The following is a 66,270-nucleotide window of genomic DNA, read 5'->3' on the forward strand; positions in this document are numbered from 1 at the left end:
TTTGCTCCTCCGTCGATGGACGATGCGCGCTTAACCAGCGCCATCTGATAACGGAAAGGTCAAAATTGGAAGGAGGCAAGCAACGAAATGCTTGACGGCCGCAGAAAAAAGGCTAAGTTCCTCCATGACCTTTGATGGAAGTTTGAAGAGAAGTCGAATGACCTTTGGGATCATTATCGCCCAAGAGAGTCACCGTATTAGAATTCAAGTCGCATGACCTTTTGGGACCATTAACCCATATGAGTCGCACATCTCAACGGATCATCTGAACAAAGGATGACCTTTACTAGGGAGGAAGCGAACTATGCTTGTCTACATGACGTCCCTCCATGACCTTTATTGGATCTCATTTTAAGTCGTACAATTGATACGCACCATATCCCAAAGATTGAAGCAGTATTACCTAAGTCGTACTTGATACGCACCCGATTCTCAAGCGGATTGTGATGAAAGTCGCACTATGGATGCGCAGAATTGCTCAAGCGAGCGGAATGGGCCAAGGTGTGGAAAACGGTGGACAGGACCTGTGACCTTTACGAGTCAGAAATGGAGGATCCTAGTCTACATTGATTAATTGCTTCTGTTGATCTGTTTAACTGTTGATCTGTTTTTGTATTAGAATTGATATGGAATAGTATTTTGATACAGATCTCTTTATTTCACATTGTGCATTTGGAATTGATGTGATAAAATGGAATAAGAGAATTTGATGTTTTTGAGCACGCACAGACACCGGCGACCGCCGGCGACAACAATAAAAATTCGTGGGGGCGGCCATAACTGATGCGGCCATGGATATTATCGTCGGAACAAACGCAGTGACGTTGAATGACCTTTTGAACTGCATGGCTGTCTGACTTTGAAATGTTCAAACTGAATATCGGAAAGGATGGGAAGTAAATCAGAAACTCTGTTGAATGTTTGATTAACGACGGAGCACTTGAACTGGCGTAAACGACAAAACGTGAAAGGTCACCGCGTTAGAATGAAGCAATTGACCTTAATGATTTAACGAAAAAGGTCACGAAAGGTCATCAGAAGCGAATATCATGGTTAAGTGTAAAGGTCACGTAACATGTTAACTTAAACTGCATTCGTGTAATTGTTGTTTTCAGCGTTTATAGCACAGAATCGCAAAGGATAAAGAAATCATGTGGAGCAGCGATTGGGGTTGAAATCAATTCGGTCTATTATGCCGGCCCCAAAGGAGTTGCTACGGCAGTCAGCCGGCTCTCCTCCTTAAGCGACTCAGTGTTACAAATTGGCAGGAGAAACTACGGTAATCAAGCCGGATCTCTTGAACACGAAAGGGGGCCACAAGCGGCGAAAAAGAGAAAGACAACAGGTGGAAATATTAATGGGGTTGAATTTGATTCGGTCCATTAGCCGGCCCCATCAGAGACGCTACGGTGTACTATGCCGGCCACTCTCTCCAAGCGATTCAGTGTCAAAACTTAACGAGAGAAATAACAGTAATCAAGCCGGATCTCTCGTACCGAAGATGGGCCACAAGCGGCGAACAAGAGTAAAAGATTTAATGTGGAAGCGTCATGGGGTAAATTTAATGCGGTAGTTAGCCGGCCCCATCAGAGATGCTACGGTAAACTCTGCCGGCACTCTGGCCGCTCGAGGCATGTTGAAGTTGGATGTGCGACGGAAAGGTCAAATCGAAATCTTTATCAGGAGGCAAGCAAAGAAGTGCTTGAAGGCCGCAGAAAATTGGCTAAGTTCCTCCATGACCTTTAATCGAAGTTTGAAGCGAAGTTGGATGACCTTTGGGATCATTACCGCCCAAGAGAGTCACCGTATTGGAATTTAAGTCGCATGACCTTTTGGGACCATTAACCCAAAACGAGTCGCACATCTCAACGGATCATCCCAACAAAGGATAACCTTTACCAGGGAGGAAGCGAACTACGCTTGTCTATATGACGTCCCTCCATGACCTTTATGGATCTCATTTTAAGTCGTACAATTGATACGCACTAATTCCAAAGATTGAAGCAGTATTCCTAAGTCGTACTTGATACGCACCTGATTCTCAAGCGGATTGTGATGAAAAGTCGCGATAAGGATGCGCGAAGTTGCTCAACAGAGCGGAATAGGGAAAAGTGCGGAAAACGGTGGACAGGACCTGTGACCTTTATGAGTCAGAAATGGAGGATCCTAGTCTACATTTGATTAAAAACTTCTGTTGATCTGTTTAATTGTTGATCTGTTTTTGTATTAGAATTTATATGGAATAGTATTTTGATACAGATCTCTTTATTTCACATTGTGCATTTGGAATTGATGTGATAAAATGGAATAAGAGAATTTGATGTTTTGAGCACGCACAGACACTGGCGACCGTCGTCTTTTCGTGGATTTGGGAGTGTGTCCAGCCTCAACGGAGCTCGGCATCCCCCCAGAGGCATGTGAGACGAGGCCTCAATAGCGTTCACGCCCGTGGCGCTAGGCGCTACGCCTTTGGATTACGTGTCTGTGTTGTGTCTCGCTTCTGATTGGCTTGAGTTGTGTTAGTGGGCGCGGCATAGCACGTGCCGCACACAGTCGAATTGGCTCTACGATTTACGATCGAGCTGCGCCGATCAGTATTGATTTTCTGTTGTCGGAACTTTCAATATTATTAAAAGTTAGCAATTAGCGGTGCGACGTCTTGTGTTTCCGCATAGCTCGCAATACATATCGCATTGCTCGCTCCACGGGATCTATTCCGTTTAGGTCGCCGTATCTGGATCACAGTTGGATCTAGCATTAGAACAGTATGTCGCAATACTGCATGCAGACCGGCCGGCATAATTATTATAAACACGGCAAACCACGCCTCTATCTGCGCAGTGCGCATTCATCGAATGGCATTCCGTACATTTTATTAGACCGGCCGTTTTAAATCACAGCGCTATTGCAGCCACCCAGGCCGGCGTTTGCACAGTTTATTTTTTGTGTTTAAATTAGAAGTTGCTACCGCTCTTGCCGTGATTGATCGCCAAATGGCCCAAATCACTGAAATCAGCAGTTTAACGAGTGTTTGAACAGTTAACGAATGCTGAATATATATTGCCAGAGCACCCACAACGATGTCTTCGTCCGAGAATTTCCAACCTCTTCGCCGTCCCCCTTCCACCCTTACTTCCGCATCCTATCCTCCCGTATTCTCCCATCCTCCACCGCCACCCGCCCGCGAGTATTCTTTACCCTCCGCTGCTGCCCCTGGCACTCGCCCCTCGATGATCAGCGCCGCCAGCACCCCGCTGCGACCGGGCGAGAATCGGCGCGGAGTGCGTTCCCCAACAGTCAACCGCAATTACAACCAGCCCCGCGGCCGTCTGACGTTCAACGCGGAGAGTGTGGAGAATGGGACGGACGAGCAGCGGAAAACGGCACAGGAGACCCCCGCCAGTGAGGCAGGGGCGGGGAGACTGCGCGAGACGCTGCGCAGAAATCAGAAATGGAAAGCCCGAGCGAGTGTTGGCCACGTTTCGCAGGCTGGATGGGGCGCCCGTTGGCGAGGCGAAGAGCGGCGACGAGAATCTGCGAGGGGGAAATGGTGAGGAGCTCTCAGACACTGTTTGCAGCGTTCTTTGCCTGTTTTGATTTTTGATTGCGTTTTGTCATTTTATTCTCTACGCAATGCAATTTCCGTCCCTTTTGAAGCTCTTAATTTTATTTTATAGTGCTAACTAGTATAAGGTCGTAACCGCCCTTAGGGCCAGCGGGCGGCGGTGTTACTGTAGCCGCTAGATGAAGTGAGACCAGTGTTAGATCCGGGCGCTGCCTTCCACTCGTCGGGCAATGAGCACGAGCCTTCCTCCCACCGGGCGGCGCACACTTTGCATTTGCATTTAGTACTGTACTGCCCCTGTCAGGGGCACCCCAAAAACCACAACAAATCAGTTTTATAACTAGAAAACTATCAGAGCTCTGACATTGTACTCTTAAAAAAATATCTTTCGTTGGAAAGCTTAAAAAATTCGCAAAGAACAGTAAAACATGTAAAATATTGGTAGTAGCAGAGTGAAATCAAAAACATTATTGCATGGAGCAAAGTATGTATATTGGGCTTGCATTTTTCCGTACACCAGACTCTGTGGTCTCGCTTCATCTAGCGGCTACAGTAAGTTTTGGATGTGTGAAATAGAGAAATTGAAATCATTGGTCTATTCTGTTGATGCTGTTTTTTAATTTAGACCGCTTAAGGGAAGTGACCTGACGGGGCGGCTGAACAAAATATCACCCGCTTTTTCGGTTGATTTTTCATGAATCACTTATCGCATTGCGAATAATCCAGACTCCTTCGATAGGCAATTTTAGTGACGATTTAAAGCAATAAGACGTGGTTCAGGAAAACAAACTGTAATTGATAAAAATCATGCCAAATGAAACTGTATAAATAATTATTATGTTCCAGCTCGCTGAAGTCTCTTGGCAGTTCTTTCCCGTACGTCAATATTCGAATATTTTTAACTGGTTCAGCAAGAAAATGGTCTCTTTTTCCAACAGAAAATGTTAGTCGGCACGGTGCTTGCGCCGGTAGAGCTATATAGTCAGCAAATTTGGAGACTTGATTAAAAGAAAACTTCCACCAAAAGGTCGTACCAAAAGTAGGTTTACCTATTTTGACTGTCTGCCATCTGAAGTAATACACAACTGATATATTTTTCGTTACATAAGCAATTATGTATATTACCCAGGAAAATTAGAATCAAATGTGTTGATTAGAAACTGGAGAAAGGAGAAACAGTATAGTTTGTACCACTTTTTCAGCTTTTACACTGACTTTTCAAAATTCCATGATTCTTGTCTAACTCGCCCCCCCCCTCGTGCAGTTTTCGGTCATAAAATCAAAGTGTTAACTGCAAATAGTGTGCGTAATATTTCTGTGGTGGCAGATCTTTTTGGGAAATTCAGCTGTTTCAGTAAAAATTTCATTCCTCAGTTTTTTTTTTGTTAAGCCTGCTAGCATCTATGAATTCAAGATTCTTTGCTCCGTGAAAAAACATTTTATGCGAAGCTATGCGCGCCTAAGGCACAAGTGGACTTTCCGTTATATCGACAGCAATATTTTTTCTTCATGAAATTTCGATTTTTTCACCGTCTGAAAGTTAGGCTGTTCTTTGGTTTTTGCACGCAGTCATTGATAGTTTCTATTTTCCCAGAAAACAGTACTTAACGCGAAGTGGCTAGCGAATTTTCAAAATAATTCCCAAAAATTATCATAGCTCATCTTGGAGAGCGTGTTTTTTACTACATAATGCAGTCATTGTAATGATCATATCCTTTTTCGTTAGCAAGTAAAAAAACGAAGTTGTACACCTGTTAAAGGGGGGGGGGGCACGTAAGGTGAGCAGAAAAATAATTGCTCGCGCCGCACTTATTGTGAGTGATGGCATATTTCTTCAATCACTACCGACATCAATGGTTTGCCTTGAAGTAATCGCAGTCAGATGCGATCAGAATCTACCAGTGCCTCATTCAGTTTTGTTGAGCTTGTTGACAAGGAACAGAAACAAAAGACGCCATAAGCGCAGATCTGATGTCTGATTGCAGTCTTTTGTTTTAGCGTCTGTGGCTGCAAGTGCAATTCTATGGCTGGCTGACTGTACTGCGTTGCTCCACATGTGCAAGTGCTTTTGTGTGCGGCAGCCAACACCTCTCGGTACCGGCACCGAAGCCAAGAAAGACGTGTACTTTTGCAAGCTAACAGTGAACAAAACGTAAAAAAACTTTGAATAGGCGCTGTAAATACATTCAGTTACCAAAAATTACAAATAAAATTGCAATAAATAGAGTACCGCAGTCTAAGCTTGTTATACGGACAGAATTTCTAATTAGGCCTTCGTTCGACAGATACTGCCAGAAATATCCAGGGGCAGAGTGCCCCAAGCACTTCCTTGGCACCCCTGATTTTTTATCTTTTTCTCTTGTTTATCAATCAAAATTCTGTCCGTATAATAAGCTTCTAATACTTTAATCTATAAAATGGCCGTTTCAGAATATTTTTTTTCGAATCGGTACTCTGTCAAAATCGACTACAAATTTTTCACTCTAAAAGCTATTTTTTCAGCAACAACACATGCGTTACTACGATTCATCTCATTTTAAAGTACAAAAATCACTTCTTTATGTGGCATATGCTACGATATTGTCTAAAAGGGTAACGCGCCGGCGGTATGCCCGTTTTCGCCAAAGGACCGAGTTGCTAGCCACTTCGCGTTAATGTACAGTACAACCTCTGAAGTGCAGTTTTTGAGGTATGAGTAATTTATTTTGTCTATTAATTGAGATCAGAGTAGAGAAGTGTACTTTATTTGGAAACGCTTTTATTGTCACAAAAAGTTTACAGGATGTTGGAAAACTGTCCTTGCATAATCCGTGGCAAAGTGCAAAAAACTGGTCGATGAATATTTTGGCAGTTCCTCCCCGTTTGATTGTTCTTAGACAAAGTTATATTTTATTTCTTTTCCTTAGTAAACGGTATTTATATCTGGATGGGCAATCAAAACTAAGGCATTGCGCTGGGAGAGGCAAAATAGGCAAACTTACTTTTGGTACGTCCTTTGCAGCTCGTTTTTCGCTATTTATATGAATATTTTTTGCTGCGCGACAGGCGTAAAACACAAAATGCCGGCTTAACTGAAAAATGTTGCCAATATACTGTCCTTACAGAAACCAGTTTGATTCAAATCAATTCCTAATGCACTGAAGGTAATTTATTTCTAAACGATCTGTTTGTGGATTTCATGAGAATTTGATGGGAGCGTTTCAATCTTCTCCTGTCCTGGATAAACATGGCCACTGGAAGCTGCCTTTTTGAACATGAAAAAACAGGGAACAACCCATTTGTCTAAAATAGGACTCAGACTTAGGGAAAGTCAGAATTAGGACTTTAGCGAGTTCGTCTAACCAGGGCACATGGGGGTCTTCCCCCTTCCAAAAAATCTCTTTTTTTGCAGAAAGGTAGCAGCCCTATGTAGGGAATTTAAAAAACATTTTCAGCGGTAGTGACCAAAGTAGGCGTGGTCAAGCGTAATTTAAAACCTTTAAATTAGCCAGTACTGCACTTATGCTAGTACATAGGTTTCTTCGCCATAGCCAAGTCACCAGCTCCCGCCTTCATTTCTGCAAGAAGACATAGGATCCTTCGGTATAAAAATATTCCATCAGCCAAGCATGAGTGATGATATCTCAGCTTTAACGAGCGTGACAGCGAGGCTTCGTGAGAGCGAAGCCTCACTCTCAGGACAAAATACGATGATTTAAGGTGCGCTTTACGCCGCGGGGCGATATTTAGGATGAGGGTTTTGCGTTTTTATTTCGTACGCACGGGAGGAGGATCCGTAGAGGTCACTACAGTGATTATTTAGGTTGAATCCCGTCTTGGAGGGATTCAAAAACCTTAATGTCATTTGGGGTCGCAGCAGCGGCATATAGATTCGCAGCGTAAATTACTCACGTCTTTAGGGTGTCAAGAACACAAAAGGTTACTAATGGCTAGATATGGCTCATTTCATACCACTGCAGAAAACCTAAAATCTTTTTTTGTTACTGTACTTCACGTAACAATAAGTATTTTGGTCGTATTCTTACTGTATTTTTACAGTGTTTTTTTACCATTCCTATCGTATTTAAAATTTTTTCATTATTTTAACTTTCATGTACTGCTGCGGTTTTGTTTAGTCTATTTAGGTATTTTTACTTATTCTGCAGCCTGCAGGCATTTTGACTTAGTTCAAGGCGTTTTTCTAATGTTATAATTATGAAAACCAAGAACACATTGGGAATGCAGGCGGAACACGGTGAACACGGGGACGCATCAAAGGAAACAACAGTCGTGTCTTAAACCTAGATAGTTGAAAACACCTCGCGAATACAGTAGGAATAAAGGCAGAATGCGGATGAAATACGTGGGAATGCAGCTGAAGGCCAAAGGTACTTATCATCGAGGCGTGATTAATATGCCTGCGTAGTGTACCTGTACTTTCCCGCTTACTACCTGTAATCTGCCTTTATTCCCAAAATATTCCCTAACTCGCTTTTCTAGCCTCCATGACTACTGTCGTGTAACAGCATCTTAGAGCATTCTCGCGTATCGGTCTGTGTTTAACACGTATTCCCTGCTGCTCCAGCTAAAACTCTAAAAATACGTTGTTAACACGGACAGTATGTAGGTAGAATACGTGGGAATACGGCAATCCAGCAAAGGAAAAAGTAGTCAGATGCAACTGCAAAAAAAGTGCAACGCGAATACAGACAGAATGCTTATGGGATGCATAGGAGTGCGTGCGGAGTACTTATGGGATACAGTGAACGAAAAAGCGGGCCGATGTTATAGAGCGGTACGAAATGGGCCTTAAGTGCTAAAGATCACCACTGTGACCTTTCTGGTTCGCCGCGTGAGGAACTCACGTCTTTGAGGGTGTCAAGAACCTTGAAGGTCACTAAAGGTCACCATTGTGACCTTTTGGGTTCGCCGCGTAAGGAACTCACGTCTTTGGGGGTGTCAAGAACCCAAAAGGTCACTAAAGGTCAACACTGTGACCTTTTGGGTTCGCCGCGTGAGGAACTCACGTCTTTGGGGGTGTCAAGAACCCAAAAGGTCACTAAAGGTCACCACTGTGACCTTTTAGGTTCGCCGCGTGAGGAACTCACGTCTTTTGAGGTGTCGAGTACCATAAAGGTCACATTAACGTTGGCTCTCCCCGTGAGGAACTTTGCACTTTGCATCACCTTAAAAGAAACGCGGGCTCGCTTCGCTTGCCCGCTTGATTATTTTTTGCGACTATTTTAATTTAAAGTGGATATTTAATGATTAAGTTTTTTATTTTTACGAAATTTTGCAAGGCAGTCGCTGTTTGTAGTCGATTCCACTACGGAGAAACGAAGACTGGATTCCAGCGGCGAAATGAGCCTTAATTTCTCCTTATCGCCTGGAAAAACCACCGGTTTAATTAAGTTGGAGAAGGAGATCACTCGTGTGACTTTCGAGCGCGCTTTATTGAAGGAAGAAGTCAGCTTGGAACGATCGCGGACGGAGGAGAAACTGCGCATGCACAAGCAAGACGAAGACGTGAGTTACATTATCTCCTTTTGCATGATTTATGTTATTACGATTTTGTTATTTACCAATAATTATTTTTTGTTGTGTTTATAGGCTTATTTTAAATTATTTTCCTTGAAAAAATTTAATTCTGATAAGTGTTTTGATTTGATGTTTTGTTTTTGTTTTGATTTTTTTGTTTTTGTAAATGTTTTGATTTTTTCGATCATTTTGTAAGACGCTTTTTTCCGGATTAAATAGGTATGTGGAACTGTGACAACGTTGTGAATTTTGGCGATAAATTAGTTCTTTTTTTCTGCACAGAAAATCAGTGTTGTGGTTCATGCAGCAAAATTGAAATGTGCGGTAATTGTCGGAAAATTGAAAATATGTATTTAGGAAAATAGTTCAGGAATTTAATTATATCTAAACGTAGGTATATTGTAAAGCGATTAGCGAGTAAACTGAACTTTGAATACTGCGATTTTTTTGCATATTTAAGCGATCTATTACGAGTATTGACTCCTTTTTCTTGGCAGGCTGCCATGGCCAAAGCCGGGGAAATGTGGTCGCAGGCGGAGAAGATTCTGCAGGAGAACGACCGGCTGCGCGAGAAGATGGACAAGGCGGAAACGGAGGGAATCGCCATGCGGAAGCAGTACGAAGAGCAGATTGCCCACATCAAAATGGAGCATATGACGCGCACGCAGCAGCTGGACCGAGATCTGCGCGAAGCGCGCAGTGAGAATCTGCTGCTCAACGAGCGCTTCAAGACGTAAGTGGACTTTTGTATCCGTCTTGATTTCATGAATGCTCCGCTGACTTGCTCAGTTTCCGCTCACTCGGCTCTTGGATACTTTCGTTTTTAATTACTGATTATCAGAAGTATTTGCCATGTTAGAATTTTTGCATAATTTGTTTTATTTAAAACGTAGTGCAATGGCAGTTTTAGTGAATTAGACGGAAATGGTGTATTTGTTTGGTTTTTGAACAGTCTTTTGTGCTTCACTGAACTACCAATAAATTAAAGGTTAAATCATTTTCTGAATTTACAGTTTACAACGCAGCAATTAGAACAGATACGAGTAATTTAATAGGTGGCTATACCACTTCTTTTTGCATTCAGTGTCACGCAACCATCGATAATAAGCAAATATGAAAAATAACTGACACGCAATATATTGTTTTAAGGTACGCGATACTTTTAAACGGATCAAAAAAACCATCGACCAGTCGTCGAGCCGCCGCGGTGATCCGTCCTTCATGGCGAAACTACGCGATCTGGAAGAGCGGGCCACACGCAGCCAGACCCTGGCCGATAACTTCGAGCAGATGTACAACCGGACATCCTCTTCGGAATCCCAATTAAAGACCACCTTGGAGGACCTCCAGCGCCGCTATGAAGCGGAGACGGTGCGGGCGCATGAACAGCTGCAGAAGCTGACGGAGGAGAATGAGGAACTGCGGACGGTCAAGGAGGAGCTGGAGGAGCGGCTGGGCCAGTGGACGCTGCGGATGCTGCGCGGGGAATACGATCCCACGCGGACGGAGGTCGTGGTGGTCGGGGAGAGTCCGTTGGAGGCGGCGCAGAAGGAGTTCTTGGCGGAGGCGGGGAAGGTGTTGGAGGAGAACAAACTGCTGCAGGAGAAACTCAACCAGGTGAAGATGGGCGGCGGATACAGCGGGGATGTGACGGTGAATGCCGAAGAGTTCCTGCGCGGTCCCGGGGAACAGCTGGAAGGTAAGTGTAACAAACGCCAAAAGGTCGTTTTTATGTTTTTTCTTTTAGCTCTTTTTGGGAGTCATTAAACAGGTTTTCTCTTCAAAAATCCGCTATTTTCTGATTATTATTCTTCGTTACAAAATGAAAGCAACGATAAATTTTTTCGCCGTGTTAGCGTAGTTGCGTTGCTTTTTTTCCCAACGATACGGCGAAGAATACGGAGTAGGGTTACCATGAGCAATGAAGTATCGTAGTGCAAGGGTTCCAAATGGCCGTAGGAGGCAGCAGGAGTTGGTGATCCAGATAAAGATTTACAAGTTACGAGATATAATTATAAATTTTACTAACAATTTGTAATATGTTTTAAACTATTCTTATGTTTTAGAATAGTGTTTGGTTTTTTATTACTTAATGTAGTCGATACGGACGGTGCAGTTATTAAGGTTGTCGTCGCCCCGTTTTTTATAATTGCTTGATGCGCTCAGTCCTTTTAGTACCGGGTCAAGTGTGCGTACTCAAATCCAGAATTTTTCAGAATTGAAGAAGCAGTTGGAGAAAGCGGAAAAGCAACGTAACCAGGACACGACTTTCTTCAAGAAGTCCATCCAGAGTTTCCGGCACGTGTGCCGCGACCTGCTGGGTTGGAACATCCGCTACGACGGCAACAAGATCGTCTTCCGCGTGGCCGACGCCCCGGCCAACGAGACCGTCGCCATCGAGCGGGAGGACGAGAACAAGCCGTGGGAACTGCGCAGCAACGACTACACCACGGCCAACCAGGTCTTCGTCAACGAGTTCCTCACCAGCCACCAGAGTCCCCCGGAATTCTTCGCCCGCATCATCCTCAAGATCCTCTCGGAGCGCACTCTTATTGTATGGATTCCCCCACTCAGTAAAGGCGTGGCTGTGATTTTCTTCTTATTTGATAGAGCCATTTCTGTAACATTTTGTTGTTTGTTTTTCATGAATTCTTTATCATGAATTTTGTTGTTTGTATGTCGTACTTTGCCGGGAATGGTGAGTTAAACATTCGTGTGAGCGTTTAGAACTAATGCCTGTGTTCTGAAATAAATGCTTCAGTAATGATAGAGGCCAGTTGCAATTATGTAACCGCTGCTCGCCGGATAACGGAGAAACACCGGAAAAGGCTATCAAAAAAATAAGATTCAGCAAAACAAATTACATCAGCTGATCTTCAGGTGAACCGGCTAGGGGCAGTCAGGGAACAGTGAAGCGAAATAAACAGCGAAGTGGAACTGAAAAAGTCCTTTTAACATGGTTTTCGGATAATTGATAGCCACAATGATTTGTGCTTCAATATAGTGGAATTATAAATTTCAAAAAATCAATGGAGAGCTAGCTAGCGCTGAAAAAATTGCAAAAGGCGCTCGCTGACGCCGTCCTTTCTTTAAACGCGAAATATCTCCTCGATTCCTAACACAGCCATTCTGCTCAGCTTGAAGACATCCACAAGCCTCAGATCAGTTTCAACCCACGATCTGGCTGTTCCATCGACGTGGAATCCGCTAAACCTAAGAACAAACAATACTTACTGTTTCATGTGCTACGAGTTAATTAACCTATTTCTTCTCCGTCAGTAATCTATTTTATGAGGCGGTGAGTTCTGCATCTTAATCTTTTTTAATTTATATTTATTCGAGGCGCAAGCATGGGGCTTAATTAGTGCGAAGTGTTTTTTTATGAAGCGCTTGTACGACATTTTCTGCTGTTGATTGACTGACTGCTATGACATAGTTTGTTATGAAAACGTTGGCGCAGGCAACATCCGGTTGCGATGATTCGAAAAGTCAAGTAATACGTATGAACTATAAGTAAAACTGTAAAAGACCAACATAATAGCATTTTTCAAGTATTCGCATTTTGCCCCAAACTCACGCGATGCTCCGATCTTTCCGAAGCTCTGCTGTTACAGACAAGAATCCCCATAGCGTGTTGCATACTTACCAAAAAATTCTGAACCAAAATCGCAATGAAACAGCGGCCAAATTAAAACCTCAAAGGCGAACCTTAAACCGTAATGTTACTGATCATGAAGTCGTAAAGGGAACCAAAAATTTCGGCTGCAAATAAGGCCTACACACTACGCGGCTGCCTACGCTACTTCCGTACCCGGGCTTTTTAGCTCAAACAGAGCAGAAGATATATCTGCCAGGACCTCTCGCAATTTAAGTAATACAGGAAAGGTTTGCTTAGCCGTTCATTTTGAGTACACCAAATCTAATAAATTTCAAACAACTTACAGTGAGAGAAATGCCCGAATGCTCTCCCATTCATGCGGATAGACGAGTGACCGCACCCAACGAGCATGAATATTCGTAACCTTAACATAAACTTTGTCCGCGACAGGTGGAAAATTACTGTCCAAAGCCCACATGAATTTGCTGGTCATGCTCTCCCAATCTTGGCAGCCATCCAAAACCAGTTTTGGGATAGTGACGTGCAGTTTATCAATCTCGCCCCGGTACTCGGGGGTTAGAGGTTTCATCCACGTAACCTCATGGGCTGGCAGCCGTATAAGTCTGACTATACTTATAGGTGAATCAAAAAATATTTGATATAAAGCTAGACTAAAAATATTGCTCAGTTTCCAGTTGTGCAGCACGATACGCTGGCTGCTGTTGTGATAACAATATAAAAATACTGTCGCACCATAATTCCCGTAAAAGTTTACTTCCTCAGGGTCTGAAGACCTACAATACCCACATATGCCACCGGCATCAGCTAAGGTGAAATCTTTGAAAATTAATGCAGGCAGCTTGATTTGCATGGCTGACAACAAATCCAATAAGTAGTACTTGTTCGCGAAAGGTTGCAGAATAGCCAAGCTCTTGGTGGTTGAGCTGATGGTACGGCTCAGCAGAACTGCTCCTCTAAAGCAGTTGAAGTTGACGGATTGTGTGTTGTTAGTACATGTTCCCAAACTGATGCTGATGTGTTCGGCTGCGCGACGACTGCTCAGGAGCTCCTGCCATAAAGCGCACACTCTGAAAACAGCGAAGCCAGATATCAACAAAACGGGAGCTGAATGATTTACGAGTAAACTTCCGAGCTCTTCGTATTTTTTGGGCATTTTTTATGAATCACAATAATAATAAGCTCTGTGTTGGAACTACTGCCAGGCTGCAGTGGAACGCACGTTAAAAATATTTACGAGTAAGTACTAATGATGTACTTGTACTATTTTCCCGTGCTAACTGCTCAAGATCATGAAATGGCTGAAAATCGCCCTTTTACCAATAAAAATACAGATTTCAGTATTGTACTTAGAGGCGGCCACCAGACTTGCAAAGAACAAAAGCTGTATGAAGTCATTGTTTGATTTGTTTCAAAACTTGTACCTTGAAAAGTGGACAAGTTTCATGAACTACGTAGGTAGTAGTAGTATGTCTTCAAAACTAGCTGGTACAGGAATCGACACCTCCCGCAGTTTGCGCTGGGCCTTATTTGCCCTCTTAAAATTGTTACCAGCAGAACCACCGTGGTAAAAATGATATGTGCTGTGCAGTGATGCATAATAAGGTTATTGATAAATCATTATCATTCTTGTCTTGGGACTTATGGGACACTTGGGGCTAAACCCACTTGGGGTTACTGACCTACAGTAATCTGCCCAGAGCGTACTGCGTATGTCACTGTGCGTACGTACGCACCTTGGCTCTAAAGCAGTAAGAGTAAGTACAATAATTTTCTTTACCTTTTCATTTTTGCGCATGAATGCAGTTCCAGAAAAGAAAAGATTTCGCTCATGAGGATAGGGGAAGATTACCAATAGAGACACATTTCTTCAGCTGGTCAGTCCGTGCATCTACAAGCAGAGAAAGATATTAAGACTTTCATACTGCATCAGTTTAATCTGTTAATGAACACTGAAGCTCAATAGAAAGCCGCTCGCTCGATTACTTATTGACTCGCGATGTTTTATTATTTTACTGCAAGCGGTATATTAACAACGAATTCTCTACTGTGGTATATTCCCCAGCAAAATCGGGAGTCCCGACATTCCAAACCTGATTCGCAGGGAAGCTCTGGACTTTCGCTAAGGTCAGTCTGAAAGAACGGTGGCAAACCATCCCGGGTGGCCAGATGGGTCAGCAGCATTTCCGACATTGCTTTGGATATCCACTGCGCTGTTTGTGCGTCCGCTGACAGACTGACGGCAATAAACATACATCCGTCTTGCTGGATTCTAAGATGGAATCGGCAGCAATCCGATAAGGTGACCAACCGTACATCGCGCTTCATCGTGTCGCGAAAATGTTTGATGATCCGCGATCTGTCGGAAGCGTCGTTAAAAATGTGTTGCGTTTTGTCAAACGGAACGAAAAACTTTCTGAACATTAGTCCATCGACTCGGCACAGCAGCGGCGGATCGGTGACCGGCAGCTGGACGGCAACTTGGCATTTATCCACTAATTCCGTGCGGGCCTTGTGAGACGCGCTTTTCTTCGTCTTGACGCAAAATATTCGGCAAGATCTGCACGCAGTGACTATTCCTACGATAACAGCTGGCCGAAAACGAAATGGCCCGTCGTCTTCGTCGCGGAGAGCCGCAAATACCCGCTTGCCGATAAGATACACATGCCGGTGGATGTCCTCAATGAACGGTAAGGGCCACACGCGGGCCGCGTGGATCCAGCCAGGTTTGACTTTTGTGGACCTGAAGTGAATGTACGCGTAGTCTACGGAGATATTCTGTATGTTTCCCAGCGAATAAACGTTGTCATCATTGCGAACGACGACAGTGTTCTCGTAGCTCATTTGCTGCTCATCAAATAAGAGCCGCTCATATGGAGGCAGTGACGCTGAAATCATTTTGGCACGAGTCCTGGACCTTTGAGAAAACAAGAGATACGATGTATTCATTTACAACACATATGAATTACGCTTTCTTGTTGTGGGCTTTTCACGGCCTAATTGGGCAGAATAGAGAGAGAGCTATACGTATAGGTTTTTGTTGTGTTTGAAGTATACTATACTATACGCTCTTATTTCCTGCTGAACTGCATTTTAATAATGTGCAAATCCCGTGGAGATACAAGTGCACGCAGCCAATACCCGTGTTTTCCCGTGCACACAGCATCGACCTCAATTTTAACAGTGCGCCATAGTAAAATTTCAGCGAAAGGACATAATTTGGCGACACAGGGCCAATAAGACGACGTTTTATAAACTACATAGTACCCTATAAAATGCTTCAGATACTCATAATTATTTTGGTTGTACACACGTTCCCAAAGAAACTTCAGCTTAAACGTTTGGGTTTGGACTAAACACAGTGCGGCCCGCCACACCACCACGTAAGTGATAGTGCTTGGTCACAGTCTACTCTGTAGGTGTAAGTACTGTAGTTATTTGGCCTCTGCGCTACGACAATATTATTACTTATCCTGTGCAACCTTTTTCAGTCTATTTATATGAGAATCCACTCTTCTCTCCGGACGGGATTGCATTTCTTGGCACTATTTTGAATACTTCTTCCAAAATTGTATTCAGGTTAGCTTGATCAAGTTGCAGAAAATTTGTTTCACGCCTTCTCAAGTGATTATACAAACTGCCAATTTGTGATGATACTAACAATGCACAGCCAAATTAAGGCACCTTTAATCTGTGTAGTTGACCGGCAACTTCTTAGCAGTACTCAGTCGCAACTGACTCAGCCGCAGTAATCAATACTGTTGCATTTCTTTATTTCGTTATATATTTTATATAATGCCATCTTCTAAAAAATAAAATCCTGTAATATTAACCGAAGACTGTGTTTACTATGATTTTTGCAAAAACACGTTCCAGAAAATGTGGAAGCTGCAGCGCTTAATTCGATTTGAATGCGGCTGCGTTTTACAGAGACCAACATGGGAGCCTAAAATTAGTACATTACGCTGTACGGTCCTTTCAGTACCTTGGTCAGAACCATTGCGAAAAACCCCAAGCGACCAAAATGCAAAGTAGGCCACCGCAGTTATGCGTTGACAAATCTCCGTAAATTAGTCAGTTTGTTTTGCTTTTTCAACATTTCTTAATAGTAAGTGACAATATTATTTAATTTACCAAAAACGCTGGCGGACTCTGACTTACATAGTGATTTCAACGACGATTGGCCTGCCAACTTACGAAACAGTAATCATCCACCTTCCGATTGGTTTCTTAATTTCCTAACATGAATTCAATCATCAACAAGTTTATATCCTTGCACATAATCGCTATCATCGATTTAGAATAGGAATCAAAATTCATGTTAATGACTAATAAGTCGTCTGTAAAGCATTCTCATGCAGTGAGATTAATATAATTATGGTAACAGAAACGGTAACTGCTGAACAGCGAAGCTACAGACGGACTGCCGACGTTCCTGAAAGTGAAGGATTTCTCTAGCAGGGAGAAAACTGCTTATTATTGACAACCGGACCTAACGGTTTCAATATTCCGGATATAGGCCACCATTCAGGCAACGGCGACAACCGTCGAGGCCTGGCTCCGCTACCTGTTTAAAAGTAAGCCAGATAGTGTGATACAAATGCCTCGCCGGAGTCGCCGCTGCCTGTCTCACAGCAATATTCGCCGTATACGATATTGTAACAGTGGCCTATATGGCTACAAATACTATCGCTACATCCCTCACGGTAGCGATGAGATATACCTGTCTCATCAAGACAACAAAACGAAAGACGTAGGAAAACAAAGCGTTAGGAATTAGTACAGTAAACAGTAGAACACAATGGTCCGGGATGATCCTTAACGTACGGCGTGGTGGTCCCTCACGTTGAACTACCACGAGAATCCATCCGGCGATCGGAAGGATCCTACAGTCAGGTTCCGCTGGGAATGTCCGGGATTGGGAAGGGGTCCCTCACGGTATCCGGAAATTTTCCGCGTTTATCCGGCGATGTGGGGGAGTAGTGGGAGTTTCACATAACGGCAGTGTGCCGGCGTTTGGGTGAATAATTTTATGCGGTTGTCTCATTAACTGCCGGTAGAACGGTGACTGACGAATACTTTGTATGATCGAAGCCATTGCTTTTAATTTAGACTTTAGAGGTGTTGATTTTAATTTACTTTTTGATAACTTTGATGGAAATTTAGCTTTTGACACTCCTTGTGTTAAGAAAGTCTGTTCTGTATGCGGAATTTCATCGCTTTCGGCAACTGCTTTTAATTTCGGCGATACCAATGCGGAGATTTCAGTTATTAATTTTTCGCACATTTTCAATTTTTGTGGAATCGTTATGTTTTTACTAGAAACAATCCGACAATTCGAACAATTATTATTTAAGCTTTTAACGACAGATGACTTGATGTAAGGTGTTCGCGGTCTGAGAAAATCAGATGTTTGCATATTTTCTCGTTGTTCAGTTAATATCAGTCTGCAACGAGATGCCGATTTATCCAAACGATTACTGTAAAAGTTAATTTCTTCAGTATCGTAGAATTTAGGGGGTACATAGGCATGTCCATAAGGCCCTCCTTTATTATAAGATCTCAACCGTTTTCCTTGTTCACTGTACCAAAAGGAATCTCCTCTTCGGCGTAACATACATTTTATAAAGTTGTCGTACTGTGACTGCACTTTGGCTTTAATGTCATCGGGGCATATGCGCGGTAATGTTTGTTTGTCGTCAAGGCTGAAATCTGTGCATTCACCATACGAATGGAAAAAGTCTTTACATTTAGGACAAAATAATTTCCCATTGTGTAGTCGATAGCTGTCGAAATCGATGAATTTTGGATGTACAATTTTGTCCGCGTTACAATGTTTCCGATTATAATATTTTAAGCGATCTCGTTTGGGCGAATTCTTGCGAAGTCGTGGAGGATAATATTCTTGACTGTGAACACGTTCGCGCGAGTAACTGCGGTGCGACTCACGACGATGCTCGTAACTACGGTTTCGTTCGCGATAATAATTTTAACTTTTCCAGTGACTTGAACGATAATGTCTTTTATTGTCTTGACTGTCGGGCGAGTAGCGACGGTAATGTTCACGGGAATGCTGCGAACGTGAGCGGTCACGATGCGCACTGAGTGACCGATTGCCATCATAATTGCGGCGATCTCTGTAATATTCATCATGTGCGCGGCGCCGGCGTGGGACCGGTGACCGGTGGTCATCTGAACCGCTAAAGTCACTATAATTTTCATGACGAGCGCAATGTCGGTGCACGGCGTCGTCTCTGTTGTTACTGTACGAGTACAGGTCACGATCAGCAGGGCGATTAATTTCTACATTTATTGACTGTGAAACTGAACATTCTGCTTTGTCAGCGTTATATAATTTTACGAGCACAGAACGAATCTCAGGTAATGTAACTGCCTTTGACAATGCCAGATACTTCCTGTATTCTGGCACATCAAAAAGCGTGCGGTGAACTTCAGCAGCTTCATAAGAATTGGGCATGTTAAGATCGATTTCGTTAAAAAGTATCTGTAATTCATCGAGAAAATCGTTAATGTCTGTTCCTTTTTGGTACATCATTTTGGATAATTTAAGGCGTTTCTTGACGAGATAATCAAAAGGAAGAAAACGATCAATTAATTCACTTTTCCATTCTTCGTAACTTAATTTTGAACATGTAGGCCAATTGCACTCAAAGTATTGACGTGCTGTATCACCAAGGTAGGTAGGTAATATGCAAATTTTCTGGATTGAACTCCATCCAATTGCATCGGCAGCTCTCTCGAATTGTTGAAAGAAAGCTGTTATACTATAATCTGGTTGATCGTTAAAAACTTTGATTTGAAATCCTTCCCACTTAATCTTTTCTGCGACTGTAAAGCAAGCGCTTGCAACACGCAGTTAAAATTAAACTGTCCTTGCTCATTTGTCATGTTCGCGGTATGAGCAGGTGCGGTGTGCTGCGCAGCTGTGTGTACGGCAGACTCTCTCTGGGCGGTTGCTAACTGAGTGCTATGCAAAGCAGTTTGAGTGAGTGACTCATCGGAAGGCTCATCATCTGAAAAGGTAATTAATGTTTCTTCTTGTTTATAACGTTGCTCGAGTCTGTCGTGTCGAAGCACCGGTTCTGTGTGGCTGATGTGAGTGCATGCTGTATTCCCACGCACTGCGCTCTGTCCACTGTTTTCCCTTGAAGGTGCATGTGTAAGGCTGCGGGCCGGTTGGGCAGAGGACACAGACTGGACAGCAGACGTTGACGCTGCGTGTAATGTCGACGGGGAAAGCGCGTTAATTTTTCCAGTGTTATCATTCTTGATACAAGTGTTCGGCAAAGTAATGTTGTGCTTTAACATGTAGGAAGATAATTTATCAACATAACCTGACCTAGAGACTTTCCAATTAATGTACACGTTTAGACTGTTGCTGATCTCCTGCAACTGCGCCTTGGTGAGTTCACCAAGCTGAGACTGCAAATTTATCTCCTCAGATTCCATTGAACTGGTGGACCATGACAGTTAATGTTGTGCTCTTAAAGCATTTAGACCAGTGTTTACGATACACAAGGAAGTTTTGGCGCGAACCAGACCACGGCGGCACAGCGGCGCCGGGTGAACAACGGTAATATAACGGTTAGCCAAAGCGCGAACAAATAATGCAGCAAAAATTATTTTTCTATATTCGCAGTTTTAATATTTTCTGATAAAATGGCATCGCAACAGGAACAGTGATGTTAATTAATTTAGCGTTCGGAAAATTAATATAAAACTTTGATGTTATTAATGTATCAAGACCAAACAAAGCAAATTTCACGGCTTTAACTGTCACTGTAAACACTCACGAAACGGCTATCCGTTCCGGGACTTCCGCTGGTTGGTGTCGGAAGTAGCGATGTTACGAAAATCGCTGGTACAGGCTGCAGGCGTCCAGGTGGAATGGTTCTTTACAGGAGCGCCATGTAACAGTGGCCTATCTGGCTACTGTTATAGTGGGGTGGCGATCAGCCTTTACCACGATTAAACGGCTGTTGGTGTGAAAGGTGGCACGAACGGCAACGACGCGGTCGTGGACGCTCTTAACTGATGTTACACAATTACACAGGTGGCTCCGATTGGGATGACACAGGTTCATCCCAAGCGGTCAACACAACAACGTAACTCAAGGCATGTTTAATGACAAGGCGTTCAAGAAACGGAGCAAGGTTGTAAGCCAGGGTTTCAGCAAGAGGAACAATCAAGTAGATGCAAGCTGTAGCAAGCGAGTGTCAAGACTCAAGACTGAATTCTAGAAATTCATGAGAAAGGAAACTAGCCGGTAAAGTGGACACAAATTCATAACGCGATGGAATGATTCATCATAACTGGGCGGTCTTATCGTTCGTACAAATACTATCGCTACAATATACTGCATATGACGACCGATGACAAAATTATTGACAATACACAGCACAGCCCTAACAGCTGGTAAGAAATCAACAATATTTCGACTCGTTAAGCCGTTAAGGCTACTCGTACTAAAAGTAAATCTTAAATACAACATGATTGAGACGTGTGATTTTCGTGACAACTTGCCGTATATCACATATTAGTGTGTTTTTCGCGATAACAACTGGCCGTATGCATACCATGTACTACATTATTATACGGAACCTATATATTGTACTGCTTCACAGACAGCCATTCATACAGTACTACCAAGGTAGGGTGAGGGCTGGTATTGGAACTGTCAGAATTTGCTGCACGAAAACAATAGGGCTGTATTAAGCGTTTGAACCTGGGTCCGACTCCGGAAGGGTAACTGATGTACGGTATGTAGCCGGCAACTAACAACCATTCGGTATGGTGAATGTGCCGTATATACAGTAATCTGCTCTATTTAATTGTCAAGCATTCATCCCACTCGGCTTGATTCTCGCATGCCTGTTTATTATTAATAGCACATCTTTGTTTCAACATAGGCGCAGCAGTTGATTAAGTCCAGGTGAACCTTAAACAATATTATTATTATTTAACAATAATACTAATAGTATTTAACTATTGTATTAATATAATACCGTAATGAAATCTTATTTTGTTATCACGTTTCTGAAAGTGCAATCGTCTGTATCCTGCGGCTTGATGCTGCTTGATGTGGACAGTGGACATCGGCAGGGACAAATTGCGTCTTGGTCTGACAATAGTGCAGTTAGTAGTAACTTCAGTGGCCTAGCGTTTAAGCATTTCCAAAACTGTGGTTAACGATCAGCTCCTGCTGCAAAATTTTGGTATTTGCCGGGGATGTTACCGCTATCAACCAACCCTGGGCAGTTATGAAAAATCCACACCCGGTCCTTATAATTAACAGGTTCTGGGAGCGTGTTAGTTACGGCGGCGGCCTTACGCTATTCATGAGTGCTTCATGTTATACCGTGATTTACGCTATCGTGGACATTTTTTTACGAAATTTTTAATATTATGAGAGTTACGTTAGAGTCAGGCTTTTCGGGCAACAAACTACGCTACATATAGCTACGTTTCAACTAATAGAAATAGAAATAACTCGCATTAAGTTAAATACATAGTTGAAAATAACTGCCCGGGTTTGGATCAACTCGAATGGTAAGCAAATAAAACAAACTGGACATATACCCGATTCGTCATAGATAAAATTTGGGAACTGCATTAACTACAGTATTGTCCAGCAACACGTATATAACCGGCAAAACCATGGATCCACCGTTTCTGACGTACGTCCACTGTAATTTAGACTGTAATTGGAGACAGTAATTTGGACAGTAAGTACTCGTATTTCTCTCCAAATAGGTCTTACAGAATATTTTTCAGGATGGCCCACGAACTGCCAAATCCAGTAGTTCTGCTATGTTCGGAGAACAGCGGGAGTTCGGGTGGTTACACCGGTTACAGCATGTACAAATACTTTACAAATACTCTATGTACAGATACTTTACATAGGAGTACTTCATCGTAACGCCCATTATACAAATTTTTGCTGCATAGCAGATAAAAAAATTATTGCGAGTATAATTTACTGACACCAGCAATTACCTACTGTACTAAATATCTGATGTACTCATATTCCTGCTAAGCTTCGGTCATGCAGTGCCCGCCATAAGCAAGTACACTTTCCTAGTATTATTATTGTTATCACGTCTCTGAAAGTATGCTCGTCTGTATCCATGTGGGCCTGCGGCATGTATGTTGGTATAACTGGGGAAGGTGGAATACAGCATTGTAGGCCATTTCAGTACTGGGCAGCATCCATAAATTACGTAACGCAAAAATTCGACATTTTGATACCTCCCTCCCCCTATGTCACCAGTGCAAACAAACGGAGATCCCCTCCCCTGAGCGTTATGTAACAAAATTAAGAACCCCTCGATAGATATAGCATGGGGACGTCATAATAGTATCAAATTTTCAAAGCCCCCCTCCCCATTGTAACAATTAGTAACGCTTTCAAGGCCTCTGGCCTCCCCCCTCCCCCAGAATGCGTTACGTAATTTTTGGATGCCGCCTAGTGCATATGCATCCTACACTATAAAGCTGCCACATTACGACATCGATGTGCTTTCCCAATCGATATGGCAGTACACGAGTACTTATCTGTAGTCTGTACTAGTGCATTAGCGCTGCAACTTGTATGTGTACAAGTTACGCATGCATACATACAACTAACGTTAGAACCGCCTGAAAACTGGCTTGTATGTATGGGTCGTAACGTGTTTGAGCGAGCTGGTGTGCGGCACGCGTGTAGGTGCCAGCTGCCTCGCATGTACATATACAAGTGGCCAATCTGACTGCCCGTTGATCTCCAAAATTTTGAAAACTTCTCTTTCGTACATCTCTCAACGGATCTTCCCAATCGACATATCAGAAGATGAAGAATTAAATTTAAAACTTTTGGTATCTAGTAGATATTTATGAATCAAGAAAGTTATGGCCGTTTTGGTTTCTCGTAGACTTAGCATAGGCCCGTGAAAGGAGGCGGTGGCTTGCATCCTATGTTAAGTCTACGAGAAACCAAAACAGTCATAACTTTCTTGATTCGCCATAAATATCCACTTGCAAAATACCAAAAAGTTTTAAATTTAATTTTCCATCTTCTGATATGTCGACTGGGAAGATCCGTTGAGAAGCAAACGAAAAACGAGCGTTTGAAATTTCGAGGTTGACTGGCAGCTGGATCGGCTACTTGTATGTATGCATGCAAAGGGGTGGAGTTACAGGCATACACGTAAGGGCCTTACGTGGATGGATTTTTGGCACCGCCTTCACACACGCATACATCTAATTTGCGCGGCAGCGAATCGCCGCGGTGTGGGTTCGGTCATGACGTAACTTGTATAGATGGATCCTTACTTGTCGGCCATACAAGTAACCAACGCACATGGTCTACTATACTTGTTTCGATCAATATCGCCACGCTAGTACTGTCTGTGCCTTCCGTTCCCCGTTTACCACCAAAGCTCAGCCTTCTTGTGTTGTAGTTGCCCATGTTTCATGCAGTTTTATGAAAATGCAAGCACGAATTTTGATGATAAGCTTTACTGAACACCGGCAGTGTCATACGGTTTCAAGCAGCATATTATGATCTTATTTTTGAAAGATTCTAATACTTCCTGACCAGCTTACAACGTCCTGCAGTTTAAGTACGTGCAAATACACGGTTCAATCTTTGTACGCAGTGTACGGTATCAGTGTATGTGCCATGAAAAGCTCCGTTAAAACTATACATGTTATTTAATGGCGTTTGCGTTTTAATTCCACGGGACTACTCTCCTCCAGACAACACAATATTCCTGTATTCCTGTCCACTCTCAAGAGCGTGAATACAGTTGTCAAGAGAAACCTACCGAACTACAGCAGTACACACGCAACCCATGTACTGTTCCCCGTAAAACATACTTATGGTCTAACTTTATCGGGCGCTCTACAGTAACTGCATAATCCAAATCTGCACATAACCGATTATTAAAGCGGAAACTGAATATGGAGCGTCATTTTCTACCGCGAATCGGAAGATACCCGCTTGTCGCTGGCGTCTATGACCGCTTTCTAGTGGATATTTTGGGCGGGGATGCTGTGTATCGTGGATACGTTTGTGGTATCGACAATAATGACCACTGTATGGTGCGAGTGGGTTCCATGCAGCGATTACAGCGCATTCCCATAGATCAACTGCGTTTGGTAGATCCCGAGGAATCCAAATTAATTCATCCAAATACATTGCCAGAAGAAATCGAGCTGTTGGTTAGTGTGGAGGAGAATCAGCCAGAATCCTGGCAACCCGTCGTTCTTCTTGTCGACGGCACGCTCATGGAGAATTTATCCCTTGTAAACGTAGATGTATGCGTGTTTGGCGATTTTGTCAAACGCTATTTGGTCCTGCATAGCACAGAGATCGGTATGGCGTTCAGCTGTCTCCGCCCCCGCGGATATCTCGGGGCGCCAGTCACACCACAGTCGTTTCGTCAAGTGACAATCCCCATCGTTCAGCTGATGTTTTACTCACATGCGGAACGTCGCAGTTACAAATTTTCGGATAACACTGAACATACTCTAGAGCGAATCCGAGAATTCCCGTCATTTCGTAGTCGTTTTTTGCGAAATACTCGCAATATTATGTTTCTCGGCGTTAGCGAAGATAAAGTTGAGCTGCTGTGTAGAAGAGGCTATAAACTAGAGGCCGACGAAGGGCTCGTGTTCTCGGTATCCGGAGAGTGGTATAAAAGATTGTTTGCTCCTGGCTCAGACATTATTATTCCGTGCCGCCGCGCTCTGGAAGAGATGCTTACCATTATTACGTTCCAGCATGGTAATTGTCATAAGAAAATTTCCTTGCTGCATTGTGTGAACTTTAGCCTCTGACCTGTCACAATTGCAGACCTGAACGAGCTGGATGAAACCCGTTTTGGTGACCTTTACGTGGAACTGTGCCTGATGGTGTTCGGTTATTTAGATGTTTTCGACCAACACTGCCTCCGCCGGTAAAGAGCCGGTAAAGAACTCAAAGCGCGCTTTCCCAGATCGATAGCTCACAATAAATAAACTGGCCCTTAATTTAAGGCTTACTTAATTTTATTTTATTTCATCGTATGTTGTCACGTAGAAGTCAAGTTACGCTCTTGTTGCTTTTGTATAGACTGATTTTTTTGCAGATCGTGCAGACATTTTGACCATTTGTTGTCGTCGGTTGTTATCCATCAATCTATAATTCTGCCATATCAGCCTGAGCATACGACACAGATTTTGAGTTATTTTACCTGTCGTGAAAACTTCTGTGAAATGGCTTACATTCTTGCGAACTGTGTAACCACGAAAGCTAGAATCTTTTGTCTCACTGGCAACTGGAGCGACCGACTACGCCCCATCACAATGCTACTGAGATCTTTGGGCGTGCAGCTTGATTATCTGGTCATCGCCAACAACTCCGAGCTCTTCCTACACGAATTTTTTCCATTTCCACGGTCAGATCTCATGTTGTACACGTACGACTTTGTGGACATTCAACCCAATTATCTGTATCTGGCCGAAGGTGCTTGTATTGATTATGCTTCCCTTTGTCGGCGTGTTGTACTACAAAATTGCTGTTTCAATAGCAGATTATCGATATGTTTCATGGCAATTATGATGATCGATGCAGTTCAGCATACGAGTATGTTCATCCCGGAAGCGCCTGAACGACGGCACATCCGATGTTGCCATGACCCTTTTTATATCACCATTCCTCGTTGTCAGTACAGTTTCACCAGTTCATCGACACCCACCTTTGAAACAACCTTCAGGTCCGCGCTCGCTGAGTTTTGTCCGGCAGTGAAGAGCAGACAAGTGAACACTTTATTGCGTTGGCTTGAGTCCTTGACACCTGAAGATTTAGAACCCAGAAAGTGTATTTGGCCGTTTATTGCGCTGACTTATGAGCTGTGGGTTTGCATGAACTGCCAAAGCTTTTGCAGATATTCTCATTGTCATAACGGGTTTTTATAATTTGACAGGTGGAAAGAAAAGCCTCCCAGGTGTCTAGAAGACGCCAAAAAAGACATTTCCAATAAATTTTCTTCGAATAAATTGATGTTGCAGACACTTGCTCTGTTGCTACCGTGCATTACTGACGGATTTTGTTCCAATACACACGCGGTGGACAGCGAGGCGCTATGAAGTACCATAGTAGGCTGTTGTCTGGTTGTAATAAAAAAAAAACGGCTGAACTTTTCTGATTGCATTTCTAATCTCATGTAATGATATGCGACAGACAAAATTCCGTAACAAGCGGACGGAATCCCTACTGAAGATCGTCCGTAGGGAGGCAGGTAAAGTCACGAAACGCTGTCGATGTATGTGAACAACGCCACCCTTTTTCAGCACGGGGATGTTTACCACGCAATGCAATAGAAACTTTCTGCTTGCATTCCGATGATTCTTAGAAAATGTTCCTGTGGAATCATGTCCTTCATTAACAGGATAAACAGAAATAAACAAAATACCGATTTCCAGACGTTGTTTAATCGATGTAGCGAGTTTCACTCCCGTATTACCAGCTTCACAACCATTAATCAAATTGCCCCAAAAACCCAAAGAAGATAGAAGAAAGAAGATAGAAGAAAGAAGATAGAAGAAACCCAAAAAACAGAAAGTACTCTTGTATCTGGTCAGGGTCTTACTGCACAGGCACAATTTCACACTGAAAGCGACTGGCATCAAATGCGCCAACGCGGATTTCCAGGCAGTCAGGTATGTACACTGAACCATCCATAGGTTTTATCCACTGACTGCAAACTGGTATTATTGATTTTCGTTGAATAGATGATTGCTTCATTGGTAGCTTGTCGTGATAAAGGGCACCGGTATCAGCAACCTGCTTATTATCTGCACGCTTTCGTTAGCCAGCTGAAAAACAATTTACAGCTGAAATGCCGAATGTGCTCTAATGTAATTATTATGAAACTACTTCCGCTTCGCCTCCGTGTTTCTTCTGGTCTAGGGTGGCTTTCTGGATTTCTATAAACAGTCCATTTCCTAATTTTTGGTTTACATAGCGTATTACACAATTAACAAAAACAACAATCCTTAACATTCATTGCCGTTTAGCTAATTTGAAGGCAAAATACACATCCTCCTTCTCCACCATGTCACTAAAAGTACCGAGAACAGATACTGCATTTCCTCGCTGAATCTCGATACCTATTTTCTGACGCAAAAACTCCCCTGAGCGAGGGTTGCCTGTACAGTCACAGATCTTTCTCGACAAATCCTTAAAGAACTTCTTCGTCAGCGGTCCGAATGTTCCCGTAGTTTCGAACGCCAGCGGTTGAACAACGTAGCGATCTGCCAGCCCGCTGTACTTTCCTAACTTTCGGTTTTCCCGTATTTCCGCTGCACTCCCCGGCGCTCTGGACGTCTGGCCGATGTAAGTTTGGGCAAAGGTGTCTGCCACGGTAACATCCCACACTAGCGGCTTTCCATTCTTCCACGGGAAAGCTGTCACTCCGTCGGGCCGCTTTCCGTCGCCTCTGTCTAAGCCCACCGGCTCGAGTGAGGAAGGCACTTTTGCCGAAGTCAAAGCCCGCTTGGTTGCTTCATTCAGAACGGCGTGGACACCGAGCCTTCCTTTCGCCAGCTTGCAAACCAGGCCATGGTGTCCGAGACTGTCCACGGTGCTGCCGCATCGACACACATGCATCTGACATACTGGAGCTTTTTGGTTGAAACTTGTTGTAGTCAATGTGGCTGTATTATTGTACATATATACGCACTGGACAGAGTCAAAGCATTCTCACTTCCTGTATGGCTGTGTATAAGCCACGCCCCTTTTTCACTCCTGAATAAAAAATTAAAAAAAACAGACTGTAATTTCGAGCGCATTTCGAGCGTTAAATGTGAGCCGGATAGTGGCAGCATCGCTCACTGTTCGCCTATTCTGCTGCGGGACAGTGGTAGTTAAACTTAGTAACCTAAACCAAAATTCTCGAACTCGCGTCTTTTGAGTAGTGGAGTCATTCTGCGCCGAACGGGAGGACTCTTTAATTAAATTGGATATCATTCTTTCGGTGAAACTGTGGCACAATCGCAGAACGGCGAGGAAGGATGGGTCACAGTATCAGTTTAAATACTGTACTATCTTCCAGACCCATGACCTGATCTTGCCCACCTTTATTCTAATGATAGCACTTTCCTTCAGCATAGTGACATCCTGCTACTGAAGCAGCAGCAATTCTTCACAATATGATGTCATAAAAATAAAGATGACATCGGTGATTTCATTATCAAATCTGGGAAGAGATAATTTCCGTGCAGTCTAGTTTCATGTGCATTGTTATCAGTGTTTGAGGAAGGCATTCTTCCCAATTACCAATGAGATGCAAAATGTTGGCATCTTGGCAGATAGTATCCCCGACAAGGTGAGCTAGATTCCGGTTACCGGAACCGGATGGGTTTATATTTCAGCTTTTCATTGACGTACTTATGTTGGTTTGGCAGTATTACGCATTGTCAGAATATTTTTCGCGACAACCGTCAACGGGATTATTTGCACGTTCTGAAAACAATGAAACCCTTTTTTTAAAAGACCAAAAGCATGCATGAGCAATTGGACATTCCATTGCTTCCATCAGCACATTTTAAACAAAACGTATAAACGTGGGAATTTTTGCCCGACATGAGTCACTTGGGAGATGTGACAACTAGTTCCACTACACACCTTTAGCATGGATGCGAAACCAAGAAACCGAAACAGCGCCAGTTTGCACGACATAATTTTTTATTTTTCATAATCTGCTATCAGATTCATAGGCCGGCATATAATATTACAAGAAATGACGTCGGCTACGCCTCCGCATTTCTTAAGGTCCCCAGCCGGTCTAGATTAGTATGTTGATAAATTACTGAATTTCCGAAGCGAAAACATACATACCCAAATGTAAGAAACAGTTATTGCCTACCCTAGGTATCAATTGGATAGCCGTGTTAGGCCAGTCACTCATTCACCTCACGGGCAGTTTGCACTAAACAGCAGTGGTAGTTTGGTCACTCAATCAATCAACACTACTTTCACTGTGGGACAGTTTGTGAATGAGCAAGGTCGATGTCAAGTAAGAGAAAACTGTTGGAAGAAAAAGATTAAAATTAATAAGACTTAGTAATGCAATAAAGAGTATGCAGAACGCTACTGAACTTAATGACCATTCAGTTCTTAACTGATCTTTATTTGTGGAAGCTAAAACATTCATCTAAAAAAAATGGGAATCAGATACATTCAACAATGATGATGCAAGCATCTTGGACCCAACAGGTCATGTTTAAAAGATTAATGACAATGACGAAGTAGATTAGACAGGGAGTTTAGACCCTACCTATTGTACTCTACTCTATAATTATCTATAATTAGTGCGCTCATGCGTGACGTGCGTGCATCCGAGCGTAACGTATAATTATGTAGTGTAGTGGAGCGTAACCGTACACTAATTACAGGTGTACACTAATTAGGGCTAATTATAGGTTATGTAATACTGTATACTAATTACAGGTAAACCCGAAAAACAATTACAAATTTAATTTAGTTTTTTAATTAGTTTTTTATGTTTTTTCTACGTAATTATGTGTTTTTTGTAGGTGTGCAAGTGTTTTTTGTTCGAAAAAGTACCGCTTTTTTAGAACTTCAAGCTGCAGATGCCATGGTATTTTATTGAACGCATCGCATTTGTAGTTTGAAAGTGTAAAAAGTAACGGCAATGTTCAAGCGTTAACCCCTTCGCAGTTTATCGAGAAAAAACACAGATACGTATGTAGTGATACTTACCAGATATATGCACAACAGAAAAAAACAAAAGAATGTGTAGTCATAATACCTGCCCACGGTGAAGCACGAACAAAATCAGAAAATCAGTGTTCTGACAGGAACCATACATGAAATGAAATAAAAAACCATTAATAACAGCTGCAGAGAAAAAAACACCTACACACACACACTCCATCCGCTACTTCTCAGTCGGGTGGCTACGGCGCGGAGAGCAGCGTGGCTGGTTCAAACGCGAGCTACCGTGATCCTCCCGAAGCTCGTTTTCCCGGCTAGTGGGAGCAGTGGCCGCGGTGGCATCGACAGACGGAGCAGCGGCAGGGGCAGACACGGAGGGCTGTTGTTCAGGAGCCGGAGCGGAGTCAGCGGCTAGAACAGAAGGCTGAGGTGCAGACGGCGGCTGTGCGGTTTTGCGGCTGCGTAGAGCAGGGCGTGCAGCAGACGGCGGTGGGGTTTCACGCGCGCGTGGAGGTGGTCGTGCAGCAGGGGGTTCTGCAGGGGGCAACTTGAACTGGTCTGTCAAAAACGACACCAGCGCTCTGTCCCGTTTGTCGATCGTGACGCGATTGGCGTGGCGGGCGGCCATCATGCACTTCTCGAACATGTCGATCAAGAAATGCTCGCCTGATTCTTGTAAGGCATATATAGCCGCAGCGTTCCAACGGAAGTCTTCCTTAATTTCCTGGGAGATTTCTCGGACAAGACGCTGGAACGGAGTTTTGCGGATGACCAAACTGGTCATTTGCTGCTGCTGCTTGATCTCTTTCAGCGCTTTCACCCCAGGACGCGCTCGTGGCTTCTTTCCCTGCTTGGTAGGTGGAGGGCGCTTGCGCTGCTTCGCACGGGACGAAGATGCCGGAGCTGGTTCATCATCGGCGCCATTGTAGTCGACCGATACATCCCGTAGCTCGTCTGCTGGTGCGTGTCCGATCCCCTCGGCATTGGGGTTATTGTCCGCTGTTAATATATACTTCCCAATCTTTATCATGAGGGGCGCTTCCTCTTCATCCGCATCCTCCTCCTCCATCTCCACATCATCAAACGGATCATTAAAAAAAATTTCGAAAATGTTCAGTAAGTGATACGCATGTAACATATGTATTCCAGTTACTATGCATTTTCGAAAAATGACACTAAGGAAGAATTACTTACTTTAACTCATTGTTCTGCACTGCGGGCCCATACACACGCGAAACGCTAGCAGAATTCCCGGCTGATTCAGCTTCCGAAGAAGAATTTCTGAAATTTTAAAAAAATACGGTTGATACATGTTACAATGTTTTGCTAGGTGAAACTGTTTAATAAAATCGAAAAATCGTACCTCGGCAATCCTTCTCCCAGCGCGCGTTTACGGATGACCACCTTCTTCTTCTTCTTCTTGCGTACATCTTCATCCAAAGAAGACTCCGAAGACGAAGATTCATCATCGGCATCGGAATACGGCCGGTCCTTATCAGAATCGTTTTCTGCTGCCTCCATCATCTCCGAGCGTAGTTTCTTCCGGCGATCCTCATCGTCGAAGTACCGGTCATCGGAGTCCATTATTCCGCTGGTGGGGCGCTTTCTACCCCGTGTCTCTTTGTGCGGCGGCGACGGAGGCTGGGCGGTCTCTTCTGCTTCCTCCGCGCTCTCTTCCATCTGTTCTTCCACCGCCACAAGTTGCGCATCCTCCGCTGCGGTCCGTTCCACAGGCTCTCTCAGCGCCTCGTCCCCATCGGCAGCCGTCTCACTCGCGTCGTGTTTTGACTCCGCGCCGCTCTGGGCATCCACCAAATCGGCTTCAGCGTCCGATTGCTCCACGCTTTCTACGATGGGCTTGGCAGACATCCTAAAAAACACGATCATACACTCCGATTAATGTCACCACGCTGTATGTTTTTACTCCGTCAGTGAGATAAAATTTCGATTTTGTACTGTAAACTATACGCCGCAATACTATAGTTTCGAATTTACTCTTGCTTTTCGAAAAACGTGGTTCAGTGTTTTTTTAATGGTTCCAACAACAAAATAGTCAAATTCGATCATGAACCCCATGTTTGTACACAGCGCTAGTATTTACAGAGATCGACTCGCAGGTGAAGCAATCACAACCGCAGAGAATAAACAAAATAATAGCAGTCTGTTGCAATCACAAAAAAACAAAAAGAATTTCAGATAACGATCACAGAACGCAAAGACATACCGGGAGACTGTGCGAGCTAGTCAGTTCGTGGGGTGTCTTCTACACTCTCGTTCAGCACTGACAGCTCAACATTGTCGTTAGAACCGTCGGGAGCATGTTTAACACAGCGACGCTTAACAAACACAACCGAACTAGCCACTAGAATACAAAAAACCGCAATCCCGATAATTGAGTAAATAATATTGGGAATGGTAAAATCGGAGTCCGCGTCCTGGGTTGATGCCGCGGTGGAAGACGTAAGAGTCACATTTCGACTGGCAGTGGTCGGCGTACTGTTTTTCGGTAAATTTGAACTTTTGTTTCCTGGCCGATCCGTTGTGCGCGGCACACAGTCAGTCAGCACGCTGAAATTGACGGAGGCTGGCTCAGTACAATCAACTAGAGGGTTGCTGCGCGCATCCAAGTACACCAATCGTGGAAACGCAACCGTTAATCCGGCGTAGGGCACTGCATAAAGCCGATTTCCGCTGAACAATACGTGTTTCACCCATGCTTTTGGCTCAGCCGGTAAAGGTATGGCAGTGAGACGGCGGTTTGCGCAGTTGACCACGCCTTCCTGGTAGTCGCAGAGTGTTTGTAGCAGGGAATCCAGCCTCCTGCGTGGCAGCCAACCAGAAAAGCCATACTCACGATAATGCACATCAGCATCATCTAGAAAATGGCAAGCGTCTGTTAGTACAATCAACTAGCGATCAGTTGAAGATTTTCAGTAGCCTATCTCTGGCAATATTTTTCACGTGTAAGTGCAACATTTCCGCAATCATGTCTATGGAAAAAATCGCTCACGCACTTTCTCCCATTGGACCTGGTCCACGTACTATGAAAAATGGAATAGTCTATTACCCACAGCTTGATGCGAAAGATCTCAACGTCTTGCAGACCGTCTACAAGCATCTTAAGGATCGATTCACTGCAGCGCAGAAGATATTTCCTGATATCACAATTGGAGTGCGCCTGCAGTTTACTAGAGATGACTGGTTTCATCAAAGTCCTATGGGAGAAGTTGCATTCGCTTTGTATCCGCTGGAGCCAGCGAAATGCAGTCTCCAGGCCGGGGGGCAGTTGTCGTGCAGAATTGCCAACGAAGACGAATGGCGCCGCGTCATACGAGATTTGGCTCATGGTAGGCTGCGCAATTATTTGAAGTACTACATGAAGAAATAGAGACGCGACCATCCCAATTACGGATATAAGATTCAGCAAGTCATTACGGTGGAGTGTCCCGACAGTACTAGTGTCAAGATCTGGAGCGAATGCGTCATGGGAGTTGGTTTGGATGAAGTGAATGAACTGCCTAAATTCGATTACTACTATCAGCGTGTCGACAAGTTTGAGAAAATGAAGCTTCTGAAGCCCGGCCATGGACCGCCAGCTACGCAACCGGAAGATCTACAAGAGGAGGACGAGGGATTTCAGGATGGCGCATTCGCCCCGCCATGCAATCCAGACTGGGGAGACGAAATGAGCGGAATTCCTTAGGACATGAAGATCGTTGACAGCGATTGTGAATAAGGTAGATCGTGCGATACCGTTTTTTTTGTTATTTCTCATTTATCAGTTTCAATAGTTCCGAATTCTAAATTGTATGTATATTTGAATTAAAATGGATCCGGAAACTCCACCTCCAATTCTTGTCGTCGAAAAGAACTCGAAGGGGATTCTGTTCTGGGCGCTCTTTTACGCCATTCCATTCATTTTTTCCCATGTTATACGTATTGTTACTGTCATTACGCTCAAAGTTACTGACAGATTTCCTGTGCATAATATCATTACGCCTTTAATTTCATTTATGTTCAATGAAACTCGACGCATGCTGACTGGAGGAAATGGAAGTACAGCTCAGTGACAATTTCATGCACCCAACTTCTGTTCTTATTAGTGGTAATTCCGGATGTGGCAAAACGACTTTTGTGGCTAACATTTTACGTTACAATAAATTTCAGTTATTTGGGCGGCGAACTGCAGGCGGATTGATAGATTTTCCTGGCGCACGGTGCTTATCGGTCCCCGGCCTGTCCGTGAAGGTGTCAGATCGAATCCCCAAATAGCAAATCCTTCCGCAAATGCTTTACGGTCGAAAGGCAACGCCCCGTCCGGTGCGTGCAAGCGGCCAAGCGTCTCCAACAGACCGTCATATGATTGCAAATAGTCACCCGTGGCGAAATTTGGTCGGTAGGCTTGTGCGGGGTACGATTGTCCGTCGACTTCGACACTTATATAGTTGAGGTTGAAATGTTCAAAGTTAAATGGATTACCTCGGCGCAGCCCGTGAAAACTCGAGCTTTTCACAAATCCCACAAAAACACATTTTGGTACTGCTCCAATATGTAAATTAGCCAGCACTGTGCTCTGAATCGTACCAATATCATTAACACGCATACACACTTGCTCAGTAGGGTATTTCACAGTTTTGTTGATAATTGGGCAGTAAGCGCAGAGAAATATGCCGGATTAGGCACGAAGCGTTTGACATACAGCCGCGGATTGCGAATGTATGCTTTAAAAGTATCCACTGAAGATTGGCATATGAACGCAGGTAGAATTCCGGCTTATTCAAAATGAGGCGCACATGTAGCGGTACACCGGTGATCAAATTTTTTCCCTGCTGAAAAATGTCCGTACATAATTTGGCGCTGAATGCGACGTACTCGTTGGTCACAAACATGGCTTTGCGCGTTACTTCTTCAGCGTTATTGGTATGATCTTCTAGGTACCCGGGGGTGTCTATATAAAATCCAGCACTTGTTGCCTGGCTTTTTAGGGCAGCCGGTGTGTATCCCAACAAATTTTCCAAGTAAGCTCGGTAGGCATACAATGGGGTCGAATTAGTTATCAGGCGGTTGGCCATCGTTACCTCTACCGAGCTGAATACAGAATGCGCTATTAGGTTCACTGGTGCTACCAGATCCGTGTTTTCAATATGCGTGGCCGCACCAAGTCTTGCAATTTGGTTTTTGATTGCAATATCCATTTCTAGCGTAATTTCTGGTAGCACTAGCAGCGCCGACGTTGAAGGGGGAATGTAAAAGGAAATTTCTCCAGAACTAATTTCTTCTGTTTGGTCAGAGGTCGGTAGAATGCGTTCTTCTTCTGTCCGTACAAAATCCGCTAAAGTGGCCGGAACCGAGAATAAATCCGACTCGACCTGCATAGCTGGTACACTTCCTTCCAAAATAAAAGCCATTTTAAAATGCGTCCTCAAATTCTCTTGGGGGAATCTGTTTAAGCCGTTTAAGTCGGAAAGAAGGTTTCTTTATCTTCTTTGTCCTCTTGTGCTGCTGCTTGAGCCGTTTAATGCCTCCTTGCTGTTGGGGTTGCGCAGTTAACGCTTCCGAAATTTTCTCTCCTACCTTCCTGGATGTCTCACTAAGAACTGTTTTTGCTGCGTCGCGTAAGTGAGACTTTGCTGCTTCCATTGCTGCTCTGCCATGTGGTGCCGCTGCTTTAATAACCGGGGCAGCAAAATGCGCTAATTTACTAAACATTGCGCGCAGAAAATTAGGCAGCATAAATCCACTGCCATTTTGCATTAAACTCCCGCGATAGCGTGTGATGACGGCTCCATAGCCATGCTGGCTACCAGCACCCGTGGCGGCCCCCGCAAATAAATCCAGGTAGAACGAAAATGACGGCTCAAAGAGGATTACGGGCATTTTTTAGCGATAGTAATACTGAATGGGCCGGAAATGTAGCTTTACCATTGACTTTCCAGTCTGAAAAATTGCCGCTTCTCCGAGATCAGTTGCAATGTTGATATCGATAGTGTCCAGTCTATCGTATAAAACAGGTAGATAATGTGGATCCTCAAACCTTTCCGAAACAATTTCGAAGCGAAGAACACTTGCTTTAATGGGGAAAGCGCGCAAAAGCTGCATAGTTTCATCGCCCACAATATTGTAATCGCACTTGTTGCAGTAGACAAAAATTGATTGGTTCCCAATGTGCATATTTACGGGCTTATCTGCTGTCATTGTAATAGACGTCTCCAACAGCTGCAACTCTGTCAAGGCTTTCAGCTGGTCGGACAGTGTTGTAGCTGCGGAAGCAAAATTCGTTTTTTCCATAAAAAAATTCTCATATTGTTCAGACTGTGCAGCAGAAAATCGTCGTTCTTTAAATCCAAGCATACGGGATAGATGCAAAGATGAGGGAGGAAAATTCAGAAAAACACGTACGCTGGGAAATTTCACTTTGAGCTTGGGCTCTGTTGCTAATAATTCTAGTTGGAAAGCCGCCTGTTTTTCCGCTGCAGAATCGCGAAATGGCTTTAACCGTGGTACTTTACCGTTGATAAAATTAATGATGTCACTTTTCTCATAGATTCCTGCAGGTACCGTAATTGTATTCCGCTCCATAACAAAAACACCGTTGCTATCCGTAGAAGTAATTTGGTCTACGTCCAGTGTTTGGGGACTGGGTAAATTGTACATTGAATTAGGATACTGTATTTCCACCAATGCCATTTCCCATTGTCCCGGTAGGGATATCACGCTCTTTAACTTTGTTGTCCATTCAGCTGCATTATTCTTTGGAAACTGTTGCATACAGGCATCAGATGGAAGCGTGACATAAAAAATATTATGAGCCATTTCTGACACGACTGAGTTCGGCTTCGTAATATTTCCCGCGAATTAAGTCCCCGTCTTCATCCAGTAATACGTTCAAGCGTACCTGAGGGTTCAGGTACGCTTGTCGTAGCAGTAGATTGGCCATCGTGTTCGTCGTCGCTAGTGCTTGATCCATCGCAACAGCTAGATGTGCAGTTCCATGTCATACCTTCACCCAAAGACAAAAAAAAGGAACGCATCCACCACTCATTTGTTATTAATAGTCATCCAGTTGAACTGAGATTTGGTTCTTGAACCGATGGGACCTTCGATTTGTAAAGTGTTTTCATCAAATACTTCTCGCTTTGCACGCTTGCGTTTTGCCGGGGGGTGCAGGTGGAATAGGAGGGAAAGCATCTAACATACGATCAGGCATATTAGGGGGTACCCACGGCTTCTTTAATAGTTGTACTGGAATTGGGGGCACAAATGCTGGAGGTGGAATAACCCTTTGGTCAGGGCCAAACGCCGACTCTTTCAGCGCCAAAAAGCGAGCCAAGTTTCTTGATAACAGTTCCGCTTTCTCCCATTCGCTGAGCGTATTCCGTGAAATTATATCTCTCATCAAATCATCCAGTTTTACAATATCTACAACTTCAGTAGGCTGCTGTTGTAATTGGACATCCGTTACAATACGACCAACCGTGTCACTTGCAAGTATTTTTATTTCGCTCGCGGGAACAATATAATGCACTTCCGGTTTCATTTCAGTAAAGCAGTTCCCAAAACAGCTGCCAATACAGGTAGAACCGCAGGTAAGAATCCTCCGCGCTGTAATAAAATTTCCCTCTTGCTTCGTAAAGGATATTTTTTGAGGGCAATCAGCTTTAATGGTCGACGCCAACGCTGACACACCTTGAGCTGATCGGTGGTAAGAGGTACTGAATTCTTCACCAAATTCAAACAAATTTCTTCAAAACAGCGAAGTTGTCGTTTCGAAATATTTTCCAAAAGAACACGACGCTGCTTGGGTTTCAGCGATCGCAGGGTAAGGAGAAACGGTGCAAAGTCTTTTAAAATCTGATCACACATTCTTGGGCAAGTTTGTCGTATGTGGATTGATGTAAATTTTAGTCAACTCTCCCGGTAATATTGCTGAACGAATCCTTAAATAGGCAGGTGTGTCCGGTTTCATACCAAAATGAGAGGTTGAAATGGTTCCTGGCCGATTTCTTCGTAAGCCCCGCTGAGATGTTTTAAACCAGTCTGCCTTTCTAGAATCTTGATTTGGTTCACATCACGATTATTTTTAAACAGTATAAGATATTGCGCATTAAGATGCACGTCTCGCATAGCAGACCCTTGTTTATATAGGTTATTGAATAATAAAAATACACAAAGCCGTTTATGGTGTACTTTTTGAGTGAAGAGTTTAGATAAATGCTCGTTTTTCACCAAACCGCTTGCCACGTCATCCAGTATCAACAAAATATTTTGTTTACCATCAAAATAATTTTCATCCTCCACAATTTGTTGAATATTTTTTGCCAGTTCAATCCCAGGTACTTTGCGCTGAAGCATTTCGTAGGCTGGCTGCATTTCTCCTTACACCAAAATAATTCTTCCAAATGGTTGGTCAAATAATTTATCGCGCTCCATAATTAATTTTGACACATACGTCGTTTTCCCCGAAGTCGTTGGCCAAACAACAAGGACCGAAGCAGGTAGTCGGAATCTCAAATCAGCTGTCGTGCGCGGATACCTATTTAAGGAATCCATTTCCAAAGGGCGGAGCTATTGCTAGCGTACCGATAACAGAATGGAGACTTCAAAGCGGAGGGTTGTCTTGGATATTGATTGGTTTATCGCTGGCTCCCAACGGCTTATAAAACAGCTGGCATTTTGTGATTGCCCAACTGGTGTTAGCAGGTGCTACACATTCACCATTCCATTCCACTTTAATCATTACCGCGTTGAATTTCGGAGCCAATCGCGTCACTCGCACGGACTTGTCTGGCATAATCGTGGAGATTATTTATACTTAGACATCGCTAGTGCCATTCAGGATATGCTGGAGCTTATTGGTGAACGACCTGCGCGTTTAACGTTTTTTGCCAAAGGATTGTAAAAGCAAAAGATTTTGGAAAATTATTTGCCTGGAGTGTTTAATCTTGAAGACATTGGGTGCCCGAAGTTTAAGGAGCTTACTTCATTACCACAAACAACGCTTTCAAAAGCGGAGACATTTGCAAATTGGCTGAATGGCGAAAATAACTACCGTTGTTGCAACTGCTGACCTTGGCTGCGCAATTGACTTACCCAGCTTATCCGAACGCGCTCCGCTTTCTCATTATGCACCGCATAAATTTTCCGGGCTTCTTCTCCGTTCCATTCGTCCTTACAAATCGCACTGCCAAGTGTACCGCAACGGCAAGATCACAGTTAATGGTGCAAAGTCCATCAGTGATGCTCTCGCGTTATTGGATCACTATTACCGGAAACTGCAAAAATATGGCTATCGAAAAGCATCGTTAAAGAATCCACGAATTGTTAACATTGTCGCCACTTTTAATTTTGGGAAATTTCTTAGTTTAGAGAAATTGTACAACCCAATAAGAGCAAAAGCTGATGCCATGTTTGAACCTGAAATGTTTCCGGCCATGCGAGTCCGGCTTCAAGGTTGTACGGCGATGATTTTCCATTCTGGAAAAATTAATTTCTTAGGTGCAAAGGATGCTAATACTCTGCAAACTGCTGAAAACGAATTGCGCTTGTTATTAGGAAACTAAATGCAGAAATAAATAAAATTACAAAAAAGCTATCGTTGCATATTTCTATTACCTGGCATTAAAAAGCAGCAGTGCTTAATTTATTAAGAAATGTAAAGAACGTTTATCCTTAAAAGTACACGGTACACACTACATATACAGTGCAATACTGTACAGTATTGCACTGTACAGTATATACAGTGCAATACTGTACAGTACATTGATCATTAATTATGATAATTAGGGTTCATTACGAAATGTATTTTTTGTTATAAAAGCATTGATCTAACATACAAGCATATAATAATAATTTCTGTAATATAAAAACTGCGAAATCAGCAAATTACGCCATACCGTTGACAAGGTGAAAACAATCTTTGAGAAGTTCAGGCCAACTTTTTCCACTCGAGCCCTCGTTGCTTGTAGCATCCCCGAAACTATGTACACATAAAAAATATACCATGTGTTCCAACACAATATGAACTAAAAACCTTAGCTTCAATTACTTCGTGTACAAGAAATTCATAAATTCTGCAAATAGCGGAGTAATCGTTAATAGAAATGCACCTTTAGCTCCAGCGGAAAAAAATTTGCGGCGACCCTGGTGGACTTTTTCCAGTTGATCTGTACGTACGCACAATCATGCACGCAATAGACCATAAGACTGCAAATAACTGTCAAAATTGATTACACAGTACAGTCATAATTTACAGTGATAAAGAAAATAATATTCCGTCGTACCTGTTAGTTTTTATGATTATTTAGGTATAAATAAGCTGAGAATAGAGGAACTAGTAATATCCACTAAAAAGCAATTATATTTTACTTACTGTACGTTGAAAGGCTTTGACGAGCCTGATGCGTTAAAGTGCTCCTCCATAGTGTAAAAGAATGTAAACAACTTGTTGAATCAAACAGTGAAAGTGAACCAATATAACTGTGCAGTGTACAGTAGTATCCATACAGTACACTGGGCGCATGTCGAATTTCACAGTTATATCCAAGTCGTGCACAATCCAGATAAGCAATTAAACTACTCGGTAAGTTGGCAAATAATTATGTATATTACAAGTGCACAGCATTACTACAAGTGTTTTCAATAATTAAGAGACGCGCATAGTATGCAGCACCATCGCTGGCGAGCCAGTTGCGCTAATATGCTAGTGCAGCTCCACGCGGTAAAAGAATGTAAACAACTTGTGTGTGAATATTACTCGTAGTAAGTGAGTAAATTAGGTAGTGTACGAGGGCCCTTTCATAAGCTTTAGCCTTTGATACGAACCAAAATTAATAAAATTATGATCTGATTTTTTAAAAAGTGTAGCATTCATAACTAGATCATAGGGCAATGGCCGAGGTGATACCGCCCACGGCTGGCGACTGGCATCCGCTCGTGCAAAGGTATCCAGGCTCAAAATGCCTCGCGTCAATAATGAGTTAACATTTTACCGACCGCGGATTTTCCTTACATATTTCAAGAAATTGCTAGAAAAGAACACTGGAGTTTTATTTCTTGGCGAATTATTTATTCTTTTCCTTGATTCATTGCCATCACGTTCTAACGTTTGTGGACCGGTTAAGCTATTTCGAGCTGGGCAATCTTCTGTGACGTAGACCAGGGAATTGAGGAACCATACTTTAATGTTTACATCTTGACAACGTCTCTTCTAAAACAGCCACGAACAATAATAATCTCGTTGAACCATGAAAGCAATAGTAGAGGGACTAAACATTTAGGAAGCAATGGTTTCGAGGAATCGCTGCAGTTCCTCGCAGATAAGGTTGGAGAAGATTGACTTTGACACGGTACAGCCTCCGTACGGGGCAACCCCAAGATAGCACGCACCTACACTTTTCGTCTTTCGCTCATTTGTTTTGCAACATCACGCAAGAATATCTTGACGCAGCCATTTTATCAACATAGCCTAGCCTTCTACTAGTTCAAAATAATTTTCACTTTAAATGCAATATTAGATGTCTAAGAGCAAAAAGCTTAAAAAGAAGAGAAACAGAATTTTTATGGGTCGATCTCCTCTTTACCGCGTCATTTTTCTCTGAATTCGTTTCAAGAATTGGGGAGCAGATGCCTGCAGTGCAGACAGAGTAGAGAAGTAGATTTTATGGATTCGAAAAAGTAAATTTGATTTAGTTCAAAACCGTGCAGCAAAGACTAAAACTTATGAAAGGGCCCTCGTACTTCTATACAGTATACATATGCAGTAACCATATGCTGCGGTTGTGCTGAGTCATATGCTACAGTTGTGAGCTGTAGTCATAAAGTCCAACCGGGAATTGTAACTAGAATGTCCAGCTCCCAACTCCAGTTTATGACGTAAGCGCCGGCATTTTTAAATAATTGATGAGTCATATCTACTTGTGTCGTATCGCATTACTACTGAGACGGATTAGAAGAAACCGTTTCGCTATTGAAAAGAAGTTCGTGTCCGCTGAACAAACTTCGCGCAAAATTATTTACAGATCCCCATTCGATAGCTGCAGCCGGCGCAACGTTCGCAGATGTCAAAACAGCGACGTCAAGTAGGATAGAGCTATGCGCTAAATCTAGCATTTCATCCGGCGTTCCGGCAATTTCCCAACTAATAGTATCCACATCTAAAGTATTTCCGATAGGGTTATAAAGAACATACTTTGCTGATTCGATTGCCGTCTGAGTTGGAGGTAAGGAAAAATGAGCAAGCTCAGATTTTAAGCACAGAGGCGCGTGGGGATGTACGTCCGCCATTCTCAAATGAGTTAGTGTAAAATGGTGCTTAAAGGCAATCGAAGTCGTTTACGATGACGACGGGTGCGATGAGTTTGCTTGCGAGTCCGCTTTTTATGCAAACGTTTTCCCTTTGGTTTTTTTGAAACTGATTTGGTACGTCGCGCGCGTTTTTTCTTTATTACTGGGTTCACGGAAGTCTTTTTAACCTTGCGTTGACGCTTACGTCGTTTGCCCTTCCCCTTTTGCGAATCAGCGGCCATGTTTGCCAGAGTTTCACGCGTTCTTGACTGGGCGGAGTCTAATAAGGTTGTCTTGTTCTGCATAACATCGTTAACAACATTTCGACCCAAACGAATCAAATTAGGAAAAATAACATTTTTTTGCTGTTCGAGCAAGGCTTCCGAAAAAATTTCCCAACGAGCCGTATCCATTCTGTACATGACCAACATTTGAGGTATAATTTGGAGATAATAGTTGGACGTAAACTTGCGCGGGAATCGAAAAACTATTAACTTCATCCATTATCGACGGCGAAAATTTAATTGCAGAACCGTTGTTCCTTTATCAAAATCAACTGCACGTCCTTCAAGATCAGTTATCGAAAAGAGTAAACAATCGTACTGACTGTTTTCGACGTTAATATACTGCGGTTTAGGAACGTAAGCGTTTCCGCCCGTCACTTGCTTGGTCGGAACAATCGCAAGAAGAGATACTCGAGTTTTGTTGACAATCTGACTTCGCACTAGATCACTTAACACACACAACGTTCCCAGATTTTTTGATTTCAAGTTCAATATAATTAGGCAAAAACACACTGAACTCGGACGACGAGTTGCCAGCCACAGCATCCGAAGTGATAGTTATATTGAAATTTTCCATTCTTTAAACTAGAGTAGGAAATACAAAAATTTCCAAAACAAAGTGTTACTAACACTCTCAGAGGAATTTAAGACACAAGTACACGACCTTTTCGAAATTCTATGTTCTATACAAGTACGAGTCCCAAGCGCTTAAGTTGTGCAATGGAAATTTATTTATCAAACTTCTTAAGCCAACCAATGTAACGTATCAAAACTTTGTTGCCTTTTCTCGAGAGCACTGCAATTTCAGCAGACTCAGGAGTGTCTTTAGGAACTTTTTGTAATTCCCACATGTAAAACCGCCTATCCATTTCTTCATTCAGTAAATCTTCAACTTTATACATCGGAATTCTTTCAGGTATTTGCAAAGATTTTACTCGATATACTTCAATTGTCCACCCTGGTGTGTATCCCTTCTCCATCTGAGTTTTCTTTAGCGAAAGCCGAACAAAATCACCAACACGCGGTGTTTCTTTAATCGCTCTTTTTGCTGCATATTCTGATTTGTCCCCGTAAAGAATTTTGTTAAACTTTTCGGTTTTATCTTTTGTTACTTCGTTTGGCATATGAAACTTTAAGCTTCTATGCGGGCTGTTGTTGTACGCATCAATAAATTTTTGAATAACATCAATCCACTTTTTTGTCCGGTTGTGCGAAAAATATCTGAACAGCTTCGTGGATATAGTGCGATAAGGACGTTCCACTTGACCTGCTTTAATCTCAGCGTTGTTTGTTGAAAAATGCTCAATTTCGCATTCGCTCATTAAACTTTGAAACGCAGAGTTGTAGAAATCAGTGCCCAAATCAGTTTGTACTTTATTAGGAACAAATCCACAACGATTCAAAATTAAACGGAAAGCGTTTTTCACATCCACAGCACTTTTACGTTTAACTGGTTCAATCCAAGCACGACGAGAGAAGCAGTCTTTAACAACAAGAAGATAATTGTAGCCATAATTCTGATCAGCAAAAGCACTGTAATCAATGAGATCCGCCTGCAGCTGATCTTCAGGTCCAGAAACAACAAAACGTAAGCGTTGAAATTTTTTCCGTACAGGCTTATGTAATGTGTACGCCCGCTGTCGACTGAGGAATTCCTTAACAGTGTCGGGCGGCACGGTGTCTTTGGAATGTTTTTGCGCTTCCCGTAGAAGAGGAACGATACCGCCGAATGCGCCGGGAGACGAAGGATCAAAATAAATTTTTTTCAATAAATTTTCCATGGATGATTGTGGCGAGGCGACTGTCAAGTCCTTTTGGAATCGCTGAGTTCAAAATCTGCATTCGCATTTGGCTTCTCCAAACAGTCAGGCATTTGTAAAACATTATGCACGAACAAATTTGAACACTCTGGCCAGTGTATTCCTCGACGACATCTTTGAATAATGAACGCAACTGTTTCTTATTCACAGAGTTTAACAGGGTATAAAACAAACTCTCTTTATATTGTCGATCTTCAACACGATTCAAACAAGTATGAATCATATCTAGGCGATAACAAGCGCGACACACCATTCTTTCCGATTTTAAAAACTGCTGATTTAGTAGACAGCCGAGAATATATTTAAACGCCGCAGTACACGGCTTATAAGCAGTTCGTTTAGAACAGTGAAAATCAAGACGATGATCGCAATCAGTGCATAAACCCGAAATAAGTTCAAACTTTAATGTACCATCATTAGCAGATTTTAAAGTACACATTTTGATTCGGAGAACACCATCAAAGATTAATCGATAAAATATCCCGGATCGTCGTTATCGAGATCCTCAGTAAGCATATCTGGATTAAAACGCTCCATCAACTGATTCACGATTTTAAACTCTAAAGAGTCAACTGGAGGAAACGGTATACCGCGATAGCCAAGCGGAAAAGTTTCAAAGTCACGCCCAATTACACGGCTATTTACAGTAAAACCAATGCGGCGGATCAAGGGCACTGTTTGAATGCATAGCTGATCGGTGTCTTTTTTAAACGTGATGTCATGACATGCAGTTATCTGCGCGGGACCCTCTCCAAACAACATTGACTTTAATGTTTTAATATTAAAACGATCTTTAAGCCCATCACTCTTTGGGATTCCTTTGCACTTAATCCGCTGTTCACCTTTATTCATCACTTGGCAGTACGTCTTCTTAGCGAATGCTGCCTAATCAACGAAATGTTTTCCACCAAGGTCGTCAGACAATTGACCAATTATCTCGCCAACGGGTGGATCAGGCATTCCCGAAACACTTACGAACATTACAGAGTCAGTGTCGCAGAAGAGCAAGCGATCTTCTACAGTGCGCAGTGCTTTAAGCAATTCGAGTTGGGCTAGCTCAGTAGTGAATTTGCCGATGTACGGGTTAGTGCGGTTGTTTGGGGCTACCTAAAAGAATTTTCGAAAAATGCAAGGAGATAAGCTCTCAGTCAACCAGAAGAGGAGAATTTACACGACAAAATCGAAATTTTCATACCCATCCAGCCTTCTCTTGAAATGTAACGTCAATCGAATTCCCATCGTTAACCATCCGTATATCGTTGGTAATATACTGATTGTTGAAAACAATGTCCTTCATATCCTTGTACGTGTGGCAGTATTTATTCTGTCGATAAATTTCTTTCATGACATACCTAATAAGGAAAATGATTCAAAAAATGATAGAACACTCTTGAAGCACATTCCTTACCGTCCCCAAACGCAGTTCGCACTGATTTTGCTGGAAGGACGTAAACCGGGATTACAGCTGACTTCGTCTGGTGCAAAAACAATTCCGAGCTCTTCCTCATACTGCTGACAGTATCAAAGTTCCTCTTCAGCCGTTGTAATGTGCGAAGAAAAACCGCTGCTGACGATTTTAGCGCGAATAAGATCGAGCAAAAACTTCGCAAAAATTCCTCCTGTTCGAGTGTCTTTGTCGAACTTACTACGCTCCGGAAACTGATGAACTTCATAAACTTTCCGAATCAAATATCCGTCACTGACAGCCTGAGAAAGAAGAGGCGTGGTCCAAGCACCGTTGAAACCTCTTTCCATTGGCCCATGAGTACAAGGCTTAGAGATATTTAGCGGTTCCGAGCACGTCCTGCACAGAGTGTACACTGTTCGCCCGTCAGCCAATCGGCACGGAAGGGTGGGCACTTTCAACTCGTACGGCGGCCAGACAAGACAATACACAACCCCGAAATATTCACTCAGCCTGAATGGCTTTCTTGATGCCGGAAAGTCAGGAAAGATAATTCTCGGATGGTCGACAGGATACTCTCCAAAGATCATGACTGATGGATACAAGTAAATGAAATCCAACGCTTTGCCCTTGCAGCCAACTGGAATGTCTTTGTAGACCGAGAAAACTTCTGTTCGTCCACCGAACAAGTGATCACGAACATTCAAGCGCTTTCGAAAATCCTTGCCCACTGTGATTTCTCCGGTTTTAACTTTTTCGTCAAAATCGCATTCCCATATGCTGCGGAATCCACGCACCCGTACTTCAGGGTTTTCTTGGTTGGGATAGACGTTTCGAATGTAATGCTCGATTCGTTTTGTTTCTTCCCGCAACTCGCCAAACGTTTTCATTCTTACTGTATTCATGCGATTAGGATTCGGAAAGCACTTACGACAGCCATGCCAGAAACACCCGTAAAATTGCCAGACATCGCCAAACTCGTCAAATCCGTCCACGGGGTATGGTCCAATGTAAATCTCCCCCTCTAGTTTCCGGGCATGTTGTACCTCCGTTCCTGTTCTATTCTCGAACCATGTCATCCATTGAATTGCCTTATCGCTCTGATTATGAGCCCTACCATAGCCGTTAGCTGGAAGGATGCCAATTGTCTCAGGCTGCAGGTAGTGTACCTGAAACGCTTTTATAACGGCAGACGGGTTCGTGGGTTCATCAAAAGGATCCAATCCAGGGAAAAGATTGGTAAACGATGCTCGTGTAATCTTGGCACACTCACGTAGAACTAGAACATCGTTCACGCAGTACTTCTCACACTCGTCCATAAGATTGTAGTTATTGCCAAAGGAGGACACGGCATTCGCGTACCACTGCTCAAACTCTTTCACTTTCGATGCAGACATTCTTTCAGTGTTGAAAAATTCTTTTGCTGTAATTTCGAAAAGTCTTGGTAAGCGCCCTGCGACAGAAGCATGCGGATAAGTTACAGGGCAAATTCGAAATTTTCGTACCTGGTACTGCTCCAACGTAGTTTTCGTTTTCCGGTGTGTTAAACAGATACGGAAAAAATCCTTTAAGAACGAGATGACTAATCCCGAGATCTTTTGGAAGCTCTGCAAGACTTCTCGGCATGAATGACAGCGTATCGACGAATCTGGCATTTACTCCGGGAACCGTGATGAGGGTAAGACTGGCTCCATCTTGAATTTTCCGAGCGTAATGTCCCTGTCCTTCAAGAGCGCGAAGGACGAAATAGTTGTCATATCGTCGACCGTTGTGTGAGAGAAATGTGCACTCCTTTGTGTGCTTGAAGATCCATTCAAGCAAGTCATCGGCGCAAGAAGTGCCACGGAACGTCAAACTGAAATTATCGTCATCCAAACACATGAGCGCTGCCATATTTGGATAATGATATCGCGAAGAATCCAAGCCAGCTTCAAAGTCAAAAACGAACTTCTTGCTGACGTATTTCTGAATCGCAGCCTTGGTGATGTTCTGCTCTGTTCGTTCCAAAACATCCGAACTAGCTTCACTGTCTGGTGCGCTGAGAACAGATTCGGCATCAAAGTATTCAAAGTCATCTGATTCGGCCAGTGTCTGATCATCCTCCAATGTTATGGTTTCACTATCATCATCATCATCGACATCGTCGACATCTACCAGGATGCTCTTCGAACGTTGAGATTTTTTCACCTTAGTCTTTCTTGCCTTCTCGCCACACAAAATATAGCACAAGTGATTCCGCTCTACCATTGCTTTGCAATTCTTGCACTGAGTTGCATAGCACTGATGCGGTCCGCTCTGCACGCGATTCGGTGGGTTAACAAACAGTCCACACTCCGAACATCTTTTCCAAACTTCGCATATCGTTTTGCCTTTTGTGAGATAACCTTTGTTTGCCTTGTGGTTGTCGAAGCATTTTTTAGAATAAAATGTTCTGTTGCAGTCTTTGCAAAGGAAGTCTTCGCGAGGCCAGTCGTATCGTCCTCGCCCGTAACACTTGATACCGCCACACAGATTACAGAACCCAAAACATTTGTGTTGTCGTTTGCTTCTGTAGAATACTCCGAATGTTTCACATCTGCCTTCGAATCCCATCAGCGCATGAGGTTTCACGACAGCATCGAAGTGCTTGTTGTGGTAAATTAGAGTCACGAGGTGTTTGCACTCCGGAGAATCGTAGGTTTCAGAAAACTGGCATTATGCGTCGATAACACGTAGTTGACAGTCGTACCGCTCACGTAAAAGTTCCGAAAACTTGTCTAGCTCCGGCAATCTGCAGGGTTCCGAGATAACCTTAGCTTGCCAACGCAAGTTTTGAGCAAGCTCATGCTGGGGCTTCTTGTTGGAATCCCGGATTTTCTTATAGTTTTGAAGCTCCAGTACATTAGCAAGTACGACAGCTATAGCTCTAGAGCAGCATAGGACATTATCTGGGTCATACTTAGCATCTGGGCAAATAACCACAACGCTTTTACGATGCTCAAGATACTCCGAGAGTTTGAAAGCCAGCCGATTCTTTTTTATGGAACGATTGCTTCCCGCTCCTGTGATGTTATGAACCACTAGAAACGTGCACCGAAAAGATTCCGAGAACGTGAATTCGGTATTCCCACTTCGGTTGGCTCGTTCGATTAAGTCAAGAACCGTCTTGGCGCTTAAGTGGTCAGCTTTCATTGTTCCCGTAGACACGGCGCCTCGTGTGAGCGAATCATGTTGAAGTATTACACGAACAGCGTCACCGGGTTCGACTGAGTGGTGATTGTAAAGATAGCTTAAGAGATGTTCAAACATGAAGTACAGCCGGTACATAGAACCTTCAGCATCAGTGGGGTCTATATGATCATGACGAAAGATGGTGAAGCTGTCCTCGACAGTGTTAAAGCGCACTGATGGTGTGATCTGACGAGTCTCTGGCTTTATTGAATATGCCGGGCTACAATTACACAAGTACACTTACATTTTTCTAATACGATTGGTAAAGCGAATCGCAAAAACAGTACCGTGGAACAGTTACCATGCAAAATCGAAATTCACGGAAGGCTGATATTTATTAAGATTACAACACAGAATAACATGTAACAGTAATGTGAAGGACTAATTGCAAAGTTCAGCTTGAAAAATATTAAAAAACAGTACAACTGATAAGAACATGCGCTTGTGTGGATTCCTTTGAGTAAAATTGAAATTTGACGACCTTTAAGCGGTGGAACGACTTACAGACGGTGACCAAAAGCATTCTGACGGACAATCGGAGCTGCAGGATCGATACCGCGAGAGCTCGGGGGCATTCCTGCGCCGGTCATAACGTTTGGCTTCTCCCGTCCATGGACGAATTCCTGATAGAACAGTCGGTTCATCTCGCTTCGCAAACGCTGCTCTTGCTCGATACGCTCTCGACGTTGTCGCTCTTCCATCTCTCTCAGCTCACGCATATAGGCGTCATACCCTCGCGGTCCGTGACCACCTTCCGCGAACAGTTGTGTCATCGGGCTTTGATACGGCTGCTGATATGGCTGGTGAGACTGATGATAGTCTACGATGAAATGTCTTTACGTTAGAATAATATACTGACTACTGGAAAAAAAGAGAGCGAAAATATGCTGTGCACTGCTTACTTGGTACGAAGTTGGTGCTGGATGCGCTGAACACTGCCGGATCCGGGAGGTACGATCCATTTTGCTTCGTGTACCCTGACGTAGACGGTGTAGAAAAATTGTTACGGGTTAGCATCCCGGCTCCGTTCTGGACAGCGTAGTTTGGTGAAACTTGACTCATGGGAGAGAAACTAGGAACGGGTGCCATGGCTTTGCCTGTACCAGTGACACTCTGATGCAGTGGATGATACACTGCAAGAACGAAAAATTTTCGAAAAAGCATGGTAGAATCTACGCGTTTATATGATAATAGACGATTTACAAAACAATTTCGAAAAACTGTTATCCTGCTGAAAATTGAATTTTTTAATTCTTTAAAAAACTCTCGGTAAAAGATAACTTACTTCCAGTCGACCTTGCCACAACTTCGTGAAGGTTTGGTTGAGAAAACCGCTTTCGCTTGGCGACTTTCATTGGAGCATCCGGGATAGTGCGACGCTTCCCGGCTGGCGTTGGAGATGGGGGCGGGGAAATGATTTCAATTTCTGGAAAGTCACCACTTCCGGTCTGCAAGTGAACGTTTTCTTTATCAGCGCCCGTTGAATCAACAATTCCCAAGCTCTCCAAAAACTTCATTTCTTCGTCGTTAGGCATGATTGCTGGCATAGAAGCATGGTGCGGATCATAAATGTCGGCGCTCGTGTTGAGAACTGCCTCTTTTCCGTCAACCGTTGGTGCGTCGTTGCCAAAAAGCGCATACGGCGGATACTTCTGCATTTTCGGCACAGGATACGCACACTTCGTCAAGCGGTCGTAATTCCCGGATCCAGAACGATTGCCACGAACATGGTGTAATGGTTCATCAGAAAACCCAGTTCTTCGGCACCAAGCGAATGCGCGTACACCACTGACCCAGCATTGGTAGGACGAATCGGAACCGTATCGATAAACTCGCCGGCTGCCACTCGCTCAACACGATCGTAGTTTAGCTGGTAAACTGTCTCGCCCAATTCAGTGTAAAAATTGACCGAGAAACACAACGGACGATCAGCGTCTCCGAACAGATGCACGAGCGAGCGCTCGTTCAAAAACTCGCTGGGCTGCAAAACCTCCTGCGGCCAGTACGACTTGCATGTGATCTCGCAACTCATGTCCACGCACGTTGGTACCAGGTATTTTGGCAACAAAAGCGTTGACCAACGCCCGGAAGATAAGAGATTTTTTGCAAGACTTAACTCTGGATTTAACCTTTCGAGACATTTTCGAAAGGACGACATTTGCGATAAAAAGCGAAAAACAGTACGATGCGATTTAAAACTGCAGGAAAATGCGAGCAACGGCTTTCCGAAGACAGTAATGTAAACGAGATGTGAGGTTAGCTGATCAATGGCAAGAAGTCAAATGAATCTTCCCTCAGCGTTATGAAATGTTGGAAATGATATTGACCTGGTTTCGTGTGATAATAGTTATACGAACGACCAATCAGCTATTGCACAACATTATTAGTCTGCGGTATCAGTTGCTATTTACACCGCCCACGACGCGCAAACTTTGCGCAAGGCAGATGAAACAGAAAAGACACATACGCATTGGCCGACATCTGTCTTCATAATTGTGTTAAATTGAGCTATACGATGCGACACAAATGTGCAACAACCAAGCGGAACGCTTTGATTATTGTAACACAATTACCGTAGCGAAATGACACGCGATTTAACATTTCATACACATTACTTCTTCAACGGTTCGCTTGACAAAAGTAGTTGACAACAGAATAATAGAAAAACAAACAGCATTTATTTGAAAGAGATCTTACAACCGTTCTCTTTTAGCACGCGCTGCACGGTCTCTCGTTCAGCATAGCACTGTTCAGCAATGAAATCGGTCACAACAACAAGATTATGTTTTTTCTTCCCATGCGTTGCGATATACTCATAACACATCTGGTACAATTCCAACAGCAGCGTCTTCACGTCTTCTGTTTTATAAAAATCTTTAGCTAAGAGACTGCAGTGAGATGCGGAACGATGGACAAGCTCTGCCATTTTATCCACGATGGCGTCATCGCAGCCAACAGTCTCTTTCACCGCTTGATCGATACATGTGCGGTAGTCTTTCGGCACGCTAGTGTCAGGTTTGACAGCCGCGCCTTTTTCATCAAAAACCCCTTTTTCAGGGACGGCATAACCCTGCACAACAAATGCCTCATCTTTTTTACGCTGCCTCGCTTCCCTGCGGTTCGCTTTGGTTTCCTTATTTGGCTCTCGTGCTTTAGACGAGCACAAATAACTACGGTCATAGCTCGCCGCGGTTGCGTTATACCGGCTAACCAGCTCTTCGTCCGTTAGCTGAGCGCGCTCTTCTGCTTCTTTCCAGTATTCTTCCCTAACAGCCATCTACAAAATATCTTCGTTTTATTTGTAAAAACTTATCGTTTTGAAGTATTTCTTAGTGAAGCGACCAAGCAAAGCGAAGCAGCGAAGCACACGCAATTACGGCCCACTCACACAAGCAAAGCAAAATAGCAGCTGGGCTAGACTACCGATACTCTGGAATATTATTAGAAAAATATCAGCAACAATAAGAATCAATGCATACAAGCACATTTTTGCATAGCCAACAACAACGCATACATCCACAACACTAGCAGAAAAATTTCGAAAAAGCGTGGTAAACTAGCCTAGAAATGCGTTACATAATATTACGTTACTTGACAATTTCGAAATAATTTTTAAATTTTGACACTTTAAAAAAATTTCTGTACATTGCGTAGTAAATTACGTAAAGGCTACAGGGAAGTAACGGGTTGCGCACAGTTTAAGTAATTTTAGAAAATATAATTAGAGCGCATGACATAAGTGCACTGTACCGTTACGTTGGTTGCGTAGTGGCGCTAACAGAGCATGCATACTACTCTTACCTATTTAATTGTACTTTATTTTCAAAATTATAGAAAAAATATGAAAATTTAAGAAATCCCTAGTTTTTTAGTATTTTTATTAATTTTACAGTGTAAACTTACTTTCGTGAAAGTGAAGAGGACGTGGGACCGAATAGAGGACGGTGAATCACGAGGATCAGGCACACAGGCAGATAAAGCAGGTTCTCAGTGTGTTGGATCCTGTTGACGGTACAACACCAGCTGTAGATCCCGTGTTTTTATAAACTAACGATATTTTATAAAATTAAGTACCTGTCCGCAGCTTGGGAATGGTCTGCGAATGTTGCAGAGTCGCGGAATAAGAAGCGACAGGCGGAGACCTGCAACATCACACTGCACTGAACAGCAACAGGTGCACACACAGAAACCCAGCAAGCGGTATAAAAATACATTTCTCAGTAGTAAACTACTGAAATAATCAATAAAAACTTACTGGAAAAAACGCAGTATGACGCGGACCGAGTAAAAAGACACTCCGACAGTGCACAGCGGATAACAGGCAGAAACCTGTGAGCACAATACTGCCAATAACAACGGCAAAAAACAACCAGTTTTCGACTGAAAACTTACCGAGAACTGTTCCCTCTAGGTCGGCCGATATAGAAAGGCGATCACGGAGCGATATCTGAAAAAAACACAAAAGAATATCCCGTTAAAACCGTGAGCAGACGGGAATTCGTGTAGAAGAGGTACTACACAATGATCTTAGCGCGTACCTGTAATATCGCAAGGAACTCTTCGCGTCTACCAAATCCAAGCACTTCTCCACAATCCGTTCAGAAACACAGGATTTCCAGCGGGAATTATAAAAACAACAGAAGGTTTCGTGCCGTACGGCCAGAGAAAGAGGTTCAAGAATTTTTATAAAAAATATTCAAAATTCCAACACGCTGTATCGGAATGCCTGCAAGATGGCTGACAGCGTTCTTTGCAACGCTTGATGTGGTGGCGCTGCGGTACGCACACATATGCACAGCGCATAGTGCATACTGGCACATACACGCAATTACGCGCACATATATTAATTTTTATTTATACATACAAAAAACAACTGTACACCTACAAAAAACACATAATTACGTAGAAAAAACATAAAAAACTAATTAAAAAACTAAATTAAATTTGTAATTGTTTTACGAGTAAACCTGTAATTAGTGTACAGTATTACATAACCTATAATTAGCCCTAATTAGTGTACGGTTACGCTCCACTACACTACATAATTATACGTTACGCTCGGATGCACGCACGTCACGCATGAGCGCACTAATTATAGATAATTATAGGGTAGAGTACAATAGATAGGGTCTAAACTCCCTACCTAATCTACTGACGACAAAACTTTCTGGTAAAGACAATCTTGAATCAATACGGTGATACGATTAAATTCGACACCGCGAGAATCATCCTCCTCCTTTAACTATAGGCTAGCTGGGTATCGTGGCAGGTTCAGTAATGTTCTTCAGCGTATCAGCCATATCGGCAGAACGTCTTCTGTGACTTGTGTGACAGAAGGCCTGAGATGCCCCCGACGGCGGATGCGCTTGAAAGCTCCATCAAGCACAAGATAACGCTGGCCTTTTTATCTGGCAGGCCAATTTCTGTGTGTATCAAGCAAAACTGGCGAGTTACGAAACAAGATAATACGCACCGGTTGCCATGCTTCGGGTTGGTTTTCGGCTACATTAATAAGAACGTCGATCTCATTATCAAAGGTACCGGCATGAAATATGTGATGTTTGCTGCAGTGATGAGTGTAATCTAAAACATGCAGTTTTTCCATCGATGAAATATTATTTGTATCTGCATGGAACCTATTGTATCTGCCTATTGGCTGAATCAGAAAGCACTAAGGGCGAATAGGCGGAATCAGTTATTATTATTGCGGAAAGAATCACTATGGCAACACACAGTACGTAATACCAACAAATTTTTGGAAAGTGCTGTTACAGAAAAAACGATGGGTGGAAACAATTGACATCTTGCGAATCCGGCATGTGTACATTAATATCTTTGTATTAGCTAGTTCAAAACGAACAGCATTTACAAAAAGACAGCATCAGAAGATTATTTTCTTAAAAAACGAAGTACGAAAATTCGAAAATATGCAAAAATGTTCTTGCGGAATTTCCGCCTAGAAACATTAACTGGTTTAAATTATAGCTAAAAAATAGATTCTTAAATAGGTTTAAATTATAGGTTTAAATTATAGCTAAAATCTAGCGGTCGTTGCGAAGCACATCATTGCACGAGCTCGAGCGCCAGTACCACTGGGAAATGGTATTGGAATCGTGGAACTGGAATAGTGTGACGTACACTCTTCATGGCTTCAGACAAATTTTATGCTCTTGCGAAGGTTTATTTGCAGCACCATTGACCATTGCGGAAATAGTGGAAATACACAAATAAGGAAAAGCGAAATAGCGGAAATACAGAAATACGGAAAGGCGTGACGTAGCACAGACTGGTTAATAACAGTATATTATTATATTATTTTTCTTTCAAATTAAGTAAGTATTACTATTATTATTGGCTTAATATAATTAATAATTTTCGGAAACCTTTCCAAAACTACCGCCAGCGTTGTCTAAGCATTAGCAGGAACTTTTGCCGGTCACAAATGGGTAGGAATTTTTGCCGACCAGACAAAGGAGTACCCAGTAGGAATTTTTGCTGGTTAGCCAATGAGGAAGGAAATTTCGCCGCTTAGACAGAAGGTTAGGGATTTTCGCCGGTAAACAGAGTGAAAAACTTTTTGCCGATCAGACAAAGAGGGAAGAATTTTGCCGGATAGGCAAAAGATTAGGGATTCTCGCCGGTTACACGGAGTGGAAGGAATTTTCGCCAATCAAACAAAAGGAGAAGAATTTTCGCCGGCCAGACAAAAAAACAGGGACTTTTGCCGGTTAGACCGTGAAGGGAATTACGTCGCTTAAACAGAAGATTAGGGATATTCGCCGGTAGGGGAGAGAGAAAAATTTTTGCCGATCAGACAAAAAAGTGAAGAAATTTCACCAGCCAGGTAAAGAAAAAGGGAATTTTGCCGGTTAGACAAAGGGGTAAAAATTTATAGTACAGATAGTAGTAGTTCATCGTATTACAATAAAATTTTTCAGAAATCAGTACTCCTATTACAATTATTACAACTATTTGAATTTTGTTTTTTTTTCAAAAACCATAAACAGAATTTTATAACTCTCAATTCATCTTTCATTCGGCGGATCTTTTCTTCTGGCAACTAAGTCTTGAGTGCTATTATATTCACTGTGTGTAAGCAATCCAGATTTTGGTTTTGCTGAGTCTTTAAAGCAAAATTTCATTCTGAGTTTCTAAAATTCGACGTTTGCAAACCGAGGCCGGAGGCCGAGGGTTGCCTTGTATATACAAAGCTAACTGAGTCGTTTTTTCGGCCAACATCTCCTCCTACACCGTTCGACATTAATGTTTCTACGATAGGTCAAAAATTCCCTAAAATCATCTAGTTTGTCTCAACGACTTTCGTTTTTCAATCTTTTCATCCTCCGATTTATGAAACGGCTCCAAAACGAATTTTGTTGATTGGTCTATCATTAGAAAGTAACAGAGGATTGGCGGAAATGCGTAACTTTCGAACCTAAACCGCTGACACATGGTCTGTCCACGGTTTGTCCACTCGGATGGTTCATTTTACGGGAAAGCAAATTTTGAATGCAGAGGATGAAAATATTGATTATTTTGAAACAGTTCCTCCTACACCGTTCGATACTTATTTTTACACGATAGCTCGAAAAACGCCTAAAAGTATGTAGTTTGCATAAATGACTTTCGTTTTTCGATCTTTTCGTCCTCCATTTTACAAAACACGTTCGAAAAAAATTTCGCTGATTGGCTTATCGTTAGAAATTAAAAGAGGATTGGTAAAAATGCGAAACGTTTCGAGAGAAAACCGCTGCCTAACAGCATGCGGTACAACGACACTCATGAGCCAAAGAGCACTATACCGTTAGTTAATACTGTTAATATTGTGGATATAGCGGAAATACAGAAATGCGGAAAGGCGTAACGTAAAACAGACTGATTAATGTAACAGTAACGTGGTTGGTAGCCTGGCTCTGTACATGTACATATTTTTACAATTACTATTATTTATATACAGAGCTAACTTCGCCGTTTTTTTCGTTTTTCTCCTATCCCTTCGGCGCTGGTTTTCCCACGATATCTTAAGGAACACTTAAATCTTGTTATTTGTCCTTACGACTTTGGTTTTTCGATCTTCTGGTCATTCGAATTACAAAACATGACCAAAACGAATTTCGCTGATTGGCTTAACATGAGGTAACTAATAGCCGATTGGCGGAAATGTATAATTTTTCAGAAGAAACTGCTAACACGTAGCATAATATGTGAGCGGCATGTTATTTAATTGGCGGAAAGAAGGAATAAAAGGTGGCACTGGCACCTGCCACTGGCAACTGCCACTAGCAGTGGCAGTTGCCACTACGCGTTCTGGCAAGCGATAAAACGTGGAAACTGGCAACTGCCTACTGCCTACATATGGCTACACATTAATCGCTGCCACTACCTTTCCAATTCCATTGATGGCTGCAGTTTGAGTGTGGCGACATGTCACACTTCCAGTTATCCGGGTGCGATTTCATCGTAATTCCGCTAGTCGACGAAATCATTTCAATACTCCTGCACGTTTGAACTTAAGAACCCCCAGAAAATTACTAAGAGCAGTTTCTAAGAGCGCTCGGAAAATCAGTGCCTGCAGATTGTTCATCCATCATATCTCCGAATACGATGAAAATGCTTTAAAAAACGAAACAGAGAAATGTATATGCCGTCGGCTGCGATATCCGCAGGCACGACAAGGTGCTACCGAACATTGACGGTTTTGAGCATGAGGTGCCTGTTGCGCACCCGGACGATTGGGAGTGTGACATTTTGCCGCACTCAAATTCGACGCGCGACTTTTCGCCGCAAAGACATTTCGTCGCCGGATATTCAGACGCTGGGACACTTCGGTTTGGGACTTTATACTTTGAGACATTTTACCTTTGTGACATTTTGACGCAAGACGTATGGTCGCGGACAATTCGTCTTGGGACTTTTCAAACGATGCGACTGATTACCGCAAAATAATTAACCGCGTTTAATTCTCACTAGTTTTTTAATTTTTTTTAATGTTTGTTCTTATTTTTTCTTAAGTTTCTTAATATTTCTCAGACTTTCTTAGGTTGCCTTATTTCTTCTTAGGTTTTTCAGGTTTCTTGGGTTTCCTAGGTTTCTCAGGTTTCTTTGATTTCTTAGGTTTTAGGTTTTCTTAGGTTGTTCGTTTGGTTTTGATTTCCAGTTTTCTCTTTTCTGACTTTTTAGTCAGCTTAGTAAATCGTTTATCTGATGGGCGAAATGTCGCTTCGTCGAGATGTCCTTGCGACGAAATTTTTTTGCGTCGAAACGGCTATGCGACGGAAAGTCTCACGGCGTAAAGTCCTACCGCCGAAATGTCCTGCGACGAAACGTCGCGAGACGAGATGGCCTTGCGGTGTCTGCGACCAAAAGTCCTGCGACTAGTTGTCCGCGGCGAAATGTCGCGGTGCCGTTTGTTGTCGGACAGGAACTGCCTCCGTTCTTTTTTCCAGGCAGTACTTATTATCTATCTGTAGCTAGCATGGGGCGGAGTCTAAGCTTGAATGCACAGTGCAGTGCGGCGGCCGCCGCCGCCGAGATCTGTGCGACCGCCGTTGTTTCTAAATCGGTCGACGCCGCCGTCACGTCCCGTCCCATTCATAACTGAACAATAAGCGCTTGATTTTCTGTACAACAGCGTTCGACACAACAGTGGCTCTAGTTGAGCCTTCGATTATTTGATTTTAAATTACAAATTCTTAGATTTAGACAATTTGTCAATTATTATAAAAGCTTTTTTGAGATGTTGCTTGCACCAGCAACTTCATGTGCTTGAAGCAATCCGCATCCGAGGCATTGTCATGTGCCTTAGCGAAGCATACTACAATTTCGCTGGTTTTCGTATAGTTTATTAAACATATTTGATGTAAGCCGTGTTTATTTGGAACTGAAAGCGATACAGGTGATCATTCATTTATACATTAGGTCCTCCCAAATTATTCGATTCGTGTAGATTGCCCTTGTTCACTGCGTGAGTATTGAACGGCCAGTTTTTGTGATTCCCTGCTTCTACCATGAGGCCCCGATAGCAGGCGCCGTTTAATGATGATTATGACGTCGAAGATTAACGCGGTGTTTTCTAGGACACTTGGGATTTAAAAACGTTCCTGCGCTCATGGCATTAGGAGGCGTACAGTAGGAACTGCTCTTACATTGTCACGCTTAAGTGGCAAGAGGTTAATCGTATAGAGGCGACCTACTTCATTCTGAATTTTTTAGGTACTTTACAAAAAGATTATCGTTGGATGGCAGAACCATCACGTTTCAAAATTCCGGCAGTTGCCACGTTTTATCGCTTGCCAGAACGCGTAGTGGCAACTGCCACTGCCAGTGGCGGCTGCCAGTGGCAGGTGCCAGTGCCACCTTTTATCCCCTGCCCGCTGATTGGCTTAACATGAGGTAACTAATAGCCGATTGGCGGAAATGTATAATTTCTCAGACGAAACTGCTAACACGTAGCATAATATGTGAGCGGCATGTTATTTAATTGGCGTAAAGAAGGAAAAGATTACTGTTCCTTAACGGGGAAGGTACATACAAAGACTAACATAAGTATGTATTATTAAAAAGAAGGGAATACGATGAGCACAATAAATGTCCCTGTAATGTGCAAATTCCCGACTGTAAGATATAATTTCCGATGGTATTTTTGCCAGTGAAACAGAGGGGAAGGGGTGTTTGCCGGTCAGATAGGAGTACAGGGATTTTCGCCGGTCAGATAGAAGTACCGGGACTTTTCCCGGTCAGATAGAAGTACAGGGATTTTCGCCGGTCAGATAGAAGTACAGGGGCTTTCGCAGGTCAGATAGAAGTACAGGGACTTTCGCCGGTCAGATAGAAGTAGAGGGATTCTCACCGGTTAGAACAGAGGGGTAGGGATTTTCCCCGGTCAGATAGAAGTACAGGGGCTTTCGCCGGTCAGATAGAAGTACAGGGACTTTCGCCGGTCAGATAGAAGTAGAGGGATTTTCACCGGTTAGAACAGAGGGGTAGGGATTTTACCCGGTTAGATAGAAGTACAGGGATTTTCACCGGTTAGAATAGAGGGGCAGGGATTTTTGCCAGTCAGATAGCATTACAGTGATTTTCACCGGTCAGATAGAAGCACAACGACTTTCGCCGGTCAGATAGTATTACAGGGATTTTCATCGGTAAGAACAGAGGTATAGGGATTTTCGCCGGTCATACGAAAAAAGGGAATTTTTTTGGTCAGACAGAGGAGGAGGATATTGGGCCGATATGCTATTAATAATATTTTTGGCTGATATGTTATTTGGTTCAACCTTTGTAGACGACGATTTACACAAAACCAAACTTACACTTTCAACCGTCTACCGAAATAACTAACTGACTTAGCTGAATTCTATAGCATTGAGTACTTAATGACGACAGTGACAAATTCAAAACAAACCGCATTTCCGATCCGTTTCCTAAATCTTTATAAAACTACCACATTACTGTCTTCAATTCTAAAAATTCTCAACCGAGGCCGGAGGCCGAGGTTGAGCTTGTACTAATAATAACAGTAAGTGGGTGTTGGTTTTACGCATGGACACCAGTGCGATCGCTTCCCTCCCTTTTTACACGGCGTCTTTAAGCCAATATCTTATATCTCACATTACCGACATGGTTGTTGACTTTCGTAAATTTCAGCTCACTCTGTGTAGAAGTACTTTTTTTCACAATTTCTGTTACTTGCCTAACCAAACTCTATCTGGTATGATTATACTGTACTGGTTTTTTCTCTCTCGCTAAATATTTCATCTCATGTTGTGTTTTTTGTGTGACCTTTGCTGTTTCTGATGTTTTGGGAATGTCAAATGCCTTGAGTGTCCCGTTGCACAAGATAATAAATTAAATTACTAGTACTAGTGTGCACTGTGCAGTATTTGTAAAATATGTCATAGGACAAAGTGATTATTAAAAATGTCACAGAAAATGCATACTGGCATAAACTTAATTTACTATACTATCTATTTTCGGGCTAAAATTTCGGGCTTTTGGCAATGAAAACATAAGAAAAACTGAGACATAAGAAATAAGAAAACCTGAAAATCTAAGAAACCTTGACACTCAAAGAAGCAAAGCGTAAGGAATATAATAAAAACGTGACCAAGTGTCCTGCGACTAATTGTCATCGGCGAAATGTCGCGGTGCCGATCAAGCCAGGAAATATACCGGATACCACACCGGCATACGGCACATATACCGGTTTGAACTGAGCGTGCCGTATAATAATATCTACAGCGATGATGGCGTGGGTTCCATCCCATATTCTTGAAAAACTTCCACAGATTCCAGTATGTGTATGTGATAAAGGATCGTAATCGCAAATACACAGTCCGCGACTCCGCGTTATGTGTTTGCGATAAGGACTCCTAATGGGCGCAGACACATAATGTGGGCTGTGGCCGTCTACCGGTCTGGTGGATGGACGGCTAGATTCTGTCGGCACACAACAGATGTTGGCGGATATCCATACTTCTCTCAGGAATCTATCGGGCTTAAGTAAAAACCGCTCGGATGATTGACAGCAAAATTTCATTTAATACCATTTGATATGCCCGCTGTTACTAAACGCTGCACGGATCGTGGACGCAAAACCGAAAACGCCTAAACATTATAAATTTTGTCGTAAACAAGCTTATCAATATTTTATTGCAGACGTGCGCAATCAAAATTTTTGAATACAATGACAGCCTGTGATTGTCGTCCTGCGCAAGCCAATTGACCATTGTGTTCTGGCATTCCCATCTAACCATAATGAACAAAGCGTTGCGCAAAGCAGTTACTGTATATGCAAAGCTGTCGGCATGACTGCATTCACGATTGTCATCGCAAGAAGTGTACCGGCGACCGAGCCGTTTCCATTGTGGCTCTCAAGTGACCCACAACGACGAACCATTTACTTCGCAGCATCTGTTGGGCAAAAAATCCAGAATTCTAGGCTGAATGAGAACTCGCTATTTCTAATCTACCATCCAGTTTACAGAAGCAACCGTAAAATCATCGTCGTTACAGTTTTATGGGGGATAGTGAAAATGATTTGGCACACTGTGCGGATTGTAATGATTCATGTGGTGCGGTAGAATCATCACTATATAATAATCGCGTAAGCCTTAACGAAATTCCCACTATGTCGAGTTCGCCAGCCAGATCCACCGAATCAAACTTCCATGTCTCCGTATCATTCGATAGCCCTTAGTGGGCAGATTTGCCATCGCAACTCAGTTTTAAGAGAAAAACAAACGTTTGAAAGAAAACTTCAAAAAACTTCACCACAGAAGGCCAATGAGAAAAGTTGAGAATCCACCACTACGAAACTGACCACCCCACCACTGTTTCGACAGCTAAAAAGCGTTTTGGCCAGCTGTGCTGGGACGATTCCACGTTCTTTTCCGTATCTTGATTCTTGAATTAAATTAAAATTTTTCAGCAACAAATGGCTTTCGAAAAAGTAAGATTTGGAAAGAAGACCTGATAAAGTCTCAGTATGGAACTGCTAAAGGAGTTGTCATTCGCAGTGGTCTGACCAGCTTACAGTTGCAACGTTTCCACGGGCGGTTGCCATTGGTACTGATATGCCGTTGAATACATGTTTTCTTTGGAAAATGATGTCCGAGAAAGGTGGTATTCCATGTTTAGGGCTTAGGGAATAGGGACAGCAAGATAGCAGCAGTATATCCCACATGAGTTTAAATTAGTTAATGTGTATAAACTGCAGCAGAGCTATATAACTAATAAGTTTTTAATTGAGTGATTGGGCGTACGTGTCTTCCAGGGTGGCTTCTTTCGGTCTTGAGAAATAGGGATTTTGCGAAACGAAATAATTTCGTGAGTTTTTCATGGAAGGCGGAGCCGCAAGCGACGCCGAGGTGCGGCGCGAGCGGAGCTCGCGGAGTGGCAAGCGAAGCGACCTGCTATAAATTTCCGACTAAACGAGTGATGAAAGAAATATTACAATATTTTGAAATGGCTAATTACGAGTATTTTTCCAAAAAAGTAATTTACCACTGATTGCGTAGTGAGAGGGACTCACGCCTTCGTCCCAGCAGCTCAGACGCAGTGCAGTGGCTTTCACGCTTGGATCGTGTATACCTGATCGCAGGTATTACGATCCGCCCCTTCCGCTCTCATCCGCCAACGGCGCTTCGCGTCGTACATATTCGGCGGTTACGTCAGGCTTATGCATATGGCTTATGGTAGAGCAGCGTTAGCGCAGGATTATCGGCAGTCATAGATTGTCAGTTGTCATGTTCACGTTTTGGTGTTATGCTTGCGGTTATTTTTCCGGATAAAAAGTTCCTTTTTATAGTCCTGTCTTCCCCATTTCCGGTAGAGCGTATAGTAGAGGACCTTCCCAGTAGAGGAGAGGTTCCTCACATGGTAGCAGACCCGATCTGTGGTTACCTGTTTAACTGAGAAACAGCCCAGCGAGATCTACCGGACTAGCACCGATTTCCCGTTTGCCATTCGCTGGAGGACGTGGATCTCGGCGCGTACCTTACTTCCCGCAGGTTCTTCTCAGATGATGATGATGGTGGCAGGCTAAGATCTCTATTCACTTGTGTTCTGAGATTAATTGCAGATATCAGCGTATCGGAGCGTACAGCGAACTCGCAGTGGAGGTTTGGTCTCGCGTCTGGATCTCTACAAGTGCGTTTTCCTCAGCGTTCCTCGCGTAGAAGTTTCGGATTGTAAGGATCATCAGGCTCATCCTCGTTAGGAAAGAGTAAGTGACTGACGCGTACGTGTTTCATGAGGCTTATTTACTGTAATTTGATTTAACGCTACATGTGGTATCAGGCAAATTTTAACGCTTACAGTAATTTGGCTGAATTTCTTTGGGAAAATTAGGCTTATTTTATTTCGGAATTCATAAACTTCAAAAATCAGGCGTTCTTCTGCATACTTTTGCTTTATTGTCAGGCGCATCAACCTCCGTCTAGGCTTGTTTTTCATCAATTTTGTAGATAGCGGACGCTACAGACAATAGGCGCAGGTCGTGCATCGACCTGGACAGGCAGCAGCTGAATAGAATCTTATAGATTTTTCTCGCAGATAAGGCTCTCGTGAATTTTAAAAGGCTAATCAACATCCGTGATCTAAACTGCTTTCATACAGAAGGCGCTTAAATTTCAACGCTGAATATTATTGCTTTACTTTTATCGATAATAATTACGCTCATCGAAGCACAATGGAAGCATTGACAGCTTTAATCTCTCCACGCAGTATTGTAAAGAAGCCACAGCAACAAGTTGATAATTCGCAGGCTAATAACGCGAAAAATAAGTCACCCGCAAAAGCTAAAGGCGCACCTGTTGCCGCTAAATCAACAACTGCGTCTGTTCATGCTGTAAATACGAGGCTTAACGCTCAGAGTTTACACGCTCAAGAACCGCAACCCGCTGTCAGTCTTCCACCGGGAAACGCTTTCGCGCGTAGCACTAAAATGCTACGTTCTCCATCGCTTTCTAAGCTACCGAACAAGCTAGTAATGCTAACCAGCAGGAAGAAAGCAGGCCAACTTCACAGCTTAGCGGCATATCGGAATTTGACAGTATACCACTGTCAGGCAAAAGCGAAACGCATTCTCGTACAGGCTCAGCAATGTCTTTAGAAGAAAATGCGTTAACCTTTATCGAAAAAGATCAATGCTTATTGGCAGATCAAGAACTGCTTAATTTTGACGTCGATGAAACGCTTAGCGGCGATAACGCTCATAATCATCAGACAACGCCTACAGGTAATAGTCACGCAAATACCGCTAATTTTCATACTCCTAGCAATTTAAATGAAGCTCAAAATGAGATAATTAACTTACGCCGCTTAAATTCTTCGTTGGAAAAAAGGCTTATACATACTGTACATGAAGCGAAAAATGAAAAAAAAACGTACATCTTAAGCAGTTTTTAACCGAAGCTCAAAGTCAAGCTGCTGATTTACTGCAACAGCGTAATGAGGCTTTCACCGTAATCGCGACAAAAGAAGAATTTGAGAAAAAGGCGCATAATTATATACGCGAATTAAAAAGGCGAATTGCTGATCACGATGATGTGGTTAAGCAATATAAGGAGGTTAAGCAAGAGTTATACAAAAAGCTGCAAATCACAGAGCATATGGCGCAAGAACACAAGCCGAAATTAATTACATGCCAAGGCGAATTAAATAAGGCTCTTGAACGTCACCGTAAATTACTAGAAGAGCAAAGCTTAAATGTAACATCAATGCGCAAAGCTAATGAAACAGCTGATTATTATAAGGAACAATCTACCCGCTTAGAAGCCGCTTGTGTTAATTTAGATGCTAGACTTGAACTGTTTGAAAAGGCGAATCAAGAAATGTCACAAGAATTGCAGGCTCTTAGATCTCAGCGAAATATTTCGACAGCTCGCGATATTGGCAGCATGCCATCAGCTCAGTGCAGTGCACTTCCGGGTTTGTCTGGCAGTGCACCGGCATCGGCTATCACCGTATCAGATCTCACGCAGGCTTTGAAAGCGAATAAATAGTCACCTGATTTTAAAACAAAATTCAAAGGCGATAAGAACGAAGTTGAAGGTTTTTGGAATTATTTGATCTCAACGCTAAATACGGTCACTTGGATGAAGATGAAAAAGTCAGCCGCTTCTTCAACGCTTTAGAAGGCGATGCAGCTTCTTGGTTTAAGGTTGAGATTATAGGCCCAAATAAGCCACAAACATTCGCGCAGTGGAAGAAAGCGTTTCTAGACAGATATTCCGATTCAGAAAAAGGCTATAATGCGCTTAATGAATTATCGAGCCGCAAAATAAAAGTCGGCAAAGAAACGCTTGATGAGTACTACCAAGCTATGGTAGGTTTACGCGCTCGTGCA

At 43.0% G+C, this 66,270-nt stretch overlaps 3 protein-coding genes and 1 long non-coding RNA gene across 5 annotated transcripts; 2 read left to right on the forward strand and 2 right to left on the reverse strand.

Annotated features, from left to right (window-relative positions):
- The first annotated feature begins 3,054 nt into the window (after positions 1 to 3,054).
- LOC129589666 (mitotic spindle assembly checkpoint protein MAD1-like) lies at positions 3,055 to 11,849 on the forward strand. Of its 2 annotated transcripts, XM_055484503.1 has the most exons (4): positions 3,055 to 3,550; positions 8,862 to 9,070; positions 9,580 to 9,815; positions 10,232 to 10,549. In XM_055484503.1, the coding sequence occupies exons 1-4, from the start codon at positions 3,358 to 3,360 to the stop codon at positions 10,407 to 10,409; spliced, it is 816 nt and encodes a 271-aa protein (XP_055340478.1). In that variant the 5' UTR covers positions 3,055 to 3,357; the 3' UTR covers positions 10,410 to 10,549. The 2 variants fall into 2 exon arrangements, with proteins under 2 accessions (XP_055340478.1, XP_055340477.1); XM_055484502.1 differs by lacking the exons at positions 3,055 to 3,550; positions 8,862 to 9,070 and adding an exon at positions 11,299 to 11,849 and having other exon boundaries at positions 9,681 to 9,815; positions 10,232 to 10,781.
- Positions 11,850 to 12,081: 232 nt separating this feature from the next.
- LOC129589714 (uncharacterized) lies at positions 12,082 to 13,352 on the reverse strand. Its single transcript, XM_055484559.1, has 2 exons — positions 13,025 to 13,352; positions 12,082 to 12,295 (listed from the first exon to the last, which is right to left on the reverse strand). The coding sequence occupies exons 1-2, from the start codon at positions 13,267 to 13,269 to the stop codon at positions 12,172 to 12,174; spliced, it is 369 nt and encodes a 122-aa protein (XP_055340534.1). The 5' UTR covers positions 13,270 to 13,352; the 3' UTR covers positions 12,082 to 12,171.
- A 10,866-nt stretch (positions 13,353 to 24,218) lies between these two features.
- On the forward strand, positions 24,219 to 25,900 carry LOC129589687 (uncharacterized). Its single transcript, XM_055484527.1, has 3 exons — positions 24,219 to 25,485; positions 25,555 to 25,668; positions 25,829 to 25,900. The coding sequence occupies exons 1-2, from the start codon at positions 24,660 to 24,662 to the stop codon at positions 25,659 to 25,661; spliced, it is 933 nt and encodes a 310-aa protein (XP_055340502.1). The 5' UTR covers positions 24,219 to 24,659; the 3' UTR covers positions 25,662 to 25,668; positions 25,829 to 25,900.
- Positions 25,901 to 51,888: 25,988 nt separating this feature from the next.
- LOC129589695 (uncharacterized) lies at positions 51,889 to 54,117 on the reverse strand. The gene is made up of 6 exons (XR_008690645.1): positions 53,960 to 54,117; positions 53,814 to 53,868; positions 53,677 to 53,750; positions 53,496 to 53,563; positions 53,325 to 53,423; positions 51,889 to 52,698 (listed from the first exon to the last, which is right to left on the reverse strand). It is a non-coding gene; the product is annotated as an uncharacterized LOC129589695 (long non-coding RNA).
- Positions 54,118 to 66,270: the final 12,153 nt, after the last annotated feature.

The sequence above is a fragment of the Paramacrobiotus metropolitanus genome, unplaced genomic scaffold (genome assembly GCF_019649055.1).
Source record: "Paramacrobiotus metropolitanus isolate TYO unplaced genomic scaffold, Prichtersi_v1.0 Parri_scaffold0000036, whole genome shotgun sequence".
Lineage (NCBI taxonomy): Eukaryota > Metazoa > Tardigrada > Eutardigrada > Parachela > Macrobiotidae > Paramacrobiotus > Paramacrobiotus metropolitanus.

What these genes read in the sequence shown, in the direction of transcription:
- LOC129589666 (XM_055484502.1), top strand. Translation starts at nt 10,304, where the DNA reads ATGGCGAAACTACGCGATCTGGAAGAGCGGGCCACACGCAGCCAGACC. An exon ending in TCCCGGGGAACAGCTGGAAG is followed by an intron (nt 10,782 to 11,298) that starts GTAAGTGTAACA and finishes AGAATTTTTCAG; the next exon opens with AATTGAAGAAGCAGTTGGAG.
- LOC129589714 (XM_055484559.1), bottom strand. Translation starts at nt 13,269, where the DNA reads ATGAAACCTCTAACCCCCGAGTACCGGGGCGAGATTGATAAACTGCAC. An exon ending in ATTCGGGCATTTCTCTCACT is followed by an intron (nt 12,296 to 13,024) that starts GTAAGTTGTTTG and finishes GTTTGTTCTTAG; the next exon opens with GTTTAGCGGATTCCACGTCG.
- LOC129589687 (XM_055484527.1), top strand. Translation starts at nt 24,660, where the DNA reads ATGGAGCGTCATTTTCTACCGCGAATCGGAAGATACCCGCTTGTCGCT. An exon ending in CATTATTACGTTCCAGCATG is followed by an intron (nt 25,486 to 25,554) that starts GTAATTGTCATA and finishes TCACAATTGCAG; the next exon opens with ACCTGAACGAGCTGGATGAA.